This window comes from Cetorhinus maximus, chromosome 11 (assembly GCF_964194155.1).
Source record: "Cetorhinus maximus chromosome 11, sCetMax3.hap1.1, whole genome shotgun sequence".
Taxonomy (NCBI): domain Eukaryota; kingdom Metazoa; phylum Chordata; class Chondrichthyes; order Lamniformes; family Cetorhinidae; genus Cetorhinus; species Cetorhinus maximus.
The window spans coordinates 31,417,113-31,489,201 of NC_135889.1; the positions used below are offsets into that span (position 1 = coordinate 31,417,113).

General features: G+C 44.6%; 2 protein-coding genes across 6 annotated transcripts; both read left to right on the forward strand.

Annotated features, from left to right (window-relative positions):
- The first annotated feature begins 515 nt into the window (after positions 1 to 515).
- Positions 516 to 4,772, forward strand: LOC144686480 (gamma-crystallin S-1-like). 5 transcript variants are annotated; one of them, XM_078551748.1, is made up of 4 exons: positions 516 to 524; positions 615 to 840; positions 3,806 to 3,826; positions 4,507 to 4,772. In XM_078551748.1, the coding sequence occupies exons 1-4, from the start codon at positions 516 to 518 to the stop codon at positions 4,770 to 4,772; spliced, it is 522 nt and encodes a 173-aa protein (XP_078407874.1). The 5 variants fall into 5 exon arrangements, with proteins under 5 accessions (XP_078407874.1, XP_078407873.1, XP_078407872.1 ...); XM_078551747.1 differs by lacking the exon at positions 3,806 to 3,826 and having other exon boundaries at positions 615 to 861; positions 4,504 to 4,772; XM_078551746.1 differs by lacking the exon at positions 3,806 to 3,826 and having other exon boundaries at positions 615 to 857; positions 4,497 to 4,772.
- An 8,271-nt stretch (positions 4,773 to 13,043) lies between these two features.
- LOC144686965 (gamma-crystallin S-1-like) lies at positions 13,044 to 40,855 on the forward strand. The gene is made up of 4 exons (XM_078552810.1): positions 13,044 to 13,290; positions 14,276 to 14,361; positions 35,602 to 35,844; positions 40,412 to 40,855. Exons 1-4 carry the CDS (start codon positions 13,044 to 13,046, stop codon positions 40,685 to 40,687), a joined length of 852 nt encoding a protein of 283 aa, XP_078408936.1. The 3' UTR covers positions 40,688 to 40,855.
- Positions 40,856 to 72,089: the final 31,234 nt, after the last annotated feature.

The window sequence follows — 72,089 nt, forward strand, 5'->3', positions numbered from 1 at the left end:
CCTATAAATTCCAGGTTCATGCTTTGCTACATTGTTCAATATTGTGTTACTAGATTTTCCCTTATTTTTACAGCTGAATGGACAGCTAAATGATTGGAACGGCAAAAGCAACCTAACTTGCATTTGCTTTTCTTTGTCCCAGACTTAATCAACTTGGGAGCTACATTGCACTGTTTGAAATAGAACTGAGTGACTTTACTGAAATAATTCTTTCCAAAATAAAATGGAACCCTGACACAGGAAAAATAAAGCACTCATATTCTTTGTTTCTTGTTCGTGTAACAGTTAAAATGGCAGAAAATCAAAAGGGAAAGAATTGTTGCTACATTATATATTTCAGGTGTTTTCTACAATGAGTGTGACATGTGTTTTGTTCATTTTTGCTGATTTTCAGTCCCGAAACATTATAATGACAAAGTACAGCCCAAAGTAACGTTTCTGTTCAGCTTATAAATACCGAGCTGTGTGAAGCAGTGAAACATTCAGTCAGCTGCTAAGCTAACCGTGAGCTCAAAATGGGAAAGGTAAGGTAAACTTGTATTTTGTTACATTATAATCATTTGCTAAATGTCTCTTAGTTTAAGACATTGATTTACATTCATATGCTTTTGCAGATCATCTTTTACGAGGACAGGAACTTCCAGGGTCGGCACTACGAGTGCAGTACTGACTGTGCTGACCTGCACTCTTACTTCAGCCGCTGTAACTCTATCCGCGTCATGAGTGACTGGTGGGTGGTGTATGAGAGACCCAATTACATGGGATACCAGTATGTTCTGACTAGGGGAGAATATCCTGACTACCAGCGCTGGATGGGATTCAATGACAATATCAGGTCATGTCGCTCCTACTCATATGTAAGTTACAGTTTGATATTTTGCTTCATAGGAACATAGGAATGTAAGAACCGGAAAAGGCTGGTTTGCTTCTTGAACCTATTTTGCCATTTAAGTAAATTATGATTGATCTGTTTCAAACCTTCATGTAGTTTCCGGAACCTTTAATTCCCTTGTCTAATGAAAAGCAATTAATCTCAGTTTTGAAATTTTCAATTGACCTAGAATCAACAGCTGATTGGAGGATAGAGTTCTAGACTGCCACTATCCTTTTTATATTTTCTGATGTAATCTGAGTGGCCCAGCTCTAATTTTAAGGTTGAACCCCCTTGTTCTGGCATCTTCCACCAGAGGAAATAGTTTCTCTCTACCAACCTATAAATTCCTTTAATCATTCTAAACACACCTTAATCTTCTATATTCAATGGAATACAGGCCTAATCTATGCAAGCTGTCTTCATAATTTAACCCTTTTAACCCCAAAATCATTCTAGTGAATCTGCATTGCACTTCATTCGAGACCAATATATCCTTCCTTCAGTGCTGTGTCCAGACCTGAGTGCTGTACTCCAAATGGGGTCTCATCACAGCTCTGTACAGCTCTAACATAACTTCCACTCTTTATAAGACCATAAGACCATAAGACATGGGAGCAGAAATTAGGCCATTCTGTGGCAATGAATTCCATAGATTCACCACTCTCTGGCTAAAGAAGTTTCTCCTCATCTCTGTACTAAAAGATCTTCCCTTTACTCTGAGGTTGTGCCCTCGGGTCCTAGTCTTTCCTACTAATGGAAACATCTTCCCCACGTCCACTCTATCCAGGCCTTTCAGTATTCTGTAAGTTTGAATCAGATCCCCCCATATCCTTCTAAATTCCATCGAGTATAGACCCAGAGTCCTCAAACGTTCCTAATATGCTAAGCCTTTCATTCCTGGGATCATTCTCGTGAACCTCCTCTGGACCCTCTCCAGGGCCAGCACATCCTTCCTGAGATACGGGGCCCAAAATTGCTCACAATATTCTAAATGTGGTCTGACCAGAGCCTTATAAAGCCTCAGCAGCACATCCCTGCTTTTATATTCTAGTCCTCTCAAAATAAATGCCAACATTGCATTTGCCTTCCTAACTACCGACTCAACCTGCAAGTTACCCATTCTCCTAACCTGTCCAAATCCTTCTGCAGCCTCAATATTACCTGTCCCTCCACCTATCTTTGTATCATCTGCAAACTTAGCCAGGATTCCCTCAGTTCCTTCATCTAGATCATTAATGTATAAAGTGAAAAGTTGTGGTCCCAACACTGACCCCTGCGGAACTCCACTAGTCACCCCAACCCTCTTAAGATAAAGGTCAGCATTCAACTCACCATTTTAAATGGGGAGATGGTGGCATCACTGGGAGATGGTAATGTCACTGAACTAGTAATCCAGAGGCCCAGGCTTATGCTCTCTGGACATGGGTTTGAATCCCACCATGGCAGCTGGTGGAATTTGAATTACCCTCCAAGCCACACATCATCCTGACTTGGAACTATATTGTTGTTCCTTCACTGGGTCAAAATCCTGGAACTCACTCCATAACAGCACTGTGGATGTATCTACACCACATGGGCTGCAGCAGTTCAAGAAGACAGCTCATCACCACCTTCTCGAGGGCATAAAAATGCTGGCCTAGTCCGTGAAAAGAATTTAAAAAAAACCCCTGCCAATTTTTGCCAAGTCACCTAACCTATTTGTATCCCTTTTTAGACCCTCTAACTTCTCTTGATAACTTACTTGTCTACCTATCTTGGTGTCATTGGTAAGTTTAACTGCCATACATTTGGTCCCTTCATCCAAGTCATTGATGTAGATTGTAAATAGTTGAGGCCACAGCACTGATCCCTGGGGCACCCCATGATTTACAGCTTGTCAATGCAAAAAATATCCATTTATCCACACTCTTTGCTTCCTGTTAACTAAGGAAGAGAATTTCAAAGATTAATAATCCTCCGAGAGAAGAAATCTCTCCTCATCTCGATCTTAAATGGGAGGCCCCTTATTTTTAAATTGTGTCTCCCCTAGTTCTAGACTCCCCCACAAGGAAAACCTTCCTGTCAGCATCCACCCTGTCAAGTACCCTAAGAATCTTACATGTGTCTATAAAATCACCTTTCATTCTTCTAAACTCCAATAAGTATAGGTCCAACCCTGTTCAATCTTCCGTTGTAAGATAACCCCTCCATTCCAGTTTAATCTCAGAGGTTTGCCAGGGAGAGGGCTGGAGTTGGTGGCTCTGGAACAGAGTTTGGATCAAAGATCAAAGACTATGGCTTTAGGTTATTAATATTTAATTGGAGATTTCTGTTCATCCAGTTTTGAATGTCAGATAAATAGTTTGATTATTTAACAACAGTGGTGGTGGTGAGTAGAGCTGGGTATTGTCAGTGTACATACGAAAATTGACACTATGCCTTTCTGTGAGAAACAACTTCTCTATAGGCTTTCATCAATTATTTTAAATCTGTAACTTTTGCCTCCCGACACCCTTGCAGAGGATGGCAGTTTCTCCTTACTTGCTCTGCTAAAATGCTTCTTTTCTCTAAGGAAAGCAATCCTGCTTCTCCAATCTCTCAAATGAACTAAAATCTTTCATTCCTGGTATCATCATCTAAACTTCCTCTGCATCCGTTCCAGGACCTTGACTTCCTTTGTAAAATGTGGTGCCCGGAATTGTACATTCCAGCTGAGGCCAAACCAGGGATTTGTAAAGGTTTAGCATGACTATCTTGTTTTTGCATTCAGCGCCCCTAATTCCAGAGCAAAGTATCCCACACATTTCCTTAAACGCCTTACTCACTTGCTGCGCTGTGAATATGCATCCAATTTAGACCAGAATGTCTAACCATGTTGTTTCTCCCAAACTGCTTCAGCTCACACTTATCCACATTAAACTGCATTTGTCAAGTGATTACCTATTTCACCAGTCTGTTTATTTCCTCAAGTTTGCTACTACCCAATGCACTATTAACTACATTACCAAGTTTTATATCATCTGCACACTTTTAGAGTGTACTTCTTATACACAAGCATATGTCAGTTATATACAGCAAAGAATGGAATAATCATAATACCAATATCTGGTGATCCCCTTCATATCAATTAGGAAAACATCCATTTACCACTACTCTCCGCCTGCTATCCCGTAACCAACCACATATCCAAATTTCCTGTTTCTTTAATGCCATGTGCTGCAATTTTCCAAATTAGTCAGCTATGTGGTTCTTCATCAAATGTTTCTTCAAAGTTATCTGTGGAAACAATATTGTTATTCATCCAGTATGTCATGTTCTTGTATGCTTCATATATGCAAGCTATTTTTTAAACCAAGAGAAACCAATAGATCAGAGAAACAAATCCTCTGAATGGACCAACTGGAACCTCTCCAAAATTGTTACTGTTTTGTTCAATAAAATTAATCAAGAAATGCATGATGGACATAAGGATCTACGGTATTCAACTGGTTATGAAAATTTTATGAAATTGCTTCATCCTTGCTTTGATTATTAGTGATATCATTTAAATCTACTAAACTTCCCTCTCTAACATATCCCCCTAATTACATATACTGAATGTATATTTACAAATGCGAGCACTAATAGTATCCTTATATTACAGTACCGAGGAGGCTCCTACAGAACGAGGATTTACGAGAGGCCTGACTTTGGAGGACAGATGATGGAATTCATGGATGACTGTCCATCTGTCTATGATCGTTTCCGTTACCATGACATTCACTCCTGCCATGTGATGGACGGTTACTGGATCTTCTATGAACATCCCAACTACAGAGGCCGACAGTACTTCCTGAGACCCGGTGAATACAGGAGATACAGTGACTGGGGCGGCTACAGCTCAACTATCGGATCTTTCAGGCGTATGAGGGATTTCTAGATTGCTGTAAAGTATGATTTTATTCTTGTTGAAGTATTTTTGAACATGAATAAAACACTTTCTCTTTGACTAAGAGCTATTTTAATTCATTTTGTTTTGTATTCTCCTACAATCATCTATAAACAGTAGTGTCCTCGTCTGATGTTAATTAGCACATTTGTCTCAGCTAATGAGTATCTTCAAACTGAATATCACATGGAGTAGGAATACATTAAATCTGCATATTCTTTAAGTTGATATCCTGCATCCTTAAATTTCAACTTTCTAGAACACCACCAATTTACTCTGTTTCATCAGGAGTAATGGTTTTGTGAAGGAAAATATATTTCGCACAACAAAGTAGGAAATATCAAAATGCATTATTTTATATTAATCATTCATAAGACCTTGCTAGCAAGACCAGTATCTCTTGTATTATTGTTTTAATACAGTAGTAAAACAGGCTTCCTCAATGCCACAACTAAAATCTTATAGCTACTGATTGCCAAGCACTACTTTGAAGGATATATTTCCTTACAGCATGGTACTGTCACCTTCATGATGGATTTGCCTCCTTTTGCTATTTATCTGACAACAAAAGGAGAGAGAAGGGGTAAGAGAAGAAAACTAGACCATGTACACAGGTATCTAAGAGTGCTAAAATTCAAATATCAACAATTCTGACTGTAAGAGTGCTCAATTAGGGAAGACTTTTACCTACCTTTTCCCCTTTTCCACTGCATTTCATAAACTTCTGTTTTTAACATAATTATGTCCATTGTATTGCAATTTTGTCAACAAGAAAATACTTAGCTGAGTTCTTTTGATCAGTTTCTAAAGCTATCATATCTGTGTGACTATATAGTTTCAACACCAATTACACATGCATCGCCATAATCTTCCACAGCATACTTTATGTAAAGTACTTACACTCGAATGACAAGCAGCTGGTAAAGTAGTTCTATGATAATTTAATTTATGCTAATTGTAGGCCAATGTCTCATTGAACTGTAACATCCAGCACAATATCACAATTCCTTGCATCATGACAGGACTGGATGTTACTAATGTTTATTAATTTGGATCCCACATAGATTCATTGAGCTTCTAATACATGCTGAATGTGCCAGGTGGTTCTATCATCTCAATCATTTAGGTAGAGCATGAGGTTCCTGGACAATTTTTGCATTCTCAGATGATTCATGGGTATGGGGAGTAGCTGGAAGATCAAGGTGTGCATAAGTTTCACCAGTAGAAAATAGCAGCAGGATTATGCCATTGAGCCCCTCAAGCCTGTTTCATCATTCAGTGAGATCACAGCTGATCTATATTCTAACTCCTTTTTTCCTTTGGCTCCATAACCCTAAATAGTCTTGGCTAGTAAAAATCTATCATTGCCAGATGTAAAACTATTAATTGAGTTTTTTGTGGGAGAGTTCCACACTTTGACCACTCATTGTACAAAAAGTGTTTCCTAACTCCTCTCCTGAACAGCTTGGCTCTGATTTTAAAAATAAGGTTCTGACCTGCTGAAACTCCAACACATGTTAAACAGTGGGAGGAGGACCTGAAATGTTGAATTTAGGATCACTTAATTCTGTCTATAGCATACTGCTTTTGCTGTTTAGTATCAATGTGTTATAATTTCACCATTAAATGCAATGTAGCAACTCACCAAGGCTCCTTCCACAACACCTGCCAAACTCTTACAGTCAACGTGCGTGGTGTAGCTAACGCCAGAAGTGTCCAGAAGTTACTGACATTTTTGAAGTTTTGGGCTTCCATTTATAAAGGCCTCAAGGGCAATTCTGTTTTCTGTGGACGAGAGAAAGAGGCCTATTTCTGAAAATGAGCAGACATGGTTAAAAGTGGCTGAGGAGACCAGCAGCAGGAATAGTCCCACATTCCGAGATACAGTGCCCCAAGATGTCCAATGAACTAAACAGGGCAAGAAAGATGAATGGCATGGTACATTCAATGATATCCTGATGTATATCAAACCTCAACCAGCCACCCTCTGCTTTCCCAGGCCTCCTGCAGGTACACATCCCTCCCTGTATAGGTACCTCTTCACATCTTCATCTGAGCAGCCAACTCTAACACTCAACCTAATCTTAATGCAATGTCACACATACCTGTCACAATGCCCCTCCACAAATGTTCCCTTCTAAACTACAAAAACTTCCATTTCTCACATGCAGTTGTCTCTTTTTTTCTCTCTTTTTGCAGGAGGAGAGAGCACAGAATATCAGGGAAATGCAGAAAACTGAAGGTGCTCCTCCAGTCATCTCCATTTTGACCACTGCAGAGGAGGGAGGTGCAGATAAGCCAGGTGTCTGCATGCCAGGCCATTGGAGATGGAGAGACGGGGATATACCCAGCTACCTGGTGACAGAATTAAATATTGCAGTCAAAATGCACACCAGACTCACTCATGTTGACTTGATATCAGCAGCCATTGAAAAATGATAATGTGTGTAATGAGGAATAGGAACCCTCTCACTTTGTCAATTCTAAGTTAAATGTTCCACCTTTCACAACTAGCCCCTTCAAGCATCCCTCAAGTGGTGGTGTGGCAGCAGAAGGAAGACTCTTCAGAGGAGGGAAATTCACTCCGAGCATGCACCGTCAAGGGACTCATACACCATCCAGCAGCTCTGATAGACACACTTTGCTGGGGGCTGCCAAGACAGGTAGTTGGGTCGTTGCATGGTGTCTCACACTTCACAAATAAGAAAGAGCAGATGGTGCAGTCAGGGAAAGCAGTGGAGAATCTGCATTGGAGGGTGAAGAATGCTCTAATCTCTGCTTTTCTGGATGCAGTTTTCTTATTTTTTTATTCATTCAAGTGATGTTAGCATCAATTGCAAAGCCAAAGTTAGTGCGTTTGTGCTTGCCCTTGAGAAATTGGTGGTGACCCACAACCTTTAACTCCTGCACAGCATGTGTCGTAGCTACATCCACAGTGTTGTTAGGAAGGGAGTTCCAGGATTTTGACCCAGCAACAGTGAAAGAACAGTGATATGGTTCCAAGTGAAGATCGTGAGACATGATGGGGAACTTGCAGGTGGTGAGGTTCCCATGTATCTTTCTTTTTTAATTCGTTCATGGGATGTGGGCATCCCTGGCTCTGCCAGCATTTTATTGCCCATCCCTAATTGCCTTGAGAAAGTGGTGGTGAGCTGCCTTCTTCCATGTGTGTAGGTACAACCACAGCATTGTTAGGGAGAGAGTTCCAGGATTTTGACCCAGCAACAGTGAAGGAATGGTGATATATTTGCAAGTTAGGATACTGTGTGGCTTGGAGAGGAACTTTCAGGTGGCAGTGTTCCCATGTGTCTGCTGCCCTTGTCCTTCTAGCTGGTAGAGGTCACGGGTTTGGAAGGTAATGTGGAAGGAGCCTTCTCTTGGCAAGTTGCTGCAATGCTTCTTGTAAATGGTACACACTGCTGCCACTGTGCATCGGTGGTGGAATGAGTGAATGTTTAAGATGGAGGATGGGGTGCTAATCAAGCAGGCTGCTCTGTTCTGGATGGTGTCGAGTTGTTTGAATGTTCTTGGAGCTGCACTTATCAAGGCAAGTGCAGGATCCATCACAATACTGACTTGGCACGAATCTTACTTGCCACATATCAGCCCAAGCCTGAACATTGTCCAGGTCATGCTGCATATGGAGACGGACTGCTTCAGTATCTGTGTAGACAGAAATGGTGTTGAACATTGTGTAATTATCTGCGAACATCCCCACTTCTGACCTTATGATGGAAGGAAGGTCATTGATGAAGCAGCTGAAGATGGTTAGGCCGAGGATACTACCCTGAGGAACTCCTGCAGTGATGTCCTGGAACTGAGATGACTGACCTCCAACAACCACAATGATCTTCCTTTGTGCTAGGTGTGACTCCAACCAGCGGAGAGTTTTCTCCCTGATTTCCATTGATTCCAGTTTTGCTAGGGCTCCCTGATGCCACACATGGTAAAATGCTGCCTTGATGTCAAGGGTAGTCACTCTCACCTCACCTCGAGTTCAACTCTTTTGCCCATGTTTGGACCAAGGCTGTAATGAGGTCAGGAGCTGAGTGGCCCTGGCAGAACCCAAACTGAGTGTCAGGGAACAGGTTATTACTGAGTGAGTGCTGCTTGATAGCACTGTTGATGACACTTTCAATCACTTTGCTGCTGTTCGCAAGTAAACTGAGTAAATTGGTTGGGTTGGATTTGTCCTGCTTTTTGTGTACAGGACATACCTGGACAATTTTCCACATTGCCGGTCAGATGCCAGTGTTGCAGCTGTACTGGAACAGCTTGGCTAGGGGTGCGGCAAGTTCTACAGCACAAGTCTTCAGTACTATTGTCGGAATGTTCTCAGGGCCCATAGCCTTTGCAGTATCCAGTGCCTTCATCCATTTATTGATATCATGCGGAGCGTATCAAATTGGCTGAAGACTGGCATCTGTGATACTGGGGACCTCTGGAGGAGGCCGAGATGGATCGTCCAGTTGGCACTTCTGGCTGAAGATGGTTGCAAATGCTTCAGCCTTGTCTTTTGCACTGATGTGCTGGGCTCCCCCATCATTGATGTTGGGGTTATTTGTGGAACCTCCTCCTCCAGTGAGTTGCTTAATTGTCCACCACCATTCACAACTGGATGTGGCAGGGCTGCAGAGCTTGGCTCTGATCTCTCATTGGTGGAATTGCTTCACTCTGTCTCTCACATGTTGCTTTCGCTGTTTGGCACGCAAGTAGTTCTGTTGTAGCTTCACCAGGTCGAAGTCTCATTCTTAGGTATGCCTGGTGCGGCTCCTGGCATGTCCTCCTGCATTCTTGATTGAACCAGGGTTGACCCTCTGGCTTGGTGGTAATTGTAGAGTGATGGATATGCTTGGCTATGAGGCTACAGATTGTGTTCGAGTACAATTCTGCTGCTGCTGATGGCCCACAGTACCTCATGGATGCCCAGTTTTGAGCTGCTAGATCTACTCTGAATCTATCCCATTTCGTACAGCCATCATGCCACACAACACGATGGAGGGTGTGCTCACTGTGAAGACAGAACTTTGTCTCCACAAGGATTGTGCAAAGGTGAGCCCTGGGGAACATCAACAAAGAGCAGCAGTAAACAATGTGCGAGGTGTGGCAGACTTTAGGCTGCATTTTGCACGCTTGCAGAGTTTGGAGGAGTCCATCTGCAGCATGAGTTGCAGAATGCCAAAGTCTTTTATAATGATGGTTTTGTCCATGCAAGATTGCAAAGGAGCTGCCACGATGAATTGCCCTGCGCCAGCCCAACCACTCTGATGGTTTTGTCCATGGCCACCTGTATGGAGCATCTGATGTGGCAGTCAAACAAGTGCATGCATACTCTCACCAATGGCTCACAATCTCTGATTGCCACTTTAAATAGGATCGTTGAAACACTAGACTTTCCCATTCAGTGTTGCACTGTAGTGCGGCAAAGTGCTTTCCAGCTCATTGCTGGCAGAGAATTTTAGGTGGGCCACGAGAGGGAAGATGGTGAACGGGGACATGGAAGTGAGAACTTTGTCCATTGTTTTTCCACTTCTCACCCATTGAACTTTCCACTCAGTCAATAAATAGCATGCTGATTTGTGTCCCGATTTTTGAGCCTGCCCCTGAACAAGTGCAGCTGGAGCTGTGTTTGGAGGGGCCCACACAGGCTCCAAAGTCCAGAGGTTTTTGGTTAAGAGCATCTCAACATTCAGGGCAGGAATCTGAACAGCCTGATTCTACCTCTGCTGAACCATATAGAAGGAGCAGAAAAAGGAAGAGGAAAGATTTGTTGTTGAGCAAGGGCATGTACATTGACGAGTTACACAATGTTAGGTAACTGTTAAATTTCTGTACAATTTATGAGTCACCACATTCACATCTTGTCCATTTTTGCCTGTTGCCTGGCAAGTGGCCTTCTCACTTATGATGAATGGTAAGAAAGATCAAAAGCTGAGCAACGGGTGTCTGTGTATGGGATGCTTTGTTGATGGTTGGCCTACTTATTGTTAGGAAAGGGGTTGGGAAAGTGGGCTTAGCAAGTTGTTTCCAGATGGCTGCACAGTACACCCTCCCGACTGACTGACCACTCTCCCCCCACCCCCCACCCCCCCGACACCCTTGACAACCTGCAGCCACCCACTGACCACCTGACTCCCAGAATACTCTGGGGACCTGGGTTTGAATCCCACCATGGCAGATGGTGAAACTTGAATTCAATAAAAATCTGGAATTAAAAAAGTATGGTGATGACCACAAAAACATTGCTGATTGTCGTAAAGAAGGAAATCTGCTGCCTTACCTTGTCTGGCCTATGTGTGACTCCAGACCCACAGCAATGTGGTTGACTCTTAAATGCCCTCTGAACAAGGGCAATTAGGGATGGGCAATAAATGCTGGCCTAGCCAGCAATGTCCACATCTCATGAAACAATAAAAAAAGTATCCTGCTATGATCTCCTTAATAATGGATTCTAGCAATTTCCCTGTGACAGAGGTTAGGCTAACTGGCCTCTAGTTTCGTGCTTTCTGTCTCCCTCTTTTCTAGAATAAAGGTGCGACATTAGCTATTTTCCAATTCACTATCACTGCAGCCACTTCTTTTAAGGCCCTCGGATGTAGGCCATCTGGTCCTGGGCACTTGCCAGCCTTTAGGTTTAAAAGTTTTCCCAGCACCTTTCTCCCCTTCATCTCGCAATTTTCAAGTATCTTTGGGAAGTTTTCTAAGGCCTGAATGTCACGTTTCGAGGACGGGCGCGCACCCAACCCGAACGCATGTAAAATTGTGCAAAATGACGTCGCCAAGCCTGCTGACCAATTAAGGCCATTAAAAAGCTGTGACCTTTAGAGCTACTGGCATGGGGTTGCCACCCACACAATTGGAGATGATCACCAGCCCAATCGTCTGACATATGGAGGTCACAGTTTCCCAGGAGAGATGGAGCCTCCTTTGGCACTGCACCTCTGACATGTTGACGTAGCTGCCTGTACATTCTGGCAGCAGGATAGTAGCGTCTTTTGCGGCCCCTTTCATCTTATGCTGCCCACGTGATTTCACGGTCATTGCTTGGGCAAAGCGGGCAGGTGGGAAGCCCGTTTTTATCAAATTGTCATCCAAGGGCAGGATAAAATGGGTCCAGAGCATCGCCATTGTGAGTGGTGAGGAGTTTAGGAGATAGTTTGCTGCTGGTTGCTTAATGAAACTTGACAGCTTTATCTCTGTTTTGAGCTTCAGTCTTTGCATTGCTAGCCTTCATTTCAGGACTCATTGGTGTCTCCAAGGCCTCTGGAGGATTTATACCATAGGGACCTTCCGGTCACCAGACAGTTTTCTGTTTCTCTGGTAATGGGGATTGTCTACCCCACTGGTAGTACCTCTAAGGAGGAAGAAAGGGGCAGAAGGGAGAGGAGGCCAGGTGTCTGAAGTAAGCATCCAAGGGAGCGACCTGTGGGAGGAGAGGCACAAGCAAAGGGGGCGCAGGGCCTGCAGGGAGTCCAAGGTGGAAGGGGTCGCAGAAGATGCCACTATCCTGCTGCCAGAGTGTACAGGCAGCGATGCAGCTATCTCAACATGTCAGAGGTGCAGTGCCAAAGGAGGATCCGTCTCTCCAGGGAGACTGTGACCTCCATATGTCAGATGATTGGGCTGGAGATCACCTCCAATTGTGTGGGTGGCAATCCCATGCTAGCGGCTCTGAACATCACAGTGGCCTTCAACTTCTATGCTTCCAGCTCCTTTCAGGGATCAGTGAGGGATCTTTGTGGAGTCTCCCAATCAGCTATCCACAGTTTCATCAAGTTGGTTACTTACGCTCTATTCAGGTGGGTAATGACTTTCATTCGTTTCTGTACAGACAAGACCAGCCAGGCTGAGTTAGCCAGAGGCTTCACTGCGATTGCTGGGTTTCCCCGCATCCAGAGTACCATCGACTGCACATGTGGCCATCAAGGCGCCAGCGGGTGAGCCGCGTGCCTTTGTCAACAGGAAGGTCGTCCACTCCATGAACATGCAGATAGCTTGCGACGACAAGAGGCAGATTCTGCAAGTTTGTGCAAGGTACCTTGACAGCTGCCATGATGCATACATCCTCCGATACTCACAGGTGCCAAGACTGTCGTCTCTCCAGCTCGGCTGGCTGGATGACTGCCGGGTGACAAGGGCTATCTATTGAAAAGATGGCTTATGACACCGCTCCGGCACCCAAGAGCAGAACCAGAGCAGAGGTGTAATAGGAGTCATGCCTCCACAAAGGAGGTGATTGAGGGGACCATAGGTCTGCTGAAGATGAGATTTAGATGCCTGGATTATTCAGCGGGAGCACTACAATACCCTCCAGCGCATGTGTCTCTGAAAGCCATTGCATGTGGCACTTTCCACAATCTGACTCTGGCAACAGGGGACCCACTGGAGGAAGAGGATCTTGAGGCAGCTTCACAGGCCTCAGAGGATGAATCCAGTGGTGAATCAGAAGAGAAGCCCAGGGAAAAACATGGTGAGGATGTGGAGGCAGACGTCTGGAACCTTCAGGGAGGTATGGACACCAGGGAGCCTTGATTCAATGCACTTTCAGCTAGGCTGCCAATGCACTGCATCCACCTCATCCTCCTTATCAGATGTTTGCAATTACCCGCTCCATTGAACCCAAGGTCTGCTCAGTACCTGTGCAATAAAGTGTAGCATGAGATACTGGCGTGCCCTGCACCTATTTTTAAAATTCTTTTAAAAAAATTAACAAGTCATAATAAGTAACCGTACAAAAAATTCTTACAGTACAGCAATAATTCAATACAAAACAAAAACAGAATTACCTGGAATAATTCAATACACTTACACTTGGAAAAGAAAGAGAAAGAAAGAAAAAGAGAAGTTGGAGGAGGAAGAAGAAAAAGCAGAGAAAAAAACCCCTCCCCAACCCCCCAAACAATAAATAATAAGAAAATCAACAACTATCATAGGTCAGATAAAATTCCACCTGATATAATGCATACAACCTAATTAGGGTCAGCTATATGAAAGTAGGGAGCTGTCGTTCCTCAAAGTAATCTAAGAAAGGCTGCCAAGGTACATGAAATCCATCAGTGGAGCCTCTTATAGTGTACTTTATTTTCTCAAATTTAAGATTCTGCATGAGATCACGTATCCAATTAGTAAAGGAAGGGGGGGCAGACTGTTTCCAATTTAATAGAATAATACGTCTGGCAAATAATGTTGAAAAGGCAAGCGCATCAGTTTGACTTTTTGTCAGAGGAATGACATTTGGTTCCACTCCAAAGAGTGCTGTAATAGGAGAAGGCTCAATGTTGCTACTGAAAATATGTGAGAATAATCTAAAAGTGTTTGTCCAAAACAAAGCCAATTAAGGACATGGCCAGTACATATGAATTAGAGAGGCTGGGGCTGTATGACATTTATCACAGGTTGGATCAAAATTTGGATAAATCTTGATAATTTCACTTTGGATAGATGGGTACAATGTAAGATTTTAAATTGTAGCAACCCATGTCTTGCACATACAGGTGAGGAATGTACACAAGAGAGAATAGACTTCCAGTTATCTTTTGATAAGTCTGAGTCAAAATCATGCTCCCAAAGAGCTTTTAAGGTAGAAAGTGAAGGGCAGTATTGTGAAAAAATTAGAGAATACAATTTGGAAATTAACTCCCTGACAAAAGGATTTAATTTTAACATAATATCTATTGGTGATTTAAGGGCAATAAAGGAAACTGGGCGATTTTTTTTTACATGCAAAATCTCTGAAGTGTGTGTGGGACAGATCATATTTTCGAGAGAGAGAGTCAAAAGGAGCAAAAATATTATCAATGTATAAGTTAGCAAGGGTTTTGATGCCTCTCACGTGCCAGACTTGAAAGGCAGAATTTCCGAATGAAGGTGGAAACAAATGGTTTGCATTAATAGGGCTGTACAAAGAACAAAGAACAAAGAAAAGTACAGCACAGGAACAGGCCCTTTGGCCCTCCAAACCTGCGCCGATCATATTGCCTGTCAAACTAAAACATTTTGCACTTCCGGGGTCCGTATCCCTCTATTCCCATCCTATTCATGTATTTGTCAAGCTGCCTCTTAAACACCACTATCATACCTGCTTCCACCACTTCCTCTGGAAGCAAATTCCAGACATTCACTACCCTCTGCGTAAAAAACTTGCCCCGCACATCTGCTCTAAAGTTTTCTCCTCTCACCTTAAATCTATGTCCCCTAGTAATTGACTCTTCCACCCTGGGAAAAAACTTCTGACTATCTACTCTGTCCATGCCACTCATAATTTTGTAAATTTCTATCAAGTCGCCCCTCAATCTCCGTCGCTCTAGTGAGAACAATCCGAGTTTCTCCAACCTTTCCTCATAGCTAATAACCTTCAGACCAGGCAGCATCTTGGTAAACCTCCTCTGCACCCTCTCCAATGCCTCCATATCCTTCTGGTAATGTGGCGACCAGAATTGCACACAATATTCCAAGTGTGGCCTAAACAAGGTTCTATACAGCTGCAGCATGACTTCCCAGCTTTTATACTCAATACCCCTGCCAATGAAGGCAAGCATGCCCTATGCCTTCCTGACTATCTTATCCACCTGCATTGCCACTTTCAGTGACCTGTGGACATGTACACCCAGATCCCTCTGCCTGTCGATGCACTTAAGGGTTCTGCCATTTACTGTATAATTCCTACCTGTATTAGACCTTCCAAAATGCATTACCTTGCATTTGACCGGATTAAACTCCACCTGCCATTTCTCCACCCAAGTCTCCAACCGATCTATATCCCGTTGTATCCTTTGACAATCCTCTTCACTATCTGCAACTTCTCCAACCTTAGTGTCGTCTGCAAACTTACTAATTAGCCCAGTTACATTTTCCTCCAAATCATTTACGTATACTACAAACAGCAAAGGTCCCAGCACTGATCCCTGTGGAACACCACTAGTCACAGCTCTCCATTCAGAAAAGCACCCTTCCACTGCAACCCTCTGTCTTCTATGACCAAGCCAATTCTGTATCCATCTTGCCAGCTCACCCCGATCCCGTGCGACTTTACTTTCTGTACCAGTCTGCCATGAAGGACCTTGTCAAAGGCCTTACTGAAATCCATGTATCCATCCACTGCCCTTCCATCATCGATCATCTTTGTTACTTCCTCGAAAAACTCAATCAAGTTAGTGAGACACGACCTCCCCTTCACAAAACCATGCTGCCTCTCACTAATACGCCCATTTGCTTCCAAATGGTAGTGAATCCTGACACGAAAAATCTTCTCCAATAATTTCCCTACCACTGACATAAGGCTCACCGGCCTGTAATTTCCTGGATTATCCCTGCTACCCTTCTTAAACAATGGAACAACATTGGCCATTCTCCAGTCCTCCGGGACCTCACCCGTAGCCAGTGAGGATACAAAGATTTCTGTCAAGGCCCCAGCAATCTCCTCCCTTGTCTCCCTCAGTACTCTGGGGTAGATCCCATCTGGCCCCGGGGACTTATCCACCTTAATATTCTTCAAGACGCCTAACACCTCCTCTTTTTTGATCTCAACATGATCCAGGCTATCTACACACTCTTCCCTAGACAAATCGACTGCTAAGTCCTTCTCTTTGGTGAATACTGTTGAGAAGTACTCATTTAGAATCTCTCCCATTTCTTCTGGCTCCACAGACAGATTCCCACCTCTGTCCCTGAGTGGGCCTACCCTTTCCCTGGCTACCCTATTGCTTTTTACATATGTATGAAAGGCCTTGGGATTTTCCTTAATCCTGGTTGCCAATGACTTTTCATGACCCCTTTTAGCCCTCCTGACTCCTTGCTTAAGTTTTTTCCTACTTTCTTTATATTCTCCATGGGCTTCATCTGTTCCCAGCCTTCTAGCCCTTACGAATGCTTCCCTTTTCTTTTTGACTAATCTCACAATATCCTTCGTTATCCAAGGTTCCTGAAACTTGCCATATTTATCCTTCATCCTAGCAGGAACATGCCGGTCCTGAATTCTTATCAACTGACCTTTGAAAGCCCCCCACATGTCAGTTGTTGATTTGGCCCCAACCATCCACCTCCAGTCTAGATTCCTCAGTTCCTGCCTAATATTGTTATGATTAGCCTTCCCCCAATTAAGCACCTTAACCCGAGGACTCCTATTATCCTTATCCACTAGTACCTTGAAACTTACTGAATTATGGTCACTTTACCCGAAATGCTCCCCTACTGAAACTTCCACCACCTGGCCGGGTTCATTCTCTAATACCAGGTGCAGTATTGCCCCTTCCCTAGTTGGACTATCTACATATTGTCTCAGGAAGCCCTCCTGGATGCACCTTACAAATTCTGCATCATCCAAACCCCGAGCACTAAGTGATTCCCAGTCAATATAGGGAAAGTTAAAATCACCCACCACAACAACCCTATTGTTTTTACATCTTTCCAAAATCTGCCTACATACCTGTTCCTCAATCTCCCGCCGGCAATTGGGAGGCCTATAGTAAACTCCCAACATTGTGACTGCACCCTTCCTATTCCGGAGCTCTACCTATATTGCCTCGCTGCATGAGCCCACCAAGGTGTCCTCCTGTCGTACAGCTGTGATATTTTCCTTAACCAGCAGTGCAACTCCCCCACCTTTTCTACATCCTTCTCTATCCTGCCTGAAACATCTAAATCCTGGAACATTTATCTGCCAATCCTGTCCATCCTTCAACCAAGTCTCTGTAATAGCAATAACATCATAGTCCCAAGTACTAATTCAAGCTCTAAGCTCATCTGCCTTGCCTGTTATATTTCTGGCATTGAAACAAATGCATTTCAGACCCCAAGTCCCACTGTGTTCAGTAATTTCTCCCTGCCTGCTCTTCCCCTTAGTCCTGCTGGCCATATTCACTAGTTCTCAGTCATTTATTTCACCTGCTTACCTACTGCTCTGGTTCCCACCCCCCTGCCATACTAGTTTAAACCCTCCCGAGTGACACTAGCAAACCTCACAGCCAGGATATTGGTGCCCCTCCAGTTTAGATGCAACCTGTCCTTCTTGTACAGGTCCCACCTGCCTCGGAAGAGATCCCAATGATCCAGATATCGGAAACCCTCCCTCCTACACCATCTGTTCAGCCACATGTTTAGCTGCACTATCTTCCTATTTCTAGCCTCACTGGCACGTGGCACAGGGAGTAATCCTGAGATTACAACCCTAGAGGTGCTGTTTTTTAACTTTCGAGAGAGAAATTGTAGCCCAAAGTGTGTTCTGAACTGGGTCCAAATCTTAAGTGACTGTCTAACAATAGAGTTTGAAGAAAAGTAACCAGTTGAGAAAGGAAGGCAGGAGCACTACAGAGCAAGCAGAGATGTGGATTGACAGGAGGCTGCCTCCAAATGCACCCACGCTAAACTAGCCAAGTCTGAATGAAGCCAAAAACAAATATTATGGATATTAGCAGACCAATAATAAAACTGAAAATTTGGCAGTGCCAAACCAACTGAATGGTTGGGACTTTGTAGAAAAACTTTACGAATTCTGGGTGTTTTCTTATTCCAAATAAGGGGAGAAATGAATTGGTCTATTGCAACAAAAACTGCTTGGGGATAAGCAATGGAATGCACTGAAATACTTATTAAAATTTTGGAAAAATATTCATCTTTACAGAATTTATATGACTAACTAAAGAAAGGGATAAAAACAAAAAGCTAAAAGCTACTGCGGATGCTGGAAATCCAAAACAAAAACAGAATTACCTGGAAAAACTCAGCAGGTCTGGCAGCATTGGCGGAGAAGAAATCAGTTAACGTTTCGAGCCTTCATGGCCCTTCGGCAGAACTGGAGCATAGTTAGAAGAAGGGAGAAATATAAATTGGTTTAAGGTGGGTGGGGGGGGCGGGTGGTGGGTGGGGGGAGAGACACATTGAGGGTGTGGTGTGGTGATTGTGGAGATGAGCAGATAATCAAAAGATGTCACAGACAAAAGGGTCAAAGAGGTGTTGAAGGTGGTGGTATTTGTCTGAGAAAAGTGCTAATTAAGAATGGAAGACAGGATATTCAAAGTACAGCTCTAGTGGGGGTGGGGTGGAAAGACTAAAGGTTTTAGTTTTAGATTTAAAAATAATGGAAATAGGTGGGGAAAGAAGAATCTATATAAATTATTGAAAAAAAAAGCGGGGGGGGGAAGAAACGGGGTGGGGATGGGGGGAGGGGGAGTTTAAGATCTAAAGTTGTTGAATTCAATATTCAGCCCAGAGGGCTGTAAAGTGCCTAGTCGGAAGATGAGGTGCTGTTCCTCCAGTTTGCGTTGGGCTTCACTGGAACAATGCAGCAAGCCAAGGACAGACATGTTGGCAAGAGAACAGGGTGGAGTGTTAAAATGGCAAGCGACAGGGAGGTTTGGGTCTTTCTTGCGGACAGACCGCAGGTGTTCCGCAAAACGGTCGCCCAGTTTGCGTTTGGTCTCTCCAATGCAGAGGAGACCGCATTGGGAGCAACGAATGCAGTAGACTAAGTTAGGGGAAATGCAAGTGAAATGCTGCTTCACTTGAAAGGAGTGTTTGGGCCCTTGGACGGTGAGGAGAGAGGAAGTGAAGGGGCAGGTGTTGCATCTTCTGCGTGGGCATGGGGAGGTGCCATAAGTGGGGGTTGAGGAGTAGGGGGTGATGGAGGAGTGGACCAGGGTGTCCCGGAGGGAACGATCCCTACGGAATGCCGTCAGGGGGGGTGAAGGGAAGATGTGTTTGGTGGTGGCATCATGCTGGAGTTGGCGGAAATGGCGGAGGATGATCCTTTGAATGCGGAGGCTGGTGGGGTGATAAGTGAGGACAAGGGGGACCCTATCATGTTTCTGGGAAGGAGGAGAAGGCGTGAGGGAGGATGCGCGGGATATGGGCCGGACACGGTTGAGGGCCCTGTCAACGACCGTGGATGGAAAACCTCGGTTAAGGAAGAAGGAGGACATGTCAGAGGAGCTATTTTTGAAGGTAGCGTCATCAGAACAGATGCGACGGAGGCGAAGGAACTGAGAGAATGGGATGGAGTCTTTACGGGAAGCGGGGTGTGAGGAGCTGTAGTCGAGGTAGCTGTGGGAGTCGGTAGGCTTGTAATGGATATTGGTGGACAGTCTATCATCAGAAATTGAGACAGAGAGGTCAAGGAAGGGAAGAGAAGTGTCAGAGATGGACCATGTGAAGATGATGGAGGGGTGGAGATTGGAAGCAAAATTAATAAATTTTTCCAGGTCCCGACGAGAGCATGAAGCAGCACCGAAGTAATCATCGATGTACCGGAGAAAGAGTTGTGGGAGGGGGCCGGAGTAGGACTGGAACAAGGAATGTTCCACATACCCCATAAAGAGACAGGCACAGCTGGGGCCCATGCGGGTACCCATAGCCACACCTTTTATTTGGAGGAAGTGAGAGGAGTTAAGGGAGAAATTGTTCAGTGTGAGAACAAGTTCAGCCAGACGGAGGAGAGTAGTGGTGGATGGGGATTGTTGGGGCCTCTGTTCAAGGAAGAAGCTAAGGGCCCTCAGACCATCCTGGTGGGGGATGGAGGTGTAGAGGGATTGGACATCCATGGTGAAGAGGAAGCGGTTGGGGCCAGGGAACTGGAAATTGTTGATGTGACGTAAGGTGTCAGAGGAATCACGGATGTAGGTGGGAAGGGACTGGACAAGGGGAGAGAGAAGGGAGTCAAGATAACGAGAAATGAGTTCCGTGGGGCAGGAACAGGCTGACACGATCGGTCTGCCAGGACAGTTCTGTTTGTGGATTTTGGGTAGGAGGTAGAAGCGGGCCGTCCGAGGTTGGGCGACTATCAAGTTGGAAGCTGTGGGAGGAAGATCTCCAGAGGAGATGAGGTCAGTGACAGTCCTGGAAACAATGGCTTGATGTTCTGTGGTGGGGTCATGGTCCAGGGAGAGGTAGGAGGAAACGTCTGCGAGTTGACGCTCAGCCTCCGCGAGGTAGAGGTCAATGCGCCAGACAACAACAGTACCACCCTTGTCAGCGGGTTTGATGACAATGTTGGGGTTGGACCTGAGAGAACGGAGTGCAGTGAGTTCAGAGAGAGACAGATTAGAATGGGTGAGAGGAGCAGAGAAATTGAGACGGCTAATGTCACACCGACAGTTCTCAATGAAAAGATCAAGAGAAGGTAAGAATCCAGAGGGAGGGGTCCAAGTGGAGGGAGAATATTGGAGGTGGGTAAAAGGATCCGTTGAACGGGGAGAGGACTCCTGCCCAAAGAAGTGAGCACGGAGACGAAGACGGCGGAAGAAGAGTTCAGCATCATGCCAAGCCCGAAATTCATTGAGATGAGGGTGTAAGGGTATGAAACTAAGTCCTTTGCTGAGCACTGAACGTTCAGCATCGGAGAGGGGAAGGTCAGGGGGTATAGTGAATACGCGGCTGGGGCTGGGATTGGAAGATGGGGTGAGGACGGAGGGACAAGCAGGGGTGGAGGGTCCCAGATGGGTGTTGGAGTCGATGAGTTGTTGGAGCTTGCGTTCCTTAGCACTTGAGAGAAAGAGAAAAAGTTTCTTGTTGAGGCGACGGATGAGGCGAAGAATAAAATGAAACTGGGGGCACGCGCAGCTTTGAAAAAGGGTGCGGCGGTGCTGCTGGAGGGAGAGGTCGAGTGTGTTCATATGGCGGCGCATGGCACTGAGTGTGGATCTCAGAATGCGACGGGAACAGCAGTCCGAGAAACGTTTTATGTCCCGGAGATACCTGTAATCCTGGGTGGGTTCGAAACAAGAGGGATGGAATTTCAGTTGAAATCCACGTGGGGTGAGTCGGAGACGGAGACAGTCACTGAGAAAGGAGATATGGCTGTGAAAGAGGGTTTTAGTAAACACCTTGTCAAACACCAGGAGAGAAATGGAAAGCAATGAAGGTGAGCAGGGCAGAAGAGACAGTCGGAAATCCTGTCGGAGGACAGAACCGTACTTCTTCAAAGAAGGCATTTTTTGAAGAGAGGTGGCAGTCAATCAAACACAAAGATAAAAACAAAAAGCTAAAAGCTACAGCTCCTCACACCCCGCTTCCTGTAAAGACTCCATCCCATTCTCTCAGTTCCTTCGCCTCCGTCGCATCTGTTCTGATGACGTTACCTTCAAAAACAGCTCCTCTGACATGTCCTCCTTCTTCCTTAACCGAGGTTTTCTATCCACGGTCGTTGACAGGGCCCTCAACCGTGTCCGGCCCATATCCCGCGCATCCTCCCTCACGCCTTCTCCTCCTTCCCAGAAACATGATAGGGTCCCCCTTGTCCTCACTTATCACCCCACCAGCCTCCGCATTCAAAGGATCATCCTCCGCCATTTCCGCCAACTCCAGCATGATGCCACCACCAAACACATCTTCCCTTCACCCCCCCTGACGGCATTCCGTAGGGATCGTTCCCTCCGGGACACCCTGGTCCACTCCTCCATCACCCCCTACTCCTCAACCCCCACTTATGGCACCTCCCCATGCCCACGCAGAAGATGCAACACCTGCCCCTTCACTTCCTCTCTCCTCACCGTCCAAGGGCCCAAACACTCCTTTCAAGTGAAGCAGCATTTCACTTGCATTTCCCCTAACTTAGTCTACCGCATTCGTTGCTCCCAATGCGGTCTCCTCTACATTGGAGAGACCAAACGCAAACTGGGCGACCGTTTTGCGGAACACCTGCGGTCTGTCCGCAAGAAAGACCCAAACCTCCCTGTCGCTTGCCATTTTAACACTCCACCCTGTTCTCTTGCCAACATGTCTGTCCTTGGCTTGCTGCATTGTTCCAGTGAAGCCCAACGCAAACTGGAGGAACAGCACCTCATCTTCCGACTAGGCACTTTACAGCCCTCCGGGCTGAATATTGAATTCAACAACTTTAGATCTTAAACTCCCCCTCCCCCCATCCCCACCCCGTTTCTTTCCCCCCCCGCTTTTTTTTTCAATAATTTATATAGATTCTTCTTTCCCCACCTATTTCCATTATTTTTAAATCTAAAACTAAAACCTTTAGTCTTTCCACCCCACCCCCACTAGAGCTGTACTTTGAATATCCTGTCTTCCATTCTTAATTAGCACTTTTCTCAGACAAATACCACCACCTTCAACACCTCTTTGACCCTTTTGTCTGTGACATCTTTTGATTATCTGCTCATCTCCACAATCACCACACCACACCCTCAATGTGTCTCTCCCCCCACCCACCACCCGCCCCCCCCACCCACCTTAAACCAATTTATATTTCTCCCTTCTTCTAACTATGCTCCAGTTCTGCCGAAGGGCCATGAAGGCTCGAAACGTTAACTGATTTCTTCTCCGCTGATGCTGCCAGACCTGCTGAGTTTTTCCAAAGAAAGGGATAAGTTAGATCAAAGTGCTAAGTCCTACTTCGTACGTTCCAACAAAGGATCAAAGTTGAGCTTAAAAATGTCGCCAAGGGATCGAGTAACTAAAATTCCTAAATATTTAAAACTGTTTACTCAGACCTTGAATAGGAGGGAAAAAATAAGGTAACTCTTTGCAGTAGAATTAATAGGAAAAATTTCACTCTTTTGCAAATTAATTTTAAAACCTGAAACATGACCAAATCGCTCAAGAATAGAGAAAATATGTGGAAGAGATGAGACCGGATCAGAGATGTAAAGAAGCAGGAGAGTTTCAGATCAACTCCACCCTGTATAATGCCCTGTATATCTCCACGGGTCCGCAATGAAATTGCTAGGGGCTTAATAGTAATAGCGGAAAGCAGGGGGTAAAGGGAACAGCCCCATCTAGTACCTCGATGGAGGTCAAAGAGTTTACAGTGGATGTTATTTGTGCGTACTGAAGTAACAGTGAGGAATACAATAGTTTTATCCATTTTATAAAAATGGATCCAAATTCAAATTTTTGAAGAGTGAAGGAGAGGTAGTCCCATTCCTCTCTATCAAAAGCCTTTTGTGCATCCATAGTTATAAGAACCTCAGGGAGAGGAGTAGTTGAATGTATATAAATAATATTGAAATGATGTCTTAAATTAGAGAAGGATTGCCAGCCCTGTATAATACCCGTCTGGTCAGGAGAGATAATAGATGGAAGGACAGGTTCAAGACGGCAGGCTAAAGCTTTAGATAGTATCTTGACACCCACGTTTAAAAAAGAAATAGGCTGGTATGAACTGCAATGCAGAGGATCCTTATACCTCTTTAAAAGAATAGACAAAGATGCCTCGCATATCGTAGGAGGGAGTGTTTTAGAGAGAAAGCATTCCGAAAACAGAGACAATAATAATGGAGGAAGTTATGATAAGAATTTTTTGTTAAATTCTATTGGAAATCCATCAGGCCCTGGTGCCTTATTACTTTGCATGGATTTAATTGCCTTTAGTATTTCATCTTGGAAAAGGGGTACTTCTGACACATTCATAGAGTCAGTTAACGATGGGATGTCCATATTATCAAAAAATTGTGAAATAAACCAGGGTCTGTAAAGGAGTCTGAGGTATAAAGAGTGGAATAAATAAGTTTGAATTGATCATTGATCTCCTGATGCTCGGTGGTGGTTGACCCTGTTGTTGCGGTAATTTCAGCTATAAGTTTAAAGGAAGCAAGACTGGCGAAGCTGGTGAGCTAGGAGCTTACCGGTTCTTTCACCATGCTTATAAAATATACTACATGATCTAAGTATAAGCTTTTCTGTTTTTTTAGTGGAAATAAGATCATATTCAGTCAGTAGAGCCAGATGCTGTTTGTATAATACTGGGATAGGTGCAATAGCATACTGCTGGTCCACTATGAGAATTTGGTCTGTCAACTGGGGCAATTTTGAGGTATTGCGTTTGTTAAGTTCAGCAATATATGAAATTGTTTGTCCGCGTAGGTAAGCCTTCATATCTCCCAGACAGTAGCAAAGGAAATATCTGGAGTAGTATTAAGTTCTATAAAAGTATCTATTTGCAAGGAAATGAATTTAACAAAATCCAGATCCACCAGAAGAAGAGAATCAAGATGCCATGGTGAACAAGAAACAGGTTGGTCATGGAATCGTATTGCTAAAACTAAGGGGGCATGATCAGAGGTTACAAAGCTATTGTGTGCGCAAGATTGAATTAACCTGAGCAGCCTCTTGTCAAGGAAAAATTGGTCAATACGCGAGTAGGTGTAGTGAACAGGAGAGTATTGTCTTGCTGATGGGTATAGAAAACGCCATGAGTCTACCAATCCATGTGTATCCAGAAAAGAACTGATGGCTGAGGCTGATTTTGATATTGGAACAAATTTTGTGGATGAACGATCTAAATTTGGGTTAAGAACACAGTTAAAGTCTTCTCCAAGGTGTAAGTGATATGAGTCTAGATCAGGTACGGACAATAAGAAATTTGAGATGAAACTGTGATCATCCCAGTTGGGTGCATATACATTAGTTATGATCAATGGACAATTAAAAAGTCTGCCTTGTACTATAACATAGCGGCCATTAGAGTCAGCTATAGCCACCCCTCTTGCTGGCAGTGTCATTGGAGGCAACATGCTGACTCAGGTGTTGTGTCAGCCCTGATTACCTTGGCAGTCGTCCTCTGGCCGGCAGAGCCTGTGTGGCCACTGTCTGTGAATTTCCATCCAGCGCCATGGCTGGGCATTCCTCAGCTGTCTTGGCCTCATCAGATGGCATAGTCACTGGCAGAGGGGCGGAGGAGCTGCTGTCGCCATCCAGAGCATCCTGAGAGGATCCTGCAGAGATGACAAGTCGGTCTGGACCTCCCTGCTTGCCATTGACGGACGGGCACCTAGCAGAGATACTAAGTGCCTCAACCATTTCTCACACTGGCAGTGGCCTTCTGAGGTCATTGCCTGTGTGAGGGCTTGCAGGTGCAAGCATAAGCCCAGAGACCCCGACTCTGTTCCTGGAACTGCCCTCTCCATGAGAGTTGCCACTCTCTCAATAGAGGAGCCAGAGCGCTCGGTACTTAGTGTCAACGCAGTACTCATGCTCCACATGGACTCCTCCATGACAAAGACCATGGCACCCAAACCCTCAGGAATCTCTGCCAGAACCTCCTGCACATCCTGCTGGACATACAGCATCTGCCGCCTAATAGATGACTCCAGAGGCTTGTCATCTGCCTCGGACTCAGCATGGTCCAGGTCTCCAGTAGTCCTCCGGCTGGTGGTGCCCTGGGCACTCTCTGCCTTCACTAGCTCCTCAAGCAAGTGAGCTGTGCCCTCACCTTGTGCATTGACATTGTAGCTGACAATCTAATGACCACCAAGGTGCTGGTATCTGCACTGATGCCTGGTGTAGAGAAGGGCTGTGATGCAGGTGAATTTGACAGGCATTGGTCCTCCAGTGTCAAGGGTGGCTCCTCATTGCCCTGCAATCATTTGCTGGATGGTGATTCTAGGGGACAAAAACAACATGTCATTAGTATTAGTCATCACACTATCACTGTGCATGCTAGGTGGGCTGGTGAGACAATGGAGATCTACATCATGGTGCCATCATCTTTCAATGAACAATGGGGGGTCCAGGTTTGAGGTTCCCATTACAGATGAGACAATACAACAATGTTTACACACTCCGACACTCTCACATCTGTGCACTGCACTCTTAGCTTCTTCAGAGACCCCTGCATTTCCACGACCGGTGGAATGAGTTGGGCACCAGCACTCCGTCTCTAAGTCATCCACCCTGTCCCTCATCAATATAAGCAGGTTTGGGGGGCTTCTGCCTGTCCTTGACCTCTTGATGTTGTTATGGCTTCTCTTCTCCTGAAAGGACAGAGGAGCATTGATTAGTCAACTCTCTACTTGAGCCGCCATTGCAGCCTGGTCAACCCTACCTGAGGAACATCTTGCAGGGTACTTCCGAGTCGTGGCCCTCAACCCTCAAAGCAATCAGACCAAGCAGCCAGAGCTCACCGCCTTGGCTGGCGCCAATGTCAGTGGGAGTTAGCACTCAGATTCTTACACCCCTGGGCACCACGGGGGGATGGCAAGCTGTTAACATTTCTCCACACAGATCCATGCAACTCGGTACTCAACCTTGCTGAACGCAGCAGGTCGTTGAACCTTTTGCGGCACAGCACCGATGTGCGCCGCACAACATCATGACCGCTGACCTGGGCTGTACCTCTGCCCTTGCCTTCTTGGAGCGGTGTGGTGATCTCATCTTGTCATCCCTGGGTATCAAGATGTCCTGCCTAGCACTGACCTCCTCCACAAGGATTCCCAGGCACTCATCCGAGAACCGGGGTCAAGTGCCCTCGTCAGAGGGCAGATGCCATTGCTATTCCACACAAATTTTTCTTCTTCAAACCCGACAGCTCCCTCTGTGTCTCTTGGTGGCCTACAGGGAGCTGCCTCTGCTGTTTTTGAATCCCCCACTGGGTCGCCATTGGACCCAGTGCCCGACAGGCTCCCGACCACACCCCCCTGGCCCTTCCTAGCAGTGAAAAGATATGTTTCACACTGGGTGGGCCTTAATTGGCCACCCAGCATGAAGTCGTGTTGGAAATGCGATCCCGACCGGGTGCCAATTCTACATTCGTTTCCAGGTCCGCCGACTCCACAAGCACGCCAAGTGTGAAATTCAGGCCTAAGCCTTCTACAGTGAAGACAGGCACAAAATACCTGTTCAACACCTCTGCCATTCCCTTGTTTTCCATATCTCTGTGATGGCTATCACATTTATTTCCATCTGTGCTAACAATTCATCCATTTTGTTATGAATGCCATGCGCATTCAGATATAGAGCCTTTAATGCTGTCTTTTTACCACGTTTGTTCTCTCTGGCCTTATCTGCTGGTGCACTCTCGGGTTTGTACTGTCTGTCCCTCCCTTCCACATCTGATTATCATTACCCAATTCGCTACCCTGCTCTCATACATCGTAGTGTCCCTTTGACTTACTAAATCTACCCTTGCATGATCCCTTCCCTCAACTATTTAGTTTAAACATCTCTTTACCACCCTAGTTATACGATCCACCAGAACATTGGTCCCAGCATGGTTCAGGTGAAGACTGTCCCAACAGTACAGCTCTCATTTTCACCAGTACTGGTACCAGTGCCCCATGAATTGAAACCCATTTCTCCCATACCTGTCATGCATTCAACTCTGTAATCTTATGTACCCTATGCAAATTTGCTCATGGCTCAGGTAATAATCCAGGGGTTATTACCTTTGACGTACTGCTTCTTAATTTATCCCCTAGCTGCTCATAAGCCCTAAGCAGAACCTCCCTCCTAGTCCTAGCTATATTACTGATACCCATGTGGACCATGACAACTGGATCCTCCCCCTCTCCAACTCCAAGCAGATGTCTCAAATCCTGGCACTGAGAAGGCAATACAGCTGTCTGGACTCACATTCTTGGCTGCAGAGAGCTGTGTCTATCCCTCTGACTATGCTGTCCCCTAATACCACTACTTAACTCCCCTGCTTGAATGACTTCCTATACCATGGTGCCATGGTCAGTTCACTCATTCACCTTGCCACGCTTGCTTCCATCCATACAGGCTGCAATACCTCAAACCTGTTGGACAATTGCTCCTCCACTTCTACCTTCTGGGTCCCACCTTCCTGTCCCTGACCACTGACCAGATCAGAAGACCCTATCCTAAGGAGCATAACTGCCTTCTGGAATAAAGTGTCCAGGTAGCATTCCCACTCCCTGATGCATTGCAGTGTCTGCAGCTCAATGACTCTGAGCCAAATCTCCTCAAACCACGAACACTCAACTACAGACATAATTCCCTGGAACACGCTTGTGTTCAGGAAATCCCACATTCTGCAGTCACAACACATCACCTGCCAGGCCTTCTTTATTGTGTGTTAATTAATTTATTACTTTCTTAATTAATTTATAGTTAAAAACCCTACTACCCCCAATAAGCTTCACTACTGCTAGTAAAATATGGTCAAACATGGGCAAGGAAACTTCTTGCTGATTACCACATTCCGTCCTCCCTCAGCTGAAGAATCAGTACTCCTCCATGTTGAACACCACTTGGAGGAAGGATCGAGGGTGGCAAAGGCACAGAATGTACTCTGGGTGGGGAATTCAATGTCCATCAGCAAGAATAGCTCAGTGGCACCATCACAGGCCGAGCTGGCCGAGCCCTAAAGGACATAGCTGCTAGACTCAGTCTGCAGCAGGTGTGAGGGAAAATATACTTGACCTCATCCTCACCAACCTGCCTGCCGCAGATGCATATTTTCATGACTGTATCGGTAGGAGTGATCAACGCACACATTGAGGATACCTTCCATCTTGTTGTGTGGCACTACCACCATTCTAAATGGGATAAATTTCAAGCAGACCTAGCAACTGAAGACTGGGCAACCATGAGGGCCATCAGCAGCAGCAGAATTGTACTCAACCACATCTGTAATCTCATGGCCTGGCTTATCCCCCACTCTACCATTACCACCAAGCCAGAAGATCAACCCTGGTTAAATGGAGAGTGCAGGAGGGAATGCCAGGAGCAGCACCAGGCATACCTAAAATGAGGCATCAACCTGGTGAAGCATAAGCAGCAAGTGATAGACAGAGCTATGCGATTCCACAACCAACGGATCTGATCTAAGCTCTGCAGTCTTGCCATATCCAGTCGTGAATGGTGGTGGACAATTAAAAAACTCACTAGAGGAGGAAGCTGCACAAATATCCCCTTTCTCAATGATGGGAGAGCCCAGCACATCAGTGCAAAAGATAAGGCTGAAGCATTTGCAACAACCTTCAGCCAGAAGTGCCAAGTGGATGATCCATCTCGGCCTCCTCCGGAGGTCCCCAGCGTCACTGATGCCAGTCTTCAGCCAATTCAGTTCACTCAACATGATATCAAGAATGGCTGAAGGCACTGGATACGGCAAAGTCTATGGGTCCTGACAATTTTCTGGCAATAGTACTGAAGACTTGTGCTCCAAAACTTGCCACATCCCTAGCTAAGCTGTTCCAGTACAGCTACACTGCTGGCATCTACCCAGCAATGTGGAAAATTGTGCACATATGTCCTGCACACAAAAAGCAGGTCAAGTCCAACCTGGCCAGGTAACACTCCATCATCAGTCTACTCTCAATCATCAGTAAAGTGATGGAAGGGATCATTAACAGTGCTATCATGTGGCACTTGCTTAGCAATAACCTGCCCACTGACACTCAGTTTGGGTTCCGCCATGGTCACTCAGCCACTGAGCTCATTACAGCATTGGTTCAAACATGGACAAAACAGCAGAACTCCAAAGGTGACGTGAGAATGACTGCCCTTGACATCAAGGGCATTTGACCAAGTGTAGCATCAGGGAGCCCTAGAAAAACTGGAATCGATGGGAATCAGGGGGAAAGCTCTCCACAGGTTGGAGCCATAGCTAGCACAAAGGAAGATGATTGTGGTTCTTGGAGGTCAATCGTCTCAGTTCCAGGACATCACTGCAGGGGTTCCTCAGGGTAGTGTCCTCGGCCCAATCATCTTCAGCTGCTTTATTGATGACCTCCCTTCCATCATAAGGTCAGGAGTGGGGATGTTCGTTGATGATTGCACAATGTTCAGCATTATTCACGACTCCTCAGATACTGAAGCAGTCCATGTCCAAATGTAGCAAGACCTGGACAATATGCAGGCTTGGGCTGACAAGTAACATTCAGGCCACACAAATGCCAGGCAATGACCATCTCCAACAAGAGAGAGTCTAACTATTTCCCCTTGACATTCAATGGCATTACCATCACTGAATACCCCACTATCAACGTCCTGGAGATTACCATTGGCCAGAAACAACTGAACTAACCATATAAATACTATGGTTGCAAGAGCAGGTTAGGGGCTAGGAATTCTGCTGACTTCCCAAAGCCTGTCCACCATCTACAAGGCACAAGTCAGGAGTGTGATGGAATACTCGTCACTTGCCTGGATAAGTGCAGCACTAACAACACTCAAGAGGCTTGACACCATCCAGGACAAAGCAGTCGCTTGGTTGGCACTATCATGAAGATATTAATGTAATATAATGTTATTAGAAATTATTTTAAATTGAACTTGTAGTAGGGTCTGTGGCTGTGAGTGTGTGTGTGTTAATTGGATTAAAGCCAGCTCGTCTGGGTGCGTTGAAGTATAGTCGTTTTGAGATGTAAACAGTAAGGTAGAGGGTATATTTGCATTTTGTTGAATAAACCATTCAAAGACTGGGGGGTGAAATATTGCACCTAGCTAGGAGACACCAAGCAATATGTTTATATTACTAATAAAATTGATACTATGAAAGGGGTTTTATTGTTAGAAGAGGTGGAGTTCATAAGGCCTGGTGATACAATGAGAATTTGCATTCAAAGGGAAGGCTAGGTATATACAGAGCAGAGTTTTGTATGAGAGTCAGAGGCATGCCACCTGTAAGCTTACAACTGTGTGAAGGAACCAAATTGAAAGGAACCACATTTTGAATTTGTAAGGTAAAATGTGCTTTGCCTGGTATCTGTTTAAGTCTAGGGGTTATTGTTGCCTTGGGGAAGATTACCCAGAAGTGATTAATTTGGGGATTTGTTGTTATGTTCATAAAAGTAATTATGGTAGTAATTTGTAGACATGTGTATGGGTTTAAATTTGTTGTTAAATTAATAAATGTTTAATTTAATTTATATAAAAAACCTCGAGGCTTGGTGGGTTTTATTCCTGAATTCAGAACTGCAACTCAAACATACCAATTTAAAATATAGGTTATGACAGTTGATTAAAATTTCCCTCTGGAATTTTAAATAACTCGGCCTTTACCAACTGCTGTGTCATAACAATTGGGGGCTCTTGGCGGGATAATGTTTGTAATTCCTTGATTGGTTTGTAATTGGTGAACCTCGCCTTTGAATCAGAGGGTTGTGGGTTCATGTCCCACTCCCGGAAACCAAGAACTGTGATTGTACTCAAAAGAGTTGCAATCTGTGACTGTTGATAACTCGAAAGAATTAAGGTTATGAGTATGAGAAGCACTTTGATTTCAGGGGTTGGTGAGGTTTTTTAGAAGCGGTGAGATTTCAAGATAGCTTTGGCAATTGCTAAGGCTTGTCTGGGAGTAGAAGAAATAACTCTGATTGGGTTGCAGAAAATAACCAACAGTAAGTTAATAGAGTGGGCAGATAAGTTAAATTTGGGGTTACCCGTGGGGGCTGGGAAAGCAGACATAGGCAAGAATTTTCCCCTTGGTGAGCGAGGGTGGGGCCCACTCACTGACGCGTAAAATGACGCGGAATGACGTTGGGCAGAACTCCCCAAATCATCCCGTGTCATTTGCATTTTCAGGTCGGCAGGGGCGCAGCTGAGCAGCTGTGCACCTGCCGACCTGTCAGCGGCCTATTCAGGCCATTCAAAAAGCAATTAAACCGATTAGTGGATCTGCCTGTCCAACCTTAAGGTTGGCGGGCAGGTCGGGAGTGCTGGCAGCCACCTGAAAAAGCATGAAGCCTCATCCACGGGTGGGATGAGGTTTCATGACTGGATTAAAAAATTAAGATTCACTTTTACTTAAAGCTGTATCCATGTCCCAACTCAAGTGACATTGTCACATGAGGGGACATGGATGGTAAATGAAATTTTCGAAAGAATAACTTTTTCTCTTTGGGAACCAATCTCCCTGAGGCAGCACTTAGTCTCAGGGAGATCGGAGCGCTCCTTCGTGCGCATGCGCGAAGGAGCGCACTTCCGCATTTGCCATTCCCCCCCCCCGGCCCACACATAGCGCTTCCGTGCGGATGTCACGCTGGGTGGGCCTTAACTGGCCTGCCATGAAAAATGGCGGTGCCCCCCCCGATTGGGGGCGCTGATCGGAGGGCCGCCTGCCCACGCCCGCTCCCGCACTTCTCCACCGATGGGGGGAAATGTTGCCCATAATTAAAATTATAGTACAACATCTACAGTCGGAAGTGATATCTGACAGTAGTGAGTCACTCCTGGAGGTAGTGAGACTTCAGTTTGAAATGAAGAAGCTTGAATTTGAACAAGCAAAGGAACTGAAAAAACTTGAATTAGGATCAAAGGAAAGAGAAATGGCATTTAAAAGGGAGCAAGCAGAAAGGCAGGAGAAAGAAAGGAAGCTACAACTGGGATTTCAGGCAAGGGAGAAAGAGAGAAAAAGGGAATACCTGCTTAAAAGGCTGGAAGTTAAGAAAGAGATCTTGGATTCTGAGGAGAGTTCTGATGATGAAAAAACCTCTAACCTAAAACCCAGTGGGGAGATGTTTAGATTTGTACAAACTCTTTCAAAGTTTGAGGAAAAACTCTCACCAGACTCTCCCCTCTTGCTCCTCTTTCAACTCTCACCGGATTCTCCCCTCTTGCTCTTTTTTCAGCTCTTAACGGCCTCTCCCCTCTCCCTCTTCTTTCAACTCTCACCGGACTCTTTCCTCTTGGTCTGCTTTTAACTCTCACTGGTCTCTCCACTCTCTCTCCTCTTTCAACTCTCGCCGGTCTCTACACTCTCGCACCTCTTTCCAACTCTCACCGGTCTCTCCACTCTCATGTCTCTTTTCAAATTTCATGTTTCAATGAGATTACCTCTTATTCTTCTAAACTCCAGAGAATATAGGCCCAATTTACTCAGCCTCTCATCATAGACAACCCTCTCATCCCAGGGACCAATCTGGTGAACCTTCACTGTACTGCCTCCAAAGTAAGTGTATGCTTCCTTACATGTGGACCCAAAACTGCACACAGTATTCCACATGTGGTCTCACTAAAGCATCATACAACTGTAGCAAGATTTCATTATTATTGTGCTCCAGTTCCCTTGCAATAAAGATCAACATGCCATTTGCCTTCCTAATGCTTGCTGTACCTGCATGCTGACTTGTGTGTTCCTTTTATGAGCAGACACAAGTCTCTCTGAATTTCAACATTTACAAGTTTCATACCTTTTAAAAAATATTCTGCATGTTATTCTTACAGCCTAAATAAATAAGCTCACACTTCCCCACATTATACTCCATCTTCCATCTTGTTGCCCACTCACTTAACTGCCTATATATCATTGCAGCCTTTTTCTGTCCTTCTCACATTACCACCTAACTTTGTAACAAGAAAACTTAAATACATTACTTGTGGTCTCTTCATCTAAGGTGTGGTAACTATGGTTTTATCTAATGTGTAGTATACCTTTAAGAAGAATGCTTTAATGGAAGATCACATGATCTTGTATAACCAATAGTGGTGTAGCGTGGGCTAACTCTACAGTTAGTTGAAAGTCAGTAGTCTGTGAGTGAGCAGCAGAAGTATGTAGATAGAGTTTGGTGTAGAAACACACATGTGTAGCTGCTGAGTACCTTATAAATAAACAGAATGTGTTCTGCCTAAGAAGTTTCTGCAGAACTACTCTTATCTAAAGTGCCAACTTGGTAACCCCGCAATAAGCGTGCAATTGGGACTCACAAGTCACATCATAAGTCATTAATTTAGATTGTAAATAGCTGATGCCCCAGCACTGATCCTTGTGATACTCCACCAATATTAGCCTGCCAAGTTGAAAATGCCCTATTTATACCTACTCTTTGTTTCCTGTCCATTAACCAATGCTCTATCCATTCTAATATATTATCCCAACTCCATGAGCCCTTATATTTCCTATTAATCTTTTGTGTGGCAGCCTCTTCCAAACCCTCAATCTTGAAATTTAAAATTCCACTCTCTACATTATGTATGCAAATGTTACTGGGTTCTACTCTGTGTATTCACTTAATCTGATTTCTGCCTGATTTTCATAATATTTTGCCTAATATACTTGTTTTTATGAATTATTTATGTGTAAATAAATGCTCTGGCATTCTCAACTTGCAAAAATATGGATCTAATGACATTTAAAATGCTGAGAGGCTAACACAAAGTAACATCAATTAATTTGCAACATTCTGGGAATTGGTTTCTATTAGACTTAATTGCCTCTTTACTCCAATATCACAGGCCCCTCAATCTTTAGGCTCAAACACAGATTATATTAGAATTAATGTGGGATAATATTTCAAAGCCAGGATCTATCACTTTTTTCAATTAGATTTTGGATTCTACCACAAAATGTAAAAAGGGAAGTGGGAAGAGATAGACAACCAAATAGACAACCAGAGGCCACTTTTGCTTGTCCCTCATGTCCTGTCATCTGAATTCCCATTCACTTCACCACAGTTGGTTTGGGTAACAACATGAGGAAGTTCCCTTCAAATATAAAAGCAATGAAAAATAAAAAAATAAAATTAGAGATGGGGTCTTAAAATACAATAGTAATTGGTGTTCTTCCGCATTGCTTACTATATTCTTCTATCTTCCTTCACATAGATCATCACATTCATGTGCACCTTATTTTAATTTGACTCAATCAGAGCAACAAATCCATTTACAGTTGGTCTGCAACTGGAAGTACTTAAGGTAGTGAGCAAAATAACGTGTGCTGGTTTTGTTTCTCCTCTTTTGGCTAACTTAGGAACTGAGCTAGATTGGTATACTTAGGAAGAAAGTTCTTGAAAATGAATTTTGTATCCATTGCTGTTTCAGAACAGTTAGGGGGTAGAAAGCACAATGGACTCTCCCTCTTTGTTTTCAAACAACAAATAAAATGAAGTGAAAGCAAAGTGAAAAGAGTCAATGACATGTCAAGCAACATGTCAAGTGACGTGTTTTGTTCTCTTTTTGCTGACATTCCGCATCAAATCATTTGAATAACAAGAGTATGGCGTACAGTGCTCATTTTGTACAGCATATATATACCACACTGTAGGTAGTAGAGCAATGTTACATCAGTTACTCATCTAACTGTGACCTCAAAATGGGAAAGGCAAGAACAAGTCTAATTTTGTACATGGCGCTATAGTTTTTAATCACCTCTTAATTTTCAAGCTTATTAATTTATCTTGTCTCTTTTCCACAGATCATCTTTTACGAGGACAGGAACTTCCAGGGTCGGCACTATGAGTGCAATAGTGACAGTGCTGACCTGTCCCCTTACTTCAGCCGCTGTAACTCCATCCGTGTTGAGAGTGACTGGTGGGTGATATATGAGAGACCCAATTACATGGGATACCAGTATGTTCTGAGCAGGGGAGAATATCCTGACTACCAGCGCTGGATGGGATTCAATGACAGCATCGGCTCATGTCGCTCCTACCCACATGTAAGTTGGCTGTTTACGTATTCTACACAGATTGAAGTCGAGGAAATGTTCACTGAGTAAAGTGCTTAAGTTTGAGGATGCTATCCTGTTTTTCACACCAAATAATTGTAATAACAGTAAAGATATATTGTTGATTTTATAACTGTACAAACGTATATTAATAGAAATTGAAACTCATTGCACCACAAAATGACGTCAGGCAATTTTTCCAGCGTTCCTCATGGTCCTCTAAAACAGGGTTATGACACTTAAAATGATTGAGTATCAGGAAAAAGGCAGTGGTGATGAACTGTTGTTTTTTGTATTGGAGGAGTGTATAGTGGGGCTCACATCGGTATTAGTACCATTGCTTTTCTCAATGGTCTAGACTTGAATGTGCAGAGCACAATTTCAAAACTTACTGATGGCACAAAACTTGCAAGTACTGAGAACTGTGAGGAAGATACTGATAGACTTCAAGATGACATGCGAGGCTGGAGAAATGTGGCAGATGAAACTTAAAGCAGAGAAGTGTGAAGTGCTATGTTTTGGTAGGAGAAACAAGGAGAGGCAATATAAAATGATTGTATCCTATTATAGAGGATACAATTCTAGAGGGTGTGCAGCAGAGGATAAGCGCAGGACCTGGGGACAGATGTGCACCAATCCTTGAAGGTGGCAGGGTAGGTTGAGAAAGCGATTTATAGAAACATAGAAACTAGGAGCAGGAGTAGGCCATTCGGCCCTTCAAGCCTGCTCCGCCATTCATTATGATCATGGCTGATCATCCAACTCAATAGCCTGCTCCCGCTTTCCCCCTTACCCTTTGATCCCGTTCGCTCCAAGAGCTATATCTAACTCCTTCTTGAAAACATACAATGTTTTGGTCTCAACTACTTTCTGTGGTAACGAATTCCACAGGCTCACCACTCTCTGGGTGAAGAAATTTCTCCTCATCTCAGTCCTAAATGGTCTACCCCATATCCTCAGACTGTGACCCCTGGTTCTGGACCCCCCCACCATTGGGAACATCCTTCTTGCTTCTGCCCTGTTTAGTCCTGTTAGAAGTTTGTGGTTTCTATGAGATCCCCCCTCATTCTTCTGAACTCCAGCGAATATAATCCTAATCGACTCAATCTCTCCTCATATGTCAGTCCCGCCATCCCAGGAATCAGTCTGGTAAACTTTCGCTGCACTCCCTCTATAGCAAGTACATCCTTCCTCAGATAAGGAGACCAAAACTGCACATGATATTCCAGGTGTGGTCTCAATTGCAGCAAGACTTCCCTGTTCCTGTACTCAAATCCTTTTGCCATGAAGGCCAACATACCATTTACCTTCTTTACCACCTGCTGCACCTGCATGCTTACCTTCAGTGACTGGTGTACAAGGACACCCAGGTCTCATTACACATTCCCCTCTCTCAATTTATAGCCATTCAGATAATAATCTGCCTTCCTGTTTTTGCTACCAAAATGGATAACCTCACATTTATCCACATTATACTTCATCTGCCATGCATTTGCCCACTCACTCAGCTTGTCCAAATCACACTGAAGCATCACTGCATCCTCCTCACAGCTCACCCTCCCACCCAGCTTTGTGTCATCTGCAAATTTGGAGATATTACATTTAATTCCCTCATCTAAATCATTAATATATATTGTGAATAACTGGGGTCCCAGCACCAATCCCTGCGGTACCCCACTAGTCACTGCCTGCCTTTGGAAAAAGACTCTTTGTTTCCTGTCTGCCAATCAGTTTTCTATCCATCTCAATACACTACCCCCAATCCCATGCGGTTTAATCTTACACGCCAATCTCTTATGTGGGACTTTGTTGAAAGCCTTCTGAAAGTCCAAATAAATCACATCCACTGGCTCCCCCTTATCAACTCTATTATTTACATCCTCGAAAAATTCCAGTAGATTTGTCAAGCATAATTTCCCTTTCATAAATCCATGCTGACTCTGTCCGATTCTGCCACTATTTTCCATGTGCTCAGCTATTAAATCCTTTATAAAGGACTCTAGAATTTTCCCCACTACCGACGTCAGGCTGACTGGTTTATAATTCCCTGTTTTCTCTCTTGCTCCCTTTGTAAATAGTGGGATTACATTAGCTACCCTCCAATCTGTCGGAACTGTTGCAGAGTCTATAGAATCTCTGAAGATGACCACCATCCACTATTTCTAGGGCCACTTCCTGAAGTACTCTGGGATGTAGATTATCAGGCCCCGGGGATTTATCGGCCTTCAATCCCATCAATTTCCCCAACACCATTTCCCTACTAATACTGATTTCTTTCAGTTCCTCCCTCTCACTGAACCCTGTGTTCCCCAACATTTCTGGTATGTTATTTGTGTCCTCCTTTGTGAAGACAGAACCAATGTATGTATTTAGTTGGTCAGCCATTTCTTTGTTCCGCATTATAAATTCCCCTGTTTCTGACTGTAAGGGACCTACATTTGTCTTCACCAATCTTTTTCTCTTCACATACCTATAGAAACTTTTACAGTCAGTTTTTATGTTCCCTGCAAGCTTACTCTCGAACTCTATTTTCCCCTTCTTAATCAATCCCTTGGTCCTCCTCTGCTGAATTCTAAAGTGCTCCCAATCCTCAGGTCTGTTGTTTTATAGAGGTATTAATTTCAAAAGCAAGGACGTTATGGTGTACTTTCATAAAACACTGGGTTGGTCTCAACTGGAGTATTCTGGGCACCACACTTTAGGAAGCATGTGAAGGAATTGGAGAGGGCGTAGAAAAGATTTACGAGTATCGTTCGAGAGATGATGAACTACAGTTATTGGGATAGATTGGAACAGCTGGCATTCTTCTGCTTAGAGAAGAGAAGGTTGAGAGCAGATTTGGTAGAGGTGTTCAAAATCATGAGGGGCCTGGACAGAGTAGATTGGGAAAAACTATTTTCATTGGTGGGCAGGTAGAGAGCAGAGGATACCGATTTAAAGCAATTGGCAAAGAAGCAGAGGTGAAATAGGAAAAGCATTTAAACACGGCGAGTTGTTAGGGTCTGGAATAATTGACCTGAGAATGTGCTGGAGACAGACTCATTCGTGACTTTCAAAAGGATACTGGATAATTATCTGAAGAGAAAAGATTTGCAGGGATACTGGGAAAAGACAGAGGCATGCGACTAGCTGAGTTGCTCTCGCAGAGAGCTGACATGGACACGATTGGCCAAATTGCCTCCTTACGTGCTGTAACCATTTTATGATTATATGATTCTATGAAAATGCAAATGAGGGACCCAACCCTTATTTTAGGTCCCTTCAGAGAAGTTGGACTGTGATGGGTTCCTATGTGGCTACAATGCCCTAAGTAATGATCACCGAGGAACAGTAACACTTTGAGAAATTATTCTCATGGAAAACCTTCCTCTTGTACTAGGAGGAGCAGGTGTGCTGCTCTGACTCCACAGCCATTATGGTCACATCCCCTCTAACCCACTGCATCTTCCCCAAACCGGGTACCCACTTTAACCCCACTTCTGTGCCCCAAAAATGTGCAAATGGCCGATGGAGGGTGCTGGTGCATGAAATGAATCATAATGAGGCCATGCTCAGGCTGTTTGAGATTCTCTCAGTTGGTGCCCGTCTGCCTGCGAGTCTGGGATTAAAAATGGGACCAGATGAATTTCTACTTTATAAATACTATTAGCACCTGTCTATGATTGGACGCATGACTTACATAGTGTTCATAGCACGAAAAGAGACCATTTGGTCCAACAAGCCTATACAGTCCAAGCAGCGTATAATCCTATCACTTATCTGCATTTAGCTTTATTATCATATACTGCTATTCCTTTCTCCTTACACTATTCCTTCCAATCATTCTGAGTATATTGCCCTCACAAACGCTTCCCATTCCCTATAAACAAAGGTAATCAAGCTAATATATTGCATATCAATCACAGATATGGTTGAATGAATTGTTCCTATTCCATCACCCCATTATCTATGAAGATATCATTACCTTAGGTCAACTTGCAGAATGCATTAATGCTCAGCAGAAAGTTGTTATAACTCATGATGTGCTGATTCCAGAAACAGCCCAGGACATCGAGGCTGTCTGGGAGTTGAACTCCCATTCTTGCATCACCCACGTAGAGGGATGAGATCATATTAATTTCAAGGTTAAAAATAAACCAGATGCTTACTGATTTTTCAAAAAATTGTTCTTTTGTGGGATGTGGGCGTCGCTGGCTAAGTCAGCATTTATTGCCCATCCCTAATTGCCCTGGAGAAGGTGATGGTGAGCTGCCTCCTTGAACTGCTGCAGTCCATGTATATTAAGAAACCTCCTGTTCGTACAAGCCAATATCATCATCCTAACATTTGCTGTGACCAACATTTCCATTTTTACTGTGTAAAATTACACAAAAGTTGCAAGTTGTTAATTAGGTGAGAATAAAATCCACAGGTCCTGTTCATGTTCTTAAATTCTCTCAGCTGTAAATGAGATGGTCCATCAGATGTTCCCTTCTAACCAACCAGCTTTTTTTTTTTTACATAGTTCAAATGTATAATTGATACTTCTATCACAAATATGGTTTTATTTCTATTACAGTACCGAGGTGGAAACTACAGAATGAGGATTTACGAGAGACCTGACTTTGGAGGACAGATGATGGAATTTATGGATGACTGTCCAGCTGTCTACGATTGTTTCCGTTACCGTGACATTCACTCCTGCCAAGTGATGGATGGTTACTGGATCTTCTATGAACATCCCAACTACAGAGGCCGACAGTACTTCCTGAGACCCGGTGAATACAGGAGATACGGTGACTGGGGCGGTTACAACTCAACTATCGGATCTTTCAGGCGCATGAGAGATTTCTAGATTGTTCTTGACAAATTTGGTTTTGTTTTTCTCACATATGTGTCAGCAGAATAAATACACATAACAACTGCTGTTTCTCTCAATTTAATTATTTTTATTATCGGGGAAATTATCTATAGTGTTAAGAATATTGAAAGGGATGTTGAGAGAATATCTGAGACAATAACTTCAAAGACATGTTCAGGATGATAAAAGGCACATTTACAGCAGATTTCAGAAAGTATTTCTGTCCACACAGGGTGACTGACAGATGGGAATAAGTTGCCAAGAAGATTGGTTCAGGTCAGGGAATGGAAAAGCTAAATGCGGTCATGGCCTTCTTGAACTGCTGCAATCCATGTGTTGTAGGAACTCCCTAACAGCACTGTGGGTGTACCTACAGCACATGGACTCCAGTGGTTCAAGGTGGTGGCTCACCACCACCTTCTCAAGGGCAATCAGGGATGGGCAATAAATGCTGGCCTAACCAGCATTGCCCACATCCCATGAACTAATATAAAAAAATGGAAGATACTGGAGCTGGTGTTCTTTAGCTACAGGTCTGAAGGGGCTGAAAGGTCTTCTTTCACATGGGCCCCTACACTTTGATTAAAGCAAATCAGTGTTATTAAACTGAATAGCTGCAACTTTGAACTTTGACAGTGTATAAAACGGTTGATATCAGATTCTCTGCCCATTATTCACCCTGTCTCATTTTTCATTCCATGGAATTGAAGTAACAAATTCCACCCAAATTGTGTCCATGACATTGACAACTAGATAGACCAATTTTATGAAAATGCAAATCTAAGCCTCTAAGAATCAGGACTGCCTGTTATCTAAAGGGGATCCGAGTACAGGGTATAAATTTTGAGTCTAAAACATGGAAGCCAAAAATATCTATAGTTAAAAAAGTGGTTAGTTACTGTGCTGGCTTGGCATTTAATCACACTGTATGTAAGGGCAGAAATCAGAGATCTCCATCTTTTACATTAATACACACACATAAATGACTAAAGAAAGCTGCAATGAATATCCAACACATTTAGCACAGAAATATCAGAGGTATTTAATCAAACTACTACTACAGCTCAAGGAGAAAGTCATCATCATCAGCGACCCATTTTATCAAGGATGATTTTTCCGTGCTGATGGTTGGTAGATGTGAAATGTCAGTGTTGGCTTTGGGTTCGCAGATGGCTTGTGAGGCTTACCTCAGCATTGCTGGGTCTCCCAAAGTGAGGACATTGGTTGTTGGATGGTAGAGGTGGTGGCTAGTTGTTGACTCTACAGCTGCCCTCTCTGTCCTTCTTGCTGTTCTTTCTCAGTGGCTGTTCATGTTGATTGGGAGATCTTGATACCATTTTTGATAATGAATCACCATCTTGGTCATGATTGGTCATCTGTTTCCCATATGTTTGTGTTAATGGAGCAAACCTTCATGGAGGATTTGAGATAGTCTTTGAAACATTTCTTTTGTCTCCCATGTGAGCAGGCTGTTGGAGTAACTCTGAGTAGAGCACCTATTTGGGCAATTTGGAATTGGCTATTCTGATGAGATGCCTCATCCATCTCAGCTGATATGAGATTATCGTGGCCTCTTACATTTGGAGTATTTGTGTCTTGGAGAATGCTCATGTTCGTTCTTTTGTCCTCCTACCTGATTCATAAGTTTCTTCTAAGACAGCATTAATGATGTTGTTTTAGGGCCTTGATATTATGTCCATAAGTTATCTAAGCTTCAGAACCATGGAAAAGTGTAGGGAGATCTGCTGCCTGATAGTCTTTGAGTTTAGGTTGAGGTCTGATATCACAATTCTCGAAAACTTGAGTGCATAATTTACCATAGGCTGTGCCAGCACATTGAATTTGGTGTACTTTTTCAACACTATCAGCTTTTTGGGATAGATAGCTTCCAAGTTATGGAAAGTGAGGGACTTTTTCCAACACTTCGTCATGTGGATTTGATACAGTTGGTGTGGGCTGGTAGGGGACTTTGCTTTTTTGGTATTCAGGGCAAGCTCTCAAAGGCTTCAGTGAATAGTCAGCCATCTGTTGTAGTTCTTCTTCAGAATGAGCACTAACTTGTGTTTCAACAGCATAGAAATATTGTATCGCAGAAGTAGTTGGTGTCTTGATTGTGGCCTTCAGAGGGTGAGGAGTTCACCATCAGTGAGGTTAGTTGTTACCACAGTTGTTAGTAGCAGTGTTGCTACAAGAAAGATTGAGAATAGTGGTGGTGCAAAGACGCACATCTAAAACCTGTTTTGACAGGGAAGGGGTCTGTAATGGAACCATGTTATAGTATTGTTCTTTGCTTATTGTCATGTAGAAGAGGGAATATGGATGTGATCTCAACTGGGCATCCATATCGCTGTGGCACCCTCCAAAGGGCAGGTTAACTCACTGAGTCGAAGGCTTTTGTGAGATCGGAGAAAGCCACATAGAAAAGAATGTTCTGCTCTCTGTACTTCTCCTGAAGTTTGCATGTTGTAAGGATCATGTCAGTTGTTTCTCTGGATCATTGGAAGCCACACTGGGACCCTGGCAGGATTTTCTCTGCAATTGGTGAGAGGTGATTAAGAAATACCCTTTTTTGCCAACAGTTGAGAGCAATATTATGCTCCTGTAGTTGCTATAGTTCAACTTGTGTCCTTTCTTGAAGATTGTGATCATGATGGCATCTCTAAGGTCACTTAGAATTTCTTCACAAATAGGGATCAATATGTCTCCTCCACATTTCAGTGCTTCTGCAAGGATATTGTCAGAACCAGAAGCTTTGTAGTTTTTCATCTGTTTGACAGCAGTTATCACTTCAAGTGCTGGATCATCGTCTAGCTCACTTCTGATTGTATGTTGGGCAGCTTCTCCCAGCAGATACATGTCCACCTTGGAGTTCTGATTGTATGGTTCTACAAAGTGCTCTTTGCAGTGAGTGTTGATACTGTCTGTGTCCTTGAGTCTTGCCTTGGATCATCTTTGGAACTTACCTGTATTGGTACACATGTTGAGGATCCACAGGTCTCTTTGGTTGTCTTGAAATAAGCGTGTATGTCATATGTCAGCAAGGAGTTGAACTTTCTCAGCATTCTTGGTTAACAATTTGTTTTTCAAATTCCGGGTTCTCCTTTGAAATTCAGCTTTGGCCGTCAGGTGGGTGAGCTTCTTGTCTGTGGAGTTTGGATCCTGTTGCCAGGTTTAAAACGCTGTCCATTTACAATTGATGAGTTTGCACATTTCTTTATTGCTTTTATCAAACCAGTCTTGGTCTCTTTTATTGATGTGTCCGAGGATATTTTGGCATTTATAAGTGATGATGAATTTCAGTGATTGCGAGTCGTCTTGATGGTGTGAACGTTTGTAATTTCTGATTGAAGCAATTTCAAGAACAAATAAATTTGGAGTTGTTTGACAGAAACTTCAAACTTTCTCCATACCTGTTGTGGCTGTTGGTTCACTTTGGGGATTGCCTCAAGCGCCAGTTTTGTGAGTTGATAGTTAATATCCCACATTGGTCGGCCTATAATGACTTGACGTACTAGACAGGTTTCAACTAGAAACAGATAACTTTATTACAGAAAGCTTTCCAGATGCTACATGCTTGAACCAGGTTCTTGACATGAGGTCCTACAACCACCCCCCACCCCCCCGGCACCCCCCGATCAATAAAAACATGGTATCTAAAAATGGACCTACATAATCAATATATAGTCTAACCCAGGGTTGACCAGGCCATTCCCACCAATGCAGCGGAGCTGAAACAGAGACAGTGCTTGACCATGCTTTCAATGTCACTCTCAATGCCTGGCCAACAGATATAGTTTCGCGCATGCATTTTCATCTTTGGTATGCCTGGACTTGCACTGTGAAGCTCTGTCAAGAGTTGTTCTCTTCCTTGTGAAGGGACGACAACTCTTGAACCCCACAACAAGATTCCATCTTGACAACTTAACTCTGTTTTTCGGGCATGGAATGGTCTCATCGCTTCAGACACTGGTGAATTTGACCATACTTGCAAAACAAGGTCTGACTTTTGACAAAATTAGATCCCTGTTCATTCAATTCCTAATTTGCTTCGCACACAAAGGGAGGAGCAGAACCCTGAAGACCAAGACATGACACAGTCTCCTCCGCACACAGAGGATGAACCCAAAAGAACTGTCGCTCGTTGGCGCATCACTAGACCCAGGGTTTATAGACGGTGCATGTGCTACCTGCAGATGAACAAGAATATGTCGCTGAGCCTGCATAGGTCAAGGGAAATGGCCACACACACATCTTCTGCAGGATTTGGCACCACAGGGACTCATTGGCAGTTAAAATTACCGCTGCGCTCAACTTCTACGGCAGTGGCTCCTTCCAGGGCTCCACTGGGCACCTTTGCAGGATCTTGCAAGCCTCCACTCAAATGTATCCAGGAAGTCACAGGTGCCCTTTTTGCCAAGGCACACACCTTTGTCAACTTCGACACAGATCAGGCAAGCCAGAAAGCAAGAGCACTGGGATTTGCTGAGATTTCCGGATTCCCACAGGTGCAGGGTGTTATTCACAATAAGAGGTTGTAGTAGAAGAATTAATCCAGGCTGGTCTTTTGGTTCAAGCTGGTTTATTTTCAAGACAGCTCTACAGTGCTACTAACTTCAAATAGCTTCCAGAGTGTTCCAGCTGTGTCTTTTTATTCTGTTTAGATGGGATAATCAATGCCCATCACCTGTTTCACTAGCAATTGTCTTTAACAAGTTGATTGCCATGCAGTGTGATTATTTATACATTGACAGGTTCCCCTCTTTTCTTTTTAAATTAAAACTTGAAAAAAAATTTAAGAACATTCTTTTTGAAACAAACTGAAGGAAATGATATCACATACTCCACATCTATAAATCCCATATTTCCTTTACCAAATATACATAATTATAAAACAAAAAAGTTTTTTTTATCATTATAACAAGAGACACCCCTCTTCCAATACATTTAATACTTTCTTAGAGCAGGCACTTCTTTTTGTAAAACAGTTTGATAGTTGGTGAGTTGTGTCAACCCATTGTCTCTTAGAGATCTCTCTTCTCTCTAACATTGCTTTTATGCTGGCTAGGTCTATTCTTAGCCTTTTTTTCAGTGACACCTTTCATCGAATGAAAATTATCCTAAGGAGACCAGTTATCAACATAACATTCTATGGGAAAACTTTTCTCACATTGCCCCTTATATATTTCTGTCAGTATATTGGATGAGTAAACCTCCATATCTAACGCTTCTATTAAGGCCAGCGTTTCAGCTTTCCATTACCCTTTTTATTTTCTTGGCCTCCCGTGCAAACGAGCAACATTTTTCATTCTTTTCCACCAAGAATATGATAAACTCTGCTGTGCTAGAGTACCCATCTGGAAGATTAGCATGTGAAGCATCGCTAAAAATGACCAACCTCATATCTTCTGGATCACCCAAGGCTGGAAAATTGAGCACACATCTCTCGGAATGTAATTTTGTGAGTGTTTTATTTGCTGTAAGAACTTCCTCAACTGTATCATGTTTCATCATAGCACTCAGCTCCAAAACATCATAACTAGCATCAGGTCTAGTCTAAGTGCACAACCAGTTCAACTGTCCAATCAAATTTCTAGCTGTTCCATTTCTTCCTTAGTAGCAGGATCCTCTCTGTGATGATCTAATCCAAGGTTTTGGGATATGATTAACATTTTCTAGATAAGATTGTTGATTCAGTGTCACTCCTAACTTGCTCTGCTTAATGTCTAAATCTATGTATTTAAAGACCCCTGAAGCCTGACTTCCGAACTTGAATTCCTTCTTTCATCTTCTTGATTACCCATTGTTCAAATTCTACAGAGCCTCCCCACAGGAAATCATCAACATGCATGCTAAAGATTCCAGCTAGTTTCTCCTTATGGTACCAGTAGAACATCTGCCTTTAACAGAATGCAACCTGTTTTCAACAGAACAGACCTCATGGAAAAATACCATACTCTCGACACATCATTCAATCCATAAACAGACTTGTTCAATTTCCACAGCTTTCCTTCTACATCACTGGTTTCTTTGGGCTGTTTCAAAAAAATTTCCCTTTGAAACTTCTCCCCCTGTAAAAACATAGCCTTCATATCAATCGATTTGCACTCCCAGGAATAGGATGCCAAAATAGCTAAAAAAACCTTCAAACTCACTTTCCCCACAGTAGGCGAGTCCACTCTGACATCCTGATCCCCTAGTCTTTCTTCAAAGCCTTGGGCTACTAATCTCGCTTTGGCCTTATATGTGCCATCTGGGAGTACCTTTTCTGTGCAGATTCATCTGTGAGATAAAGCTGGCTGTCCTCAGTCAGGTATTTCAGAATATACCCTAAATTCCTTCCAACTTTCTAACTCTTTCATTTGGCTTCCTTTACCAGCTTATTTTCCAATTTATTAGCAGCTACTAAAATCTTTTGGTCTACTTCTATTGAGATTCCTAGCTTGCCCTCTAGTCCTCATTCTTGTAAATCTATGGCCTCTATTCACATTCTTCTCCCTTTCTGGACTACTACTATATGATCTTTCTCCCATGCGAGCAGAAACCCATTCGCAAGTCTGTGATTTTTTTCTAGGGTCACGACCACTTTCAGAACTCATACTGCGTTTTCTGGATTTCCACATCTTCACCTTGATTTGCCAATCAATAGGTCTTGTCTCCTTTTCAACCATTCCACATGTTTAGCCAATGTTTGAATTTACCAGTGGCCTTTCCTGCTCTCCCTATGATGGCGGCATCCTTCCAAACGCTGGTCCCTTTTGGCATGTATGTTACCTTTGCTCCTACTTTGGGTAGTTGCCCCTTTGGATGAATTACTACTTTCCCATCACCCCCTATTATCTTGCCAGGTCCTACCCGCTCTTTCCGGCCTTCCCTTTAATAATATACCATGTCTCCACATCTAAACCGCATTCCCGATGGTCTTATGCGATGCCGTGGGGCTCGCTGAATTTTCTCAGAAACCTCAGCTTTAATTAAAGCTTTTCTGCCTGCAAGCAAAGCGTTCAGATGAGCAGGAAAAGTTGGAGCTAATGCTAGTCCCTTCTACAGCAGGGGAAGCATCCGATAACACCAAAGGCAACGTCGGATTTCTTCTGCACACCAACTGGTACGGACTATAACCCCCAACCATTTGCGAAGAGTTTTGCATGCACCGCCGTTTGCAATTTACAATCTGGTTGATCAGTCAATATTTTACGTAACGTGTCGTCTATTACCGCATGGTTTCTTTCGCAAAGACCGTTACTAAACGAGCTCTCAGCTGCAGTGTGCATAACTATGATGTTTAAATTTTCACACACATCTTGAAATTCCTCATTGGTGAATTCCCCACCATTATCTGTGAGGAACTTCATTGGTGTTCCTAATCCTGTTCCTATCCATTTCTCCATGACCTCATCGACAATGGTCCTTTTTCTCTTTACTATGTATTGCAGTGGATTGGCTAAATCTGGTTGCCATATCTATGAAATGTTGTAAAAAAAAAAACCCTATCCTTGTCCCAAACTTTCAAGTCCATTGCCACTGCATTGTTAAACTCCCTGGCTAGTGGCAAGCTCACAAATATTGCCAAGACACCATTGTTAAGACAAATTTCACACTGAGCAATGATTTGTTCAGTAAGGTCATCGTATCCTTTATTGACCACTCCCGCATCTCGAAGTAGAGTATTCAGTTTCTGTGGTGTAGGATGTGTAAACATGTTATTTCCAAATGATCTTTTTTGTCCACCAAATTCTTATTCTCAGCAGTTAACAAAACTTCATGAACTTTTTGATGAGAAACCTCTGGCATCCTTAGTGGCAAGCAGTAGTGACCTGACCGAGTTAAATGTAGATCCACATTTTTTCTAAACATGACTGCTCTATCAATCATTCTTCAAATCTAGCGTCATCTTAGCCTTCTTCATCGCAGATTGGCTTAACAATAGTGGTGTCTCACTAGAAACCACATCAGTATTGATAAACAGATTGATCCCTGCTGTCTTACAAGGGAGGACCATCTGTTTGGAGGATGTTAACGTATTGTCATCTCCGAACCTGAAGGAGGTAGGTCTTTCATATTCCTTGACCTTCCACCGGTCTGCCTCCAGATAGCAGTCAAGCCAGTCCATGCCGCACACCGTAGAAGCACAACCACTGTTCAGAACTGCACAGTTGAAGGAATCTACCATCAAGATGCTCATCACTGGATTCAAACTCTCAGTGATCAATGCAATTGTATCACGGCAGTCACCATCATCATTTTCAGTTTCAGATGAATCTGTCTCGTGGATCACTTCAAAAACATGATTCCTTCTTTCTGAACTGTGGGCAGTTCATCGAGTAATGATACTGGGAATCACACCAAAAAATCATTCCTTGTGCATTTTTTGGGTTTAAGCACTCATGGTCACCATCCCAGACACACTTTTGTTCCGATTCTCAATTGGCTAGGGTTACGAACATTTTCAGACCTCTTGTCATTAACCCCATTTTGTATTGGAATCTTCATCTAATATTTGGTCGACCTCAAAATGAATCCACCATTGAATCCTCTACCCTTTGTTTCACAGCATAGTTGTTCTCATTTGCTAAGAAAGTGGCAGGGAACGACTGTTTCCCCAGAAATGTTTTTAGGGGAGCAGCAATTTGATCTAGGAGAGATTCTTTCCCCGGAATTGAACCTAAAATTAGTACTAAAAGACCATCAATGTGGGAAATGCGAGCACAGTACAGTAGTTTAAATGCCAATACCAATTCCAGAATTTCAAGTTCAAATCTCTGTAGTCTTCTGTACCATTTATCAAAATCCATGATATATTCTTCCATGGACTGATCATCTGGTTTCCTAAACCTCTCAAAGAACGTCCAATCATACGCTTCCAATAAATCATCCTTTTTGTAAAACTTATCCAAAAATTGTAACAGAAGGTTCAATCCCTCTTCATGATCCAAATCATCCACTTTCCACTTTGAAAATATCTCACTCCTTATCTTACTTTTGGCTGGTAATGATAACACCAAAGCCATACCTTGCTTCTTCCAGGGTATGTAAGTGATCCGGGTCCTCATTTCAACTTCAGCCTTCCATTGCTGATAAGGTTCAGAGTCAGAAAAAAATTGGTGGATAGTCAAAGCTTGCGATTTTGCACCATCCTTCTGCCATTCCTTAACTTAAATTGTCAGCAACAGTATACTTCTTTTCCCTCGGAAGGTTGAGACAAAAAGATTCATATACAGCAATCAGTCACCACCAAGCTTAAAGTTCATCCTCTGCTACCATGCTAATCAAAACAAGCGGTTGTAGCAGAAGAATTAATCCAGGCTGGTCTTTTGGTTCAAGTTGGTTTATTTTCAAGGCAGCTCCTCTGTATTACTGACTCCCAAGTAGCTTCCACAGAGTGTTCCAGCTGTATCTTTTTATTCTGTTTAGATGGCATCATCAATGCCCATCACCTGTTTAACTAGCAATTGTCTTTAACAAGATGATTACCATGCAGTGCGATTATTTATACATTGACACAGGGTGCAGGAGGTGTCAGCTGTGGCTCAGTTCATAGCACCCTCGCCTTTGAATCAGAAGGTTGTGGGTTCATGTCCCACTCCCGGAAACCAAGAACTGTGATTGTACTCGAAAGAGTTGTGACTGTTGATAACTCGAAAGAGTTTGACATAGGGTGCCATCGACTGCACTCACGAGGCTCTTAAATTTCCCTGGCAACAAGCAGTCCAGTATGTGAACCGCAAAGGCTTCCACTCTCTCAATGTTCAGCTGGTCTGTGACCATAACAAATGGACCATGCAGGTTTGTGCAAGATACCCCGGAAGCATCCACAGCTCGTACATCCTCAGCAGGTCTCAGATCCCTGACATCTTCTTGGGACCACACAGTCTGCAGGGTTGGCTCCTTGGGGACCAGGGCTCCCCACAAAGGATGTGGCTGATGACACCCTGGCAGTGGCCTTTGACTCTTGGTGAGAGAAGGTACAACGAGGCTCATGCCACAACCTGGAGTTTGGTTGAGCACTCCATTGGCATCCTGAAAATGAGGTTCCGCTGCCTGGACAGATCTGGTGGAGCACTCCAGTACACTTCCCAGAGGGTGTCACGCATCATAGTGACTTGCTGCACGCTACACAACTTGGTGATGCAAAGGGGGGAGTGGGACCTGGATGCAAGAGATGCACGTCTCCTCTGATGAGAAGGAAGTTGAAGGGGATAAGAGTGATGAATTCCTGGAAGGCGAGGGTGCAGGTGATGAGGCCATTGCACTGGTCAGACGAGGCAGGCGTAGTTGTGAGGCCCTCATTGCCACAAGATTCCAGGAGGATGATGACGAGATGCAGTGAGGACACTCCTGAGATCTTCACATTGCATCTGGGAATGTCTGACACTTGTCTGGCTGAGGGCAGCACACATACACTCTGTGAAGATTCTCATATCAGGGAGATGCTGCTGAGATACAGCAGGCACATGGACTTCAAGACAATAAAGTCCTTTGGCAGGCTTCATCACCTGTTCCCTTCAGCACCACACCTTCACCAATCAGGAATGGTGTCGAGATGGAGGGGGCAGACCCATCTTTAAGGTGCTGAGAGCACACAGAAAGCATCACAAAACCCAGTGACGCTTGGGTACGAGATTCTTGCAGCAAACACAAGCCACAAGGAGGTGCAGGAATCAATAATCTGGAGAGTGACTTTGAAGCTGGATAATCTCTGTGCCCAAAGGAGGGAGAGGCCCTGGACTGCGACAGCAGCCTGCATTTTGTGCAAGAAGCAAGGTTTCACTTCTGATTGACATGAACACTGCTCAACATAACAAGGAGCCATGGACAAGGAGACATTCTGGGTGCCCACGTTGTGCAGCTACATTTTCTTGACCATTCTAACCCTGCAGCTATGTATTGGTGCTCCCCCGCCGTCCACAGCGGAAGTGGAGGTGGCCTGCTGACTGTTACGCTCTCTCTGTGATGACCTTGACGGGTGTCCTCTGGAGGGCTGAGACCTGGAAGGCCCTGGCTGCTTTCGGGGTCTTGCTGTGTGGCAGTGGCACCCTCCTTGGCCTGTGGAGCTGGAGCAATTGGGGTCACAGGAAGAGGGGATTTGAATGGCCGGATGCTCACAGAGTCACCTGGGTGGAGGCCCTGCTGATCCTCCTCTCTATGGGTGCCTGATGGCCCCTCGCCAATTCCTTGAGAAGAAGGGGCAGCTGGAGCGAGCTTGAGATGCCCCACACCCCTTTCGCCTTGACACTGATGGATGCCTGAAAGTGCCTCAATGATGGAGTGCAGCTCCTGCAGCAGTGCAGGACTGATGTCCTGGATCAAGGTCTCCTCCATCGTGCCTTGCAATCTGAGGAGTACAGCAGACATCCCTTCCTGATGTTCCCGAGCTCGCCTTTGCAGCTCCAGCAACTGAGGTATGACTGAGCCTGGAGACTCCTCATCTGACTCGGACTCAGCAGATTTTGGGCCTCCTGCAATCCTCTGAGTGCTGGAAACTTGGGAAGTCCCTGCCGCTGTGTGCTGTGAATGAGATAGTGTGATGCGTTCACCAGATTGTGACCTGAGGCTACTCTAGAACTAGGATCCACTGTGTTGTGTCTCTCTGCACTGGTGGAGGGTGTGGATGAGCGCTATGATGGGTGTTCAATTTTGGTGTCTGCAGGTTCCTCTTCCGAGGTGTCCTCAGGGTTGGAGTCAAGGACCTGGCTTGTGGACCCCCTCGGCTGCTTCCCAGATGTGCCTGCAAAAGCAAGGAGAGGTAATTAGTGCATGGCAGGAGACTGTGGAACAAGGGAACTCACTCACAGCATGGTTGACTGATGGATGTTGCACTGCTGAATCCTCACTTGGTAGAGCACTGCCGACCTCACCCTCAGTACAGGAATGGTTCAGATCGTCGTCGACCAATTGGATGGCTCTGTTTTCAAAGTCTGTGAGGACCTTGATATTAGGCATTCCTCCACCAGTCTGCAACCTCTCCCTTTTGTTACGTGCTAGCTTGTACTGCATGAATACAGATGGAGAGAGTGTAAGCAGGATGCCTGCCATGCCAGATGAGCAGGATGCCTGGCATGTGTGGTGCTGATTGGTGCCATGGATGGGATGAGGATACGATCTGCAGGGCAGGTGAAGGTGCGTGTGAGAGTGTAAATGGTGATGTCCCTTGAGCTGGCAGTGAGTGCAATCCCTGTGGAAATGTGATGAGTTGGTGCTTGTGAGTTGTGACTAATGAGAAGAGTGATTTACCCTGGTGGAACAGAGGAGATCATTCATCCTCTTTAGGCACTGGGTGGCTGTCATCTTTTGGAGGGCGTTGCCGCTGACCACTGCTGTCACTGCATCCCATGCAGGGTTTGTCACCTTGGAAGAGCTTCTTTGCCCAGAGTGGGGGTAGAGGACATCATGGCGGGCCTCCACTGCATCCAGTGGGCACTCGAGGGAGGCATCACTAAATCTGAGGGCACAAGATATGGTGGAAAAGCTGCCATTACCATCACGGGTCACACGCTGATTTCCCCACCTGATATCGGACTTTGCCGATTTTTGGGACAATTGCGCCCTGTGTTCCAGAAATTGTGGGGCCCAGAATTGAACACACAAAGCTCTAGTTGAGGCTTAACCAGGGATGCGTAAAGGTTTAGCATGACTTCCTCCCTTTGGCAGCCATTAGTTCCCAGCAGCTTCCTATCCCTTGGAGAGTGCTAGCTCAGTGCAGGAGAGCCCTTTGAATATGGTGCCCAGTTTACTGAAAGCCTGGCGTGACGGTGGGCCGGTGAATCAGAGGCTGTCCCACCAGTGACCTGGTGTAAAACCCGTGCCTGTCAATTTTTTAAACAAAGTGGCACATGATACGGTGGAAAAGTAGCCATTGCCATCACGGGTCACACGCTGATTTCCCCACCCGATATCGGACATTGCTGATTTCTGGGACAATTGCGTTCCAGAAATTGTGGGGCCCAGAATTGTACAAAAAAATCTAGTTGAGGCTTAACCAGGGATGTGTAAAGGTTTAGCATGACTTCCTTGTTTTTGTGCTTAATTCCCTCAGTTACAAAGCTAATTATTTCATACATGTTCCTGACTGCTTTGTTAACTTGCCCCATCATCTGTAAGGTTCAGTGATTTTGTAATACAACCACTCTCTGTTGTTCCACCCCTCAAAGTAGGACCATTTAGATCTGCTGCTTCCATGTGTTGTTTAGGGTTGTGGATGCACCATTATTGAATACATGTAAGGTTGGAGCAGACAGAGTTTTGGTCTCAGGGAATCAAGGGATAGGGGGAACAGATGGGAAGGTGGAGTTTCAGTCCAAGATCAGCCATGATTGTATCGAATAGCGGAAGAGGCTCGACGGGCCATATGGTCTACTCCTGCTCCCGTATCTTGTATTATCAAAAAGTGCATCACTTCACATTTGTCTGCATTAAACTGCATCTGTCAAGTGTCTACCCATTTCACCAGTCTGTCTATGGCCACCTCAAAAAGATTTAAGAGCTTGTAATTCCTGAATCATCATCCTCCAGCTAAAATTGATTTTCTTGCAATGTGTGCCATATGGTTATTTAAACAGGGGTATATGCACGTGATAGACAAGTGGGAAAGCTACAACCATCCTTGGTGTCATTAAGTAACCACCTATCATGCAACATAGCTGCATTGAAATCCTTTTATATATAAAGCTTCTTGAAGATGTAAGTTTGCCAAGGCATTCAATTGCCAGTAACTGCAATGTGTGCTCCAAAGGTGTGTATGGTTTAGCAATGAAAGAGCTGTAAGGTTGCATAATAACTTAGTATGATTGGCTGTCAATGCAGGTTGTCTGAGAACACTTGGTAACACCCATATATGTACAATGTATGTAGGAAATGGACCTGTTGGGTAGATTTACCTTGCTGTCATACTTAGGACCTGGCAACTTATTCAACATGTATTCTTGCAGATACTGCACACAATGCTGAACTTTTTCATACTACCTTGATGTCCGCTGGGGAAACCGCCCAGGAGTTGCAAACAGCATAACAGCAGTCATACCAGTCCCTTGCAGCATCAACCCCAGGGACTTTCTGTGCTGCACAGGTTCTTCATTAGCACTTAGAAGCACAATCAGAGATAAAGTGTCAGGAACGTGCATTAGAAAGTACTACAGAGGGTGGGCATTAAAATCATCAAACATTCACCACTTGTTGTCTCCTCTCCACTTAACACACAGCCAACCATTGCCTCCAAGACATGTATAAAACTTCAGCCTGGCTTCACTTTTACAAGCAAACAGGATGACTTACTTTTACAAACACACAGCAAAGATCAATGCTACTCCACAGGAAGTTACCTTTGATTGTTGGAAAACAGCTGTAAGTTTTAAGGTTTGGGGGTCACAGATTACCCAAAATAGGTGGCTGATAATTCGTAAGTGAATTAAAGGTAGATTATTCAGTTTATTAAGAAGCAACAGTTTAGATATGATGCATAAGCTTAAGCAGATAGGAAAAGCATACAACTCCTGACAACTGAGAGCAATTTATTGATCCCAAAGGACAAAGGGTTGGATGGTGCAGAGTGTATTGATCTCTACAGCTTTTGGCAGCAACATTTTGCTCAGTTGCTGAAGTGCTAGGAAGCTCTTACCCCAGTCTTTCTCCATCTGAAGAAAGTGATCCCTGATGAGGACTTTGCTGTCTTCGATCACCCATTAATTTAAGCTATTTCTAGGGGTTGGTTGTTTACCTATGTCAATCACTCTCTTGAACCCTTCTAACCAATGAATACAGGACAGGTATCCAAGGTGTCAGGGTGGTCAGCTCCTCCCTTGTCCATCACTTTAGCTCAAGGCCATCTTTTAGTTTACTACATACTGAGGGTCATTTGTTAGCCTTTACTAGATAAGATATAGATACAGATATAGATATAGATAAGACGGTACAAGACGCCATCCTATTGACTGAGGAATGATAACACGGAAGTTTGAACCAGGAGACACTGATATTTCTAGGGGCTATTTGCGTGTTTTCCCAGAGAGGGAAAGCAGCCTTCTGCCAGATGGCCTTATACTGTGCCTGTTAATTCTAAAATAATTCTCTAATATTCTAAGAACTACCATTTCTTACACAGCTTGCAGAAATTAACTCACACGCATTGGCTGCAATGCTGCCAGCACTTCAACTTCTGCTGCCTGCTCATTTTAATAATCTGTGCATCCAACCAGAGTTAACTATGCTGTTCACTTGCTGGAAGCAGCACCAGTTGGCCAATATCTTGAGTGGCTAGCACTTCTTAAAGTTAGGCTGTACCCCTTGAAGCTAGTCTGCACCATTTAAAGTTGGAGTGCACCACTTAAAGCAAGTTTGGACCGCTGAAAAGGGAGATGCATTGTGCCTGGAGCAGGCCTTGTTGTTGATGAGGATCTGACCTTCCAAAGAATGAGGAATGGCAGAACAAGGGAGGAAGCAGGTTTCATTGTACTTGGATGCTGCACTGAGGGGTGGAAAGGAGGAGAGATCTTTATCCTCGTTGGGGAAGGAAGCTTTCTAGACACATTGTCAAAAGATAGAGGGAGCCCAGAGCTATGGAGGTCAATACCAGGATCAAGCTCCAAGGACATGAATGTAGTGCTGATGTGATCAGGGTCAACAAATGCATCTTCAAATGCTCTATCTTACCAACTGCATTGGTAGCTTCAGTAACTGCTCAAACAACTACACCCCATTACTCACCAACAATCTCTGTCAATCAGGCCTCATAACTAATATTCATACATTTCACCTCAGCCTTACACACTTAACACTACTCACACACCCACATGCAATCTCATAGGTTGCATACACATTGAAGGACTGATGGGTTTGCTCAATAAAATACCTGATGCCCAATTTCACACTTTGCATCTTTCTTGTAATCTGCAGGATGACAACAATGCTGCAAAGGACAAGCTGATAGCAAGCTTCATGAGCTCTGTACCCTGTGGAAACTTTGAGTATTAAAGAGACTTTGCTGCCTGGATCTCCAATTTGCCAGCTAAGGCACATGGCAGAGTGTGTGCCTTAACAGATTTTCAATGATATTTGGATCTGGACTGAGACACAACTCACTCCTATGACATCCTCATTATCAGCTTGAAAGAATGTTAGCAAATTGGGACTGCAAGGCAAAAAGGACCACGGATCTACTACTTTACCTTCCATCATCCGGATAGTTGCATGATACAAAACTAATGGAATTGTGAATTAATCATGACAATCATTCACTAACAATTATCTATAACAGACATGAGACAAGGAAAGATCCCGGTGGTGGGAAACTTTGGGGACCATAATTACCTGCCAAACATCCGACGGAGTCCACGACCCAGGGCCTCCAATCAAGCCCCAAAGAAACCTCTGAAGAGGAATCTGGAGGCACCCTCCCTGAAGTCCAGTCACAGCGCCACCCACACGCTCCACCAGCAGCAGAGACACACACCTTGGTGAGATCTAGCTTTAGAATAGCCCCGGGATCACAATCTGGTGAGCACATCGCACTGTCTGATCCACAGCAGGTGGAGGCAAGGACTTATCAGGTTTCTGGCACTCGGAAGACAGCTGGAGGCCAGAGCTTTGCTGAGCCTGAGTCAGACAACGAGCCTCTGGACTTGGTCATGTCACAGATACTGGAGCTGCAAAGGCAGGCTCGCGAACATCAGGAAGGGATGTCCGGTGCACTCCTCAGATCGCAAGGCACAATGAAGGAGTCCGTCCACCTTCAGTCTGAGGTGAGAGTGCTGGCATGCCAATGCACTGAGGTCAACACTGGTAGGATGGCGGCTGCCATGGAGACCTTGGTCCAGGACTTGGCTGCTGCGCAGGGTCAACTCCATCGCTGATGCCATAGTTGGCCTCCAACAGTATGTACGTGAGAGGGGTGCCGTGCAGCTTGATCTCACTCCAGGTATCCCTGATCCTCAAGGAGCCAGCCTGGGGCCCCCAGGCACCCATAGGGAGGAGGATCAGCAGGTGCACACTCCAGACTCCTCCATCCAGGTGACTTCGAGTGTGTCCGGCCCATCCAACTCCCCTCTTCCTGTGACCTCAGCAGTTCTAGCCCCACAGGACAAGGAGGGGGCCACTGCCACACCCACAGGACCTCGAAAGCAGGTCAGGGCCCTCCAAGTCTCCATCCTCCAGAGCACACCTGCCATGGTCATCACAGGCAGGGCGTCGCAGTCAGCAGGCTGCCTCCATCTCCACTGTGGATGGCCAGGGAGCACCAAGATGTAGCGGCAGGGTTAGGAAAGTTAAGGAGAATTAGTTGCACAGCCTGGGCATGGGTGTTAATCATTTGTACTTAGTGTTTACTATTGTTAATAAACTACCAAGAATGTTTCCCTGATTATGGCTCCTTGTTCTGATCAGCAGTGTTCTTGGCACTCAGATGTGAAACCTTTCTGCACAAGATAAAGGCAGGTGTCTCGGTCCAGGACATTTTCCCTGTGCTCTGTGCCGTCTCCAGACCAAAGTGATGGGGCAGCAATTTTTGTTTGGTGGGCAGTTGTGCACCCGACCTGCTCAAGCATGAAATGGCGCATGTTGTCATCGGCCGAGCGTGCCGACATCAATGTGCAGCCGCGCGATAGTTCAGTCGGTGGGTGCGCTCCAGAGTCGCCGACAATTAAGAGGACAGTTAAGTCCATTAAGTAATCAATTAAATTAAAATTTTCACCTCCTGCCCACCTAACAGTGGGTGGGCAGGTGAAAAGGCCAAGTGGCCTTTGCATTTTTTTGGAAACCTCATTCTGCCCGTGGATGAGGTTTCTAAACCTCATCCACGGGCAGAATGAGGTTTCCAAAAGCAAATAAAAATAAAATAAAAACTTTAATTTTTCATTGATAACATCTCCCTGCTCATGTGACAGAGTCACATGAAGGGACATGTTTCATTACATTTTTATTTTTTAAAATGTCCCTTCATCTCCCTGATACAGCTCTATGCCTCAGGGAGATTATGAAGCCCTCACTCACGCGCATGCAGAAAGTTCACACTCGGCCCGCTCGACCTCCTTCCCCACCCCACCACCCCCCCCACCCGGCACAGGCATCGCTGAGCACTGCCACTCGCGTTTTACGCTGGGCGGGCCTTAATTGGCCTGCCAGCATGAAATCCTGGTCCGGTGCCGATCGTAGGCAGCGGGCCGCTTCCTGACCACCCCCGCCGAGGACAAAATTCTACCCATGGTCCGGCCTCACACTCCCTGGAAACATTACTGATGCCTGCACCTTCAGCGGTGTCAGAATGTAGTGGGCAGGTGTCACAGAATTCCATCATTCTCTTTGTGTGCTCTCAGCAACTTTAAGGAGGGGCTGGCCTCCACCTCTTCAGCATCTGTGACCAGTGGCGCAGGGCTCCTGATGGGCTCAGGTGCTGTTATGCAGTTGGTACAGCTGAGTTATTTAAAAATCCCAGAGGGAAACTTTAATAAACTGTCATAGCCTATAATTTTTAGTGTTATGTGTGAGATGCAACTCTAAATTCAGGAATCAGGCCATCAGTTCTCGAGGTTTTACATTAAACTAAATGAAACGTTTTATTAATTCACATAGGTTAAAATATATATACACTTCAACTTACTACTAACATAACTTTTAAAAATTCCCAAACTAATCTCTATTAAGGCAACAGCAACCCATATACTTAACCAGACACCAGGCAAAGCATTTTCACCTTACGAGTTCTAAATGAGGTTTTTTTCACTTTGGTTCCTGTGGAGACAGTGGTAGGCTCACAGCTGCCTTTTGATCTCACTTTGCCTCTGCTCTGCACACCCGAATACTGCTGAAGTTATACCTACCACTGCCCATTGAATGTAAATTCTCATTGTATCACCAGCCTCTTCTAACAATAAAACTCCTTTCATAGTACCAATTTCACTAGTGATATAAACATATGGCTTGGTATCTGCTAGATAGGTGTTAGTTTTCACCCCACTTCTTGAATGCTCGATTCAAAAAATGCAAATGCACGCTATCTCTCTTCCATATCAAAACTACTATAAATCAAAGCACCAAGACTAGCTGGCTTTAATCCAATTAAGACACACCCACAGACTAAATCTCTATTTTAAAAGAAAAATATTTTCCTATAATATTATATACATTAATAGCTTCATGACAGTCTCTATGATATGACCCTGATCACAGAGCGCAAGCGATCTGCCCTCAGCCAGACAGAAGTCAGGCATTCTCAGAGGCTATCTGAAGATTTTCGGAATGTCCTCACTGCATGTCGTCATCATCCTCCTGCAATCGAGGGTCTATTAGGGCCTCCACTGTGTCTCCAAGATAGGAGCATTCTCACAGAGTGTATTCACGCTGTCATAAGCCGGACTGGAGTCAAACGTTCACAGATGTGATGTGAGCATCTATGGGGTCACCTCATTGCATGTTGTCATCATCCTCCACAAGTCTAGCAGCGGCCTCATCTAGCCAGTGCGAGGGCCTCATCCCTGTCATCATCCTCCATGGGCCTCCTCACCCTCATTCCCATTGGCATCCTCCTTGTCTTCTCCTCAGCTAGTTCCTCTTCCCATTGCAGCACCAGGTTGTAAAGGGCGCAGCAGATGATGACGATGCGTGACACCCTCTGTGGACTATAATGCAGGGCTCCACCAGACTGGTCCAGACACTGGAACCTCGTCTTCAACATCCCGATGATCTGCTCAACCAAGTGTCGAGCTGTAGCATGAGCCTTGTTATACCTTCGCTCTGCTGCAGTCTGAGGCCATCGCACAGTTGTCAACAGCCATGGCCTCTGCGGGTAGCCCTCGTCCCCGAGGAACCATCCCTGTAGCTTTTGTGGACCCTGGAACACTCCAGGGATTTGTGAATGACTGAAGATGCAGGCGTCGTGCACACTCCCTGCAAACTGAACGCACACCTGCAGGATGCGTTTCTGGTGGTCGCATACCAGCTGTACATTCAGTAAGTGGAACCCCTTGCAGTAGATGTAGTTCAGTGGTTCATGTAGTCCACTGTGTGTTGTGACGAAGGTCTGAGCGGCACATGAGTTCAGTCGATCGCACCCTGCACCTATGTGAAACCCGAGATCTGGGAGAGTCCAATCGCTTTTGCACCCTGGCTGTCCTGGTCCTGGGCAAAATGCGCAAAGTTGTGTGCCCTCGCAAAGGTGGCATCTGTGACCTCATGGATGCAATTGTGGGTGGAGGCTTGTGAAATCCCACAGAGGTCACCTGTGGAGCACTGAAAGGAACCACTGGCATAGATATTGTGCACTGTGGTCACTTTCCCAGCCACTGGCAGTGGGTGCCCTCCATGTCCTTGTGATGCCAAATCCTGCAGTAAGTGGCAAATGTGAGCGGCCAGTTCCCTAGGCATGCACAGTCTTCGGTAACACTAGTTCTTGGTCATCTGCAGGAATGAAAGGCGGTTGGACTTCTATACAATCTGTGCTTTTTTTTTAGCTCTCCATCCTCTATGTTTATGCAGCAAATACTCGCCCACCTGCACCAATCTGCACTGGAGTGCTGCTTTGGCCTGCAGTAGAGTGCTTCAGTTGGAGTTTGGTGACTGAGGGAGTTTGGTGAGGAGGGAACAGGGTTATCCTTTGAGTACTGTGAGTACGGTTGGGTAATTATTTACTACTTCTATCGCTTACAGTTTTTAAGGTCTTATTTTGTGGTTCATCGTTCGTAAGGGCTATATTCTGTAACAACGAGGAGAGGGAAAGAAGGGCCCTAGAGTAATTGATACTATTGGATATTAAGTATCTTCCAAAAGGTTTAATTTAATTTAAAGGAGTAAGTCATGGCAGGAAAGCTCAAAGTCGTGGTGTGCTCCTCCTGCTCTATGTGGGAAGCCAGGAACATTTCCAGTGCCCGGGGCCAGCATGTGTGCAGGAAGTGTCTCCAGCTGCAGCTCCTGGAAGCCTTGTTTCGGAGCTGGAGCGGCGGCTGGGGACACTGTGGAGCATTCGCGAGGCGGAAAGTATCGTGGATAGCACGTATAGAGAGGCGGTCACACCACAGGCTAGGAGTCCAAAGGCAGAAAGGGAATGGGTGACTGCCAGGCAGAGCAAGAGGACTAGGCAGGTAGTGCAGGAATCTCCTGTGGCTATTCCCCTAAAAAACAGATATACCGCTTTGGATACTGTTGGGGGGAATGGCCTCTCAGGGGAAAGCAGCAACAGCCAAATTCGTTGCACCATGGTTGGCTCTGCTGCACAGGGGAGGAGTAAAAAGTGTGGGAAGGCAATAGATATCAGGGATTCAATTGTAAGGGGAATAGATAGGCATTTCTGTGACTGCAAACGAGACTCAAGGATGGTATATTGCCTCCCTGGTGCTAGGGTCGAGGGTGTCTCAGAGCAGCTACAGGACATTCTGAAGGGGGAGGGTGAACACCCAGTGGTCGTGGTACACATTGGTACAAACGGCATAGGTAAAAAAAGGGATGAGGTCCTAAAAGCAGAATATAGGGAGTTAGGAAGTAAGTTGAAAAGTAGGACCTCAAAGGTAGTGATCTCAGGATTACTACCAGTGCCACGTGCTAGTCAGAGTAGAAATAGCAGGATATATCGGGTGAATACATGGCTGAAGAGATGGTGTGAAGGGGAGAGTTTCAGATTCCTCGGACATTGGGACCGGTTCTGGGGGAGGAGGGACCAGTACAAACTGGACGGGTTACACATGGGCAGGACCGGGACTGATGTCCTAGGGGGAATAATTGCTAGAGTGGTTGGGGAGGGTTTAAACTAAAATGGCAGGGGGATGGGAACCTATGCAAGGAGTCAGAGGAAGGGGAATCAAGGACAAGAACAAAAGACAGAAAGGGGAATAAGAAAAGTGATAGGCAGAGAAATCAAGGGCAAGAATCAAACAGGGCCTCAGTGAAAAATAGTGGGAATGGGACAAGTAATGTTAAAAAGGCAAGCCTTAAGGTTTTTTGCCTTAACCCGAGGAGCATTCGCAATAAAGTGGATGAATTAACTGCGCAAATAGATGTAAACAGGTCTGATATAGTCAAAATTACGGAGACATGGCTGCAGGGTGACCAGGGATGGGAACTGAACATCCAGGGGTATTCAGTATTTAGGAAGGATAGACAAAAAGGAAAAGGCGGTGGAGTTGCTTTGTTGATTAAAGAGGAAATTAATGCAATAGTGAGGAAAGATATTAGCTCCAACGATGTAGAATCTGTATGGGTAGAGCTGAGAAACACTAAGGGGCAAAAAATGTTAGTGGGGGTTGTATAAAGACCCCCCCAAACTGTAGTGGTGATGTTGGGATGACATTAAACAGGAAATTAGAGATGCATGCAATAAAGGAACATCTATAATTATGGGTGACTTTAATCTGCATATAGATTAGGCAAATCAAATTAGTAACAATACCGTAGAGGAGGAATTCCTGGGGCAGAATCTTCTGGCTGGCATGCGGGTGGCGGAGCCCGCATGCCAGCGCTTAAAATGTCCCGCGAGCGTCCCGTCAGCATGCGGCACTGTGATATTTCGGTCGGCGGGACGCGTGCCTGCCATTAATTAAAGGCCTCATTAAGGCCCTTAACTTGCCAATTGTCTACGATTTTGAGAGGCCCGTGCAAACTTCGGCTCGGCGGAGGGGCCCAACGGGCAGGCTGGTAGGTGATTTTTTTACAAATCTCATCCAGTGGCGGGATGAGGTTTGATAGCGGTTTTAAAAAAGTTTAATACAGTTTTTGTTTATTTCATTAACATGTCCCATCTCGTGTGACATTTTCACATGAGGGGGACATGTTAATGAATTTTTTATTGTTCTATTTTTTATTTTTGCCAGCCTTTCAGTGATCGTGCGCATCCGCGAAAGAGCGCACTCTGACAGTTGGGGAATCCATCCCCCCCTGCACAGGAAGCACATAGCGCTTCCCATCAGGCCTTAATTGGCCCGCCCACTTAAAATGGCGGCGGGGCCCGTTTTGGCGGCGGTGATCGGCTGCCCACCCGCCGCCAAGCTGGTGTGGCCCGCCCGCCCATCAAGGGCAAAATTCTGCCCCTGGAGTCTATATGGGATGGTTTTCTGGACCAATACGTTGAGGAACCAACTAGAGAACAAGCCATCCTAGACTGGGTATTGTGTAATGAGAAAGGAATAATTGGCAATCTAGTTGTGTGAAGCCCCTTGGGAATAAGCGACCATAATATGATAAAATTCTTCATCAAGTTGGGGAGTGACGTAGTTGATTCTGAGACTCGGGTCCTGAATCTTAATAAAGGAAACTACGATGGTATGAGGCGCGAGTTGGCTATGATGGATTGGGAAACGTTACTTAAAGGGATGATGGTGGATAGGCAATGGCAAACATTCAAAGAACGCATGGGTGAACTGCAGCAATTGTTTATTCCTGTCTGGTGCAAAAGTAAAACAGGAAAGTTGGCCAACCCATGGCTTACAAGGGAAATTAGAGATAGTATTAGATCCAAGGAAGAGGCATACAAATTGGCCAGAAAAAACAACAGACCTGAGGATTGGGAGCACTTTAGAATTCAGCAAAGGAGGACCAAGGGATTGATTAAGAAGGGGAAAATAGAATACGAGAGTAAGCTTGCGGGGAACATAAAAACTGATTGTAAAAGTTTTGATAAGTATGTGAGGAGAAAAAGATTGGTGAAGACAAATGTAGGTCCCTTACAGTCAGAAACAGGGGAATTTATAACGGGGAACAAAGAAATGGCTGACCAACTAAATACATACTTTGATTCTGTCTTCACAAAGGAGGACACAAATAACATACCAGAAATGTTGGGGAACACAGGGTTTAGTAAGAGAGAGGAACTGAAAGAAATCAGTATTAGTAGAGAAATGGTGTTGGAGAAATTGATGGGATTGAAGGCCAATAAGTCCTCAGGGCCAGATAATCTGCATCCCAGAGTACTTAAGGAAGTGGCCCTAGAAATAGTGGATGCATTGGTGGTCAGCTTCAGAGATTCTATAGATTCTGGAACAGTTCCTACAGATTGGAGGGTAGCTAATGTAACCCCACTATTTAAAAAGGGAGGTAAAGAGAAAACAGGGAATTATAAACCAGTCAGCCTGACGTCGGAAGTGGGGAAAACGATAGAGTCCATTATAAAAGATTTAATAGCTGAGCACTTGGAAAACAGTGGCAGAATCGGACAGAGTCAGCATGGATTTACAAAAGGGAAATCATGCTTGACAAATCTACTGGAATTTTTTGAGGATGTACCTGGTAGAGTTGAGGGGGAGCCAGTGGATGTGATTTATTTGGACTTTAAGAAGGCTTTCGACAAAGTCCCACATAAGAGATTAGCGTATAAAATTAAAGCGCATGGGATTGGGGGTAGGGGACTGAGATGGATAGAAAACTGGTTGGCAGACAGGAAACAAAGAGTAGGAATAAACGGTTCTTTTTCTGAAAGGCAGGCAGTGACCAGTGGGTTACCGCAGGGATTGGTGCTGGGACCCCAGCTATTCACAATACATATTAATGATTTAGATGAGGGAACTAAATGTAATATCTCCAAATTTGCAGATGACACAAAGCTGGGTGGGAGGGTGAGCTATGAGGAGGATGCAGAGATGCTTCAGGGTGATTTGGACAAGCTGAGCGAGTGGGCAAATGCATGGCAGATGCAGTATAATGTGGATAAATGTGAGGTTATCCACTTTGGTAGCAAAAACAGGAAGGCAGATTATTATCTGAATGGCTATAAATTGAGAGAGGGGAATGTGCAACGAGACCTGGGTGTCCTCGTACGCCAGTTGCTGAAGGTAAGCATGCAGGTGCAACAGGTGGTAAAGAAGGCAAATGGTATGTTGGCCTTCATAGCGAGAGGATTTGAGTGCAGGAGCAGGGATGTCTTGCTGCAATTATACAGGGCCTTGGTGAGATCACATCTGGAATATCATGTGTAGTTTTGGTCTCCTTATCTGAGGAAGGATATTCTTGCTATTGAGGGAGTGCAGTGAAGGTCTACCAGACTGATTCCTGGGATGGCGGGACTGACATATGTGGAGAGATTGAGTCGATTAGGATTATATTTGCTGGAGTTCAAAAGAATGAGGGGAAGGATCTCATAGAAACCTATAAAATTCTAACAGAACTAGACAGGGTGGATGCAGGAAGGATGTTCCCAATGGCGGGGGAGTCCAGAACCAGGGGTCACAGTCTGAGGATATGGGGTAGACCATTTAGGACTGAGATGAGGAGAAGTCTCTTCACCCAGAGAGTGGTGAGCCCCTTCGATACCACAGAAAGTAGTTGAGGCCAAAACATTGTATGTTTTCAAGAAGGAATTAGATAAAGCTCTTGGGGCGAAAGGGATCAAAGGGTATGGGGAGAAAGCGGGAGCAGGCTATTGAGTTGGATGATCAGCAATGATCATAATGAATTGCGAAGCAGGCTTAAAGGGATGAACGGCCTACTCCTGCTCCTAGTTTCTATGTTAATACAAACCCTGGCATTACTGCCTGTTGTGTGGACTGTGGCTATCATCTCATTTTTATCCCAGGCAAAAGCAAGGGAAAGGAACGACTGAACTATTTGAGTGGGATTTAGCAGTGGGCAATACATAACAAATGGCCTTCAACAAGGTTGAATTCTGAAAAGCAGAAATTCTTACTAATGGTTTTGAATTTGAAGCAGACAGAAATCAAACTTCCACCTACTATCAATTATTGTCACCACTTGAGATTCTGATGTTCCCCAATGGAGTAGCATCTGGTGGGCATGTTGCTTATAATATAATCCGAACTTATTCCTAGATTAAAACATCAAATAAAATAAATTCTAAAATATCCATAAGGGCTTAATCAGCTATGCCAGATAGCAATTTGGTCTTAAAATAAAATGCCCTTTCTTCCAGGAGTTTTCAAACTAAATGAAATTATCCCAAATTGCATATTGGACAGAATTTTCCGAGCCCGCTGGTGGCGGGGTGATAGGTGGTGTGCGTGGAAAACATGGCATGACCTGCTTCACGACGGCGGGAAGGCAGGTCACGATCATCCGCTCAGCCCACAGACGACGGGCCACGTTTCCCACCATCAGTCGGCGGAGAGCTAATTGTAATACATTAGCATATAATTAAAAGGCTGTCTCGCCAGGCTGTTGGAACCCCACCATATTGTCTGTCCACATCGGCGGGAAAGCACGCCGACATGTTTCACAACAGCATGCAGGCGACGTGCACTTGGCATCCTTCAATTTGGGCAAACTGAGGTGAGTGAGCAGCAGCGTTCTCCATGGCTTGCCTGTTGTTTACAGGCCTCAGGGGTGCCGGGAGACTGGGGGCAACTGATGCTTGGCCCCGCAGGCAACTGCTGAGGGGTGGGGGGTTGTCCAGGGGCAAATGCTGGCCAGCCTCAGAGGCGACCGTTGTCGGTCTGGGGAGTTGGGGTTAAGTGCTGCTCTGGTGCTGCATCCCGCGCACAGGTAATCGTGGTGGGGGTCAGGGTAAACAAGGGAAATGGCCATGCATTAGGGACACCTGTATAAACTGACCATGCGTCTGCTACTGAGACAGATCAGGTGCAGCCACAGTGATATGATTGGGGTCAGGCTCCTAGCCGACCCCCCCATTCAAGCAATGCTGAGGCACCAAAGGGCCCCCAAGTGCTCCATATCTTACGCCCCTCCTGCCCAACACCTCACCCCCCCGGGCAGACTTTGAGTCTGCCACCACTTTATTGGATCGTGGAGCAGTTGGGTTGCGCATGTTGTACAATCTCCTCGCTGACACTGGCCATGTAGCAGTCACTGCTGGAGATGCTCACAGCCCCTTGCAATCTCAGCATTTGGGTTTGGACCATTGTCCCCCATGTTGCAGGATGACAGGGCAGCCATGCAGCACACTCATCTCTGGCCATCTGGTGGGTGAGTAGCACTTTCCAGAAAGTGTTAGGGGGCAGTCACACAGGCCAGGAATGGTGCTAAGTACAGCCATGATAACCACGTCGCTCTCTCTCTTTCATGCTGCAGGAGGACTACGTCAGGATCATGGATCTTGGTGACCTACCCGTATGCCTGATGGCCTACAGAAACCATAGAAGATGGAGGAGAGAGTGACTGAGGCACCTGGCCATGCAAATGCAGGAAGAGCAACCTCATGAAGAAGGGGCAACAGGGCTCCCGCACATGCTGCCCAGGTGCGATAACGAGCCGTGGGAACCAGAGAGAAAGGTTGGAGTCATACCTAGCAAAAAGGAATAAGCTTGTGGTTACTGGAGGTCAATGATCTCAATCCTGGGACATCGCTGCAGGAGTTCCTCAGGATAGTGTCCTAGGCCAAGCATCTTCAGCTGTTTCATCAATGACCTTCCTTCCATCATAAGGTCAGAAATGGAGATATTCACTGATGATTGCACAATGTTCAGCACCATTCTGAACGAGTCTGTGTCCATATGCAGCAAGATCGGGACGATATTGAAGCTTGGGCTGATAAGTGGCAAATAACATTCATGCCACACAAGTGCCAGGCAATGACCATATCCAACAAGAGAGAATCTAACCATCGCCCCATGACATTCAATGGCATTACCATTGCTAAGTCCCCACTATTAACATACTGGGGCATTACTATTGAGCAGAAACTGAACTGGACTAGCTATATAAATACTGTGGCTACAAGAGCAGGCCAAAAGCTGGGAATTCTGGGGAGAGTAACTCACCTCCTGATTCCCCAAAATCTGTCCACCATCTACAAGGCACAAGTCAAGAATGTGATGGAATACACTTTACTTGTTTGGATAAGTGCAGCTCCAACAACCCTCATGAAGCTTGACATCTTCCAGGACAAAGCAGCCCACTTGATTGGCACCCATCCACAAAGATTCACTCCCTCCACCACTAATGCATAGTGGCAGCAGTGAGTACAATATACAAGATGCACTGCAGCAACTCACCAAGTGGGAAACTTTCCCACTCAAGAGAACATCAAGATCAAGAGGGCATAGATTCAAAATAATTGGCAAAATGTGATAGAATGGGATGTGAGGGAAAGGTTTTCACCCAGGCGGTGGTTGGAGTCTAGAACAAACTTCCTGAAAGGATGGTAGAGGCAGGTTTGATTGAGGTATTCAAAACGGAATTGGATTGCTACCTGAAAAAAGAGAATGTACAAGGTTACGGGGATAAGGCAGGGGAGTGGGACGAGGTATAATGCTCTTTCAGAGAGCCAGTGCAGACTTGATGGGCTGAGTAACCTCTTTCTTCACTTTAAAGATACTGTGACACCGTGACAGCAGGAATATTGGAACACCACCACCTGCAAGTTCCGCTCTAAGTCACTCACCATCTTGACTTGGAGCAATACCGCCATTCCTTCACTGTCACTGGGTCAAAATCCTAGAACTGCAGTGTGAGTGTACCTACACCACATGAACTGCAGCGGTTCAAGAAGTTGGCTCACTATCACCTCCTCAAGGGCAATTAGAGATGGGTTATGAATACTGGCCTAGCCAGTGACGCCCACATCCCATGAACAAATAAAATAAAGTATCTTCAAACTGAATATCAGATGGTATAGAAATAAATTAAATTCAGACAATCTTTGAATTGGTATCTTGCATCCTTAAATTCCAATCTTCTGGAACACTACAAATTTACTTTGCATCATCTGAAGCAACAGTTTTTTGAAAGAAAATAAATTTAGCACTTCAAAGTAGGAAACACCAAAATGCAGACTGTTCTCTTTATTATTCATTCATGGAAAGTGGACATTGTTGGTAAGACCAGTATTTATTGCTGCAGCAGCACCAAGCACTATTTTGAATAACATATCTTCCAGCATGGCACCGTCACCTTCATGATGGATTTGCTTCCTTTTGCTGTTTACATGTGTCAAAGGGAGAGAGAAAGGGTAAGGGGGGAATAAAACTGGTACATTTACGCAGATACCTGAGACTACCATCAATCAAATATCAGCCATTCTGGATAATTTTTGGGAGGCTTTTATCTGCCAGACCCCTTTTCTGCTGCATTTAACAAACTTGTTTTTAACATTTGTTAATGTCAATTACATTGCAATTTTGTCAACCAAAATATACATCTTAGCCAAGTTCCATTTATTCAATTTCTAAAGCTATCATATCTGTGTGACTATATATTTCAACACCAATTATACATGCACAGCCATAATCTTCCACAGCATACTTTATGTGAAGTACTTAAACTCCAATGAAAAGGGATTGGTAAAATAGTTCTATGATAATTTCATCTGTGATAAGTCTAGGCCAATGTCCCATTGAACTGTAACATCCAGCACAATATCTGAATTTCTTTCATCATGACAGGAATGGATGTTACTGATACTTATTAATTTGGATCAAGGCAGATTCATTGAACTTCTAGTACATGCTGAATGTACCAGGTGTTTCTATCATCTCATTCATTTACAGATAACTTTTGCATTCTCCTATTGCATTACTGATGTGGAGGGTGAGTAGCTGGGGATCATGTGTTTAAGTTTCACCAATGGAAAATGGGAGCAGCCCCTCAAGGCTGTTTTGCCTTTCAATGAGATCATGGCTGATTTGTATTCTAACTGCATCTTCCTGTCTTAGCTCCATAATCTTAAATAGTCTTGGTTCGTAAAATTCTATTGATGCCAGATTTAAAACTATTATTTGAGTTTTTTGTGGGAGAGAGTTCTACACTTTGATCATTAGTTGTGCAGAAAATATTTCCTAACTCTTCTCCTGAATAGCTTGGCTCTGGTTTTAAGGTTGTTTCCCTTCCCTTCCCTTCCAATGACACCCAGACCCGCTGAAAAGGATTCTCTCTATACCCTATCAATTCCTTTCCAAATCCTAAACATTTCAATCAAATCATCCATCAACCTTCGATATTCCAATGAATCCAGGTTTATAGGAACATTCCCCATAATGTAAGTCTTGAGTCCTAGATGGCATGGCAACGGGTATGGCGGCATTGTGGTTATACTACTGGATTGACATTCCAGACATGTAGATAAAAGTCACGAGCTCAAATCCCATCATGGCAGCTGGGGAATTGAAATTCAGTTAATGAAATAACCATAATCTTCTCCAGCATTGTGATGACTCTATGGAGCAGACTGGTTTCATCAAGAAACAGTTAAACTTTATTACAGAAACATTTTCAGTGCTTGCATGTTCAACCAGATCTCTGATAGGAAAAGCCTCGCCCTGCGGATTGCACACACTAAGAGCTCACTGGTTGGAGCCCCAACAGTACATCACATGACCCGTGATTAGCTGGAGGGTGTGAGTATATATGCAATTGCCACAAGCATCTTTATGTTAAGTACTTACAACCCAATGACCAGGGACTGGTAAAGCAATTCTACTTGCTGAATGTGCCAGGTGGTTCTATCTTCTCATTTCTTTAGGTAGAGTATGAAGTTCCTTGGTAACTTTTGCATTCTCCTATTGTATGACTCATTGGGAGAGGGAGCAGCTAGGGATGATGGCCTGTATAAGTTTCACAACTGGAAAATAGGAGCAGGTTTTGGTAATTTAACCCCTCAAGCCTATTCTGCCTTTCAGTGTGATCATGGTTGACCAATGAACTGTGCATGAGGGCACACCAGATGTGCGCCAGGCATACCTAGAAATAAGGTGCCAACCTGGGAAAGCTACAACACAGGACTACATGCATGTCAAACAGTGGAAGCAGCATGCGATAGGCAAAGTCAAGTGCTCCCACAACCAACAGATCAGATCAAAGCTCTGCAGTCCTTCCAAATCCAGTCGTGAATGGTGGTGGACAATTGAACAACTAACCAGAGGAGGAGTCTCCACAAATATACCCACTTTCAATGATGGGGGAGCCCAGAATAACAGTACAAAAAGCAAAGCTAAAGCAACCATCTTAAGCCTGAAGTGCCAAGAAGATGATCCTTATCACCGTCCTACTGAGGTCCCCAGCATCACAAATGCCAATCTTCACCCAATTCGATTACCTCCACATGATATCAAGAAACAAGCCATGTCATCAGCAGATAGCACTTGTCGCCCAGTGATCATCCTTTGATTTGCCGTGGTCATTCATATGCAGCTGGAACACTGGAGTGTCAGACAATGAAAGCATCATGACAGCGGTTAGGACACCAGACATCAATCTGCTTAATTTCATGGAACCATAGATTGATTACAGAACAGAAAGAAGCTATTTGGCCCATCTTTTCTGAGCCTACACTGTGCAAGAGCAACTCACCTAGTCCCACTCCACTGTGTTTGCACAACAAATAATTATTGAATTCCCTTTGAAAGCCTCAATTGAATCTGTTTCCACTACGCCCTCAAGGTAGAGCATTGCAGGTCATAAACACTGACGGTGTAAAACAACTTTTCCTCATGCTGCTGCTGCTTCTTTTACCAATTACCTTAAATCAGTGTCCTCCAGTTCTCAATCCTTCCGCCAATGGGAAAAGTTTCTATCCATCAACTCTGTC

What these genes read in the sequence shown, in the direction of transcription:
- LOC144686480 (XM_078551745.1), top strand. Translation starts at nt 603, where the DNA reads ATGCTTTTGCAGATCATCTTTTACGAGGACAGGAACTTCCAGGGTCGG. An exon ending in CTACTCATATGTAAGTTACA is followed by an intron (nt 868 to 4,506) that starts GTTTGATATTTT and finishes AGTACCGAGGAG; the next exon opens with GCTCCTACAGAACGAGGATT.
- LOC144686965 (XM_078552810.1), top strand. Translation starts at nt 13,044, where the DNA reads ATGAGATTTAGATGCCTGGATTATTCAGCGGGAGCACTACAATACCCT. An exon ending in CGTCTGGAACCTTCAGGGAG is followed by an intron (nt 13,291 to 14,275) that starts GTATGGACACCA and finishes TTGCACATACAG; the next exon opens with GTGAGGAATGTACACAAGAG. An exon ending in GCTCCCAAAGAGCTTTTAAG is followed by an intron (nt 14,362 to 35,601) that starts GTAGAAAGTGAA and finishes TCTTTTCCACAG; the next exon opens with ATCATCTTTTACGAGGACAG.